The 72,089-nt window shown below is 38.7% G+C and overlaps 2 protein-coding genes across 2 annotated transcripts; both read left to right on the top strand.

Annotated features, from left to right (window-relative positions):
* The first annotated feature begins 584 nt into the window (after positions 1-584).
* Positions 585-14,960, top strand: numa1 (nuclear mitotic apparatus protein 1). Its single transcript, XM_062418948.1, has 24 exons — positions 585-623; positions 722-807; positions 967-1,040; positions 1,570-1,658; positions 1,787-1,861; positions 1,954-2,047; positions 2,177-2,333; positions 3,040-3,179; positions 3,802-3,913; positions 4,350-4,467; positions 4,713-4,853; positions 5,353-5,466; positions 5,602-8,080; positions 8,123-9,264; positions 9,514-9,723; positions 9,892-10,082; positions 10,576-10,728; positions 10,828-10,933; positions 11,281-11,464; positions 11,551-11,687; positions 11,916-12,209; positions 12,764-12,865; positions 13,068-13,373; positions 14,799-14,960. The coding sequence occupies exons 1-24, from the start codon at positions 585-587 to the stop codon at positions 14,820-14,822; spliced, it is 6,567 nt and encodes a 2,188-aa protein (XP_062274932.1). The 3' UTR covers positions 14,823-14,960.
* A 1,759-nt stretch (positions 14,961-16,719) lies between these two features.
* nlrc3l (NLR family, CARD domain containing 3-like) lies at positions 16,720-27,985 on the top strand. Its single transcript, XM_062419618.1, has 12 exons — positions 16,720-17,045; positions 18,190-18,402; positions 19,184-19,276; positions 20,353-20,524; positions 20,900-21,047; positions 21,794-21,886; positions 22,514-22,866; positions 23,220-23,429; positions 24,698-24,873; positions 25,007-25,280; positions 25,671-25,883; positions 26,882-27,985. The coding sequence occupies exons 1-12, from the start codon at positions 17,020-17,022 to the stop codon at positions 27,263-27,265; spliced, it is 2,355 nt and encodes a 784-aa protein (XP_062275602.1). The 5' UTR covers positions 16,720-17,019; the 3' UTR covers positions 27,266-27,985.
* Positions 27,986-72,089: the final 44,104 nt, after the last annotated feature.

Here is a 72,089-nt window from a genome sequence, read left to right on the forward strand (position 1 = left end):
CGCTCCGGTGTATAAAACGAGCGCGACGTTCTGTTGCTCTCCGAGTTTTTTTTAAACCAATCAGCTTCGCCTGTTTGCAGAGGCGTCCAAAACGTGAGCTCCGATTGGCTGGTTCAATCCTCAGCAGCACTATTTGAATTTCGTTTCATTCTCGTCAGACTGTTTCGTATCAGAGGTTCATGTAGTTTAACGGAGCATATGTCGTTTAATGGACTATTAAAACACTACAGAGGAGGTTGTTTTAAGGTATTGTCTTCTCAGGTGAGTCGCTGCTTATAAAGATATTCATTTTAGTAACGTTGACGCTGTTGAAAACCAATTAAACCACTAAAAGAACAGCAGAAGTTAGTCAAAGATTATACTAATGTTAACCAAGCTGATATTTACATTGTCAAATTAACACTAACTCTTTAATCATTTAGTTTAGCTGCTTGTTAATTTTGGATGAAAATGTTGTAATAATGTCAGACAGCTGTTAATGTAAATAAAGTGAGCAACATACTGTACATAACTTCAGACTTAAATAGAAGTTTTTTTTCTCCTCCAGGTTGAAATACCTTTGGGGAAAAGGGGAGCCTGCCAAGATGACAATTAATCCAGGTGTCAAGGCTCTTCTCAGCTGGGTAAATATATCCAAATTTAATTTAACTGTCAAGTAATAAATCCAGCAGCAAGCCTGTTTAACTTCACTTCACTAAACCTTTCATGCAATGTTTTCCAGGTCAACAGCTTAAACCTGGCAGACAGAAAGATTCATGTGGATGATTTACAAGATGGGACACTCTTACTTAAAGTTGTTTATATGCTGTAAGTAGGAGTGCTGTGTGTTGAACCTGAAGTCTGTGTAAACAAGAGAAGATCAGTGAGATTTAAGCTACATTTTTTAAAACATGGCTTTTTTCCTGTTACTGTTCTTCATTCCTCGGAATAAACCTCCACTTTCTTCTTGTTTTTGTATTTGTGCAGGAAAAAGGACCCCAACCCTTGTTTCAGTAATTGCACAGAGGATCGGTTCAAGGTCATTGCTGACTTCGTAGAAAGTGAGTTCCTGTGATTTTTTTTCTTCTGATTTTAGTTCAGGTTATATATTGAAAAGATGTGATACAGTCTCCAGTTTCATCCCAGACTAGCAAATGGTCTATCACACCCTTTTATTTGCCTTTGAGGGTACTGATCCTTTCCCTCCCCCAGATTCCAGTTTTCCTTATCTTTTTCAAATGCATGTGGAGGAATGTGATCTGGATTGTCTTCTGGAAATGTCTGAGTGTAGTAACCAAAGGCGTTTCTCTGCCGTCTTCTGGCTGCAAAATTTGAAATATTTTACACCTTTTGACCACGCCTTGCATCACAGCTGGGAGTGGTCAGAATTGTGCTCTGTTGCACTCACATGCATACTGGATAATGATGTCATTATTTACTCACACACTTTTACGTTTACTTCTACGTCGCTGCAGCAAGGGGATAAATTCTTTGGCAAAGTTTCTCTTTCATCTCTTGTACACACAGCCAGATTTTGAACATTGTGGAGGAATAACTAACCCCCATCTATCTCTGTTTTATGTTCATTAGGGGATTGCAGATTTAATGCAGCGAAAGGCGCTTCATTATCCTGGAGCAACATAAGAGATGGCATCAACCTAACCGTGGAAATTGCAAAGGTATATGAAGATCACACTGGCATCAACTTTTGTTTCAGAAGAGAAAGTGCTTACATGGGAGAACAGAAACTTTCTTCAGTCTCCAACCTTTACATCCCATTCTGACTTAATCCATGTGCTATCACCAGGTGCTTTTGTTGTTGGTATACCATGACATGATGAACGATAGATGCGCTCTAAACAAGTTGGAATGCGACGTGGAGGTAAGTTGAATAGTTTTTTGTGATTTTTATATATCTCTTCCCGTTTACGTCTGTGCCAATTTAATGACATTCCTACTCTACTTGTCTTTTAGCAAGAGCTTGCAAACCTGACTGGTTGCTATGTGATGGAGAGTGACGGCAGTGTTTATCTGAGCAGTGGGCTTGATGCCTATCTATCATTGAGACGTAAGTCACACATTTATTTCATATTTAATTTGTTTGATATGTGATACTAATGTCTGACTGACTACATTTCTGGTTTATGTTTACTATGAAGCTGTAAAATGAAAAAACACATTTCTTTATGAATTTCAGGTTTGTCTGTCAGCTGTGAAATATTCGATCGGCCAGCGTCCACCTCTACCTCCTGTGCGTCTAGCGTCACGTTCTCAGATGATGAGTCCCCGATGTTCTGCCGCACACAGAAAATCACATTTATGGAAATGCAAACGGTGGCTTCTCCCTCTGTCAGGTATCATTCCGGATTTGAATTCATTTTAAATAATTTTTAAACTTCTAAAATTATAAGGTTAACATAATGTTTTATTGTTAAAACCTCTATTACCCTGTTTGTTTGTCTGTGCAATGTGCTGTGGCAATACTTTACCTCAGTATCAGCATGCCATTAAAACCTCTTAGACTTGAATTTATCAAACACTGTGTTTATCGTGTTCATCAAACAAGAGTAAGGCCATTTAACCGGGACAAATAATGAAACTCATTTGAGACTCACATTTGTTTATTAATTCAAAATAATAACTTTCAAGTTTTCCTGAAATAATGTTTAATGAAAATGCCTGAACTAAGAGTAAGGGGCAATAAGGGGAAAGTTCTGGTTTCTTATGGCATTAAAGGATCATACACAGTATATCTGTGTGGGGTTATTTGGGTATTTAAGCTCTTTACTGGACATTTCTTGCGTTAGGTAGAATAAATAGAACCTGTAGATGGGTTTTACATCAACATGAAAGCAGTTAAATACAGCAGGGGTTGTGCTTGGCTAAACTTACATTGAACATATTTATTTTCACTATAAGAAAATGTTAACTATAAGGATGTATACCACCAAAGCATTAAAATACATCCTGTGAGTCCATGTCAGTTATTTTATGTATGCAGGTTCAAGGAATGTTAACATTTTAGTTATTCTTGCCTGATTTTGCTTTTGTTCCCCACAGCAATTCTCCTCTGCAAGATATCATGAACACACCCAAATTTCAGTTGAGGAAGATGCAACGACAGATGATCAAGGAGAGAGACTACAGAGATGCGTTAGAGAGGGAGCTGGCTAGCAAGATGTCACTTGTTACACAGAAAGGTACGACACAGTTGCTAGTTTTTAGCCAGTGCAGTAGAAACACACGCCTATAATATGTTCTGTCTTAAACTTGGAGATTAGACATGTACTTAATTGGTTATCCACACATTATAAACAGGCCAACTTCATTTATGATTAATTTAAAGTTATGTTGGTTTTGCTATAGAAATAAATGGCATCAACATACTTTATGTATTTGTGTTTGAAGTAAAAATCTGTTCTGGCCCAGCAGGTTAAAGTCGTGGAACTTAAACTGGGTTAAAATTCACACCTTAAAATGTAATTTCTGGTTGGTTTATAAGACTTAATATCAGCAGCATGCCGTGTTCAAACAGCATGGTGACGCCATGGTTTTAATGCTTCTCCTGGTGTTGGTGCTGGATTAGATGTAACAATGTAATATTGATTGTGATTTATTTTGTACTCTACAGTAGGTTTGTGAAAAAATATGCAAACTTTAGGTAAACTACCTGAGCAAAAACTTGAGCTTTCATTAGGGGCCAAATATTGTTAAATAAACAAAACAAATGGAGGGCTGGATTTGGCCTACCTTTGGTCTACATGGTAGTTTGCTAATGTTTTTTTTTTCCCTCTTAAGTTTGTTTCTCTTCTCTTCTCCCAGAATCCCAAATTAATCAGTTGCAGTATCGTCTGGATAAGTTGAAAGAAGCGCAAGATAACAGCGAGCAGGTTGCTAGGGAACAGATCGATGACGTTGAGATCAAGAACAACACGTAAGTTCCCAAGCACAGAATTAAAGTAGCATCTTATTGACCTCTGAACACGGACAGGTGAGCCTAGGTTGGTAAAACTTCTAAAATTGAAAGAGAATGTAATGACCATCTGATTACACTGTTTCAATGCAGACATGAGCAAGACTTAAGAAATGCAGGAGAGCTGTTGTCTTAATTATATTGTCATTGACAGTCGGGCAAAAGTTCCCTGCAAATTAACTGGGGAGGGTTAGGGCTTCTTTTCAAAAGGTTCTGAGCATTCACAGATGGCAAGTAAAATGATAAATTGAATGCACCATAATGCTGTAATATGACGTTCATAACACAGCAATATAATCTGTAACTAGTTTTACGGGTTTTTATCATTTCAGCTGCACAAGAAAAACAATAAACTCCTTTGCTAACTTTTTTTTCCTGCCCTTTTTTCCATTCTTAGGTTGCAAATGCGTTTTACTGAGATGCTAAAACAAAATAAAGACTTCAAGACTAACTCCTCACTTATGGAGCGCAAAGTGGACGAGTTGACGGAGGAAAATGGCGTGCTCTCCTCTCAGGTACTGACACAAGTACAAAGTCCATTTTGTTAAATGTGATCATGTTGAGAATTAATGTTAGTGTTTTCACTTGAAAGGGGAGTAGCAATCAATAACTTGTGCTAAATCTGCGTCATACTAATGCTGGTGGTGTATAGTGTGTTTGGCACAAGTAGTAGCTATTTCACACTACATTAATGTTTCGATGTTGAGATCAAAGCTATAATTTAATACATTGTGATGGATTTCTTTTAATATTTTCACAGATGAGAGCGCTGTGTTCGGAGTTGACCATCTTTAAGTCTGAAGTTGACAGGCTGACAGAAACCCAAGAATCTGCTCAGGAGGAGTGGAGAGAAAAAACCGGACACCTACAGTCTGAACTCAACCAAGCAACCGCTCAAAAGGTGTCTAACCGTAAAACCTGAAGCTGTGTTAGCCACTTTTTTGTTATGTGTATTACAATAATGCAGGATGTAACGACTAGATCTAAATTTAGTTGATAAGCAGTTTTATGTTGCATAACAATACTAATGTTATAGTTTAAATCCTGTAAAAACCAATCGAAGCAACACAGATTTTTTTTTTCCTCAGCTCTGGAAACAATTTTTCATGTGTGTGAATGCCCCATCACCAATAATTGATTGATCTAGACCAGTTAAATCAGTTAAATGACACTAGTGATTTAAATGGTTGAAGCCAAAAACATGGATCAAGAAAAGGTTGCACTAAAATATTCATGAATGACTTTTAAGAGCATACAATTCTTAAGGAAAAACATTTCAAAGAACCTTTAAACTTTTTGTAACAGGTTGTAAAATTCCTACATTAGTATCTAAACGGGGTAATTAAGTTACTACATGTCTGGTTTCACAATTTTTAATGTCAAACTCTCTTGTTTCTCAGGAACTCCTGACTGAACAAATTCAGATTCTCCAGGGAAAGATTTCCTGTTTAGAGGAAGAGATAAGCAAGGCCTCTGAGGCAGAAGTAGGAGAGAATATGGGGCCTGTAATGGAGGTAAAGTATAAAAGCTCACTATTGTACTATTAAACAATACGATAATCAAGTGTTAATGTTTCTGTTTTCTTTCATGTTTAATCATTTATTTTGTATTAGATTAATTAATCATTATATTTTTTCTCAAATTGCCAGAGAGAAATGTTGGAGAGTGAAATCAACAGTTTGAAGAATGACCTGGAGAGCACAATCGGTTCCCTGGAGAAGGCGGAGGTGGAGATTCAGTCTAAAACGCAGCAGCTGACAAAGTATCAACAGGCAATTACTCAACAGAAAGAACTTCTGGTGCAACAAAAGTCCCATACGGAGGAAGTTATTCAAGCCAAGGATGAAATTTTGGACAATTTGCAAAAGGAGATCACGAAGCAGAGAGCAATCCTTCAGCAACAGATCCAGGATCTCAAGATTCAACTTGAGCAGGTTGAGCTGCAGAAAACTGAACAGGCAGTCAGGCTACAACAGCATGTTGCTGCTTGTGAACAAGAAATTGAAAAACTAAAGGAAATTAAAAAAGAGAAGGAAGACCTCCTTAACCAGACTGCAGAACGGGTAAACGATCTTGAGACAAAGTTATCTGCTGTCACGTCTCTTCTGGCTGATAAAGACCAACAAATTGACAGTCTCAGAGAAGAAGTTGATGTTCTTACAGATGAAAACCAAAAAACCAAAGATGAAATTCAAGCCAAAGAGGAAATGGTTGCTCAATTACTTCTGGAGAAATCTAATCAGCAAGAGATGCTTGGGAATAAAATCCAGGGTTTAACAGGCCAAGTGGAAGACCTTAGCATGTCTCTCAAACAAGCTGAACAGGAAATTCAACTTAAACATGATCTTCTGGCTAAAACCCAACAAGAGAATATTGAACAAAGGGAGGCTCTCCAACAACAGATTATAATCCGTGAGGAGGAGGCTCGGAAGCTGAATGCAGAGATACTGGTAAAGAATGAGCAGCTGGATATCCTGAAGAATGACAGCTCCAGACAATCTGATTTACTGCAGGAGGAGATCAGAGATCTAAAAGGGCAAGTAGAAAGTCTGAAGGACTCTCTGACAAAGGCTGAGGAGCATGTTCAGTCTCAACAGGAGATTCTTAAGAAGCAGGAGCAGGAAAACGTTCATCAAAAAGACCTCCTGCAGCAACAACTGTCTGCTTCTGAAGAGAGGCTAATTGGCATGAAGGAGGAGATCCAGACTAAAGAGGAACAGATTACTTTGTTGAAAAATCAGTGTTCAGAGCAGTCAGAACTACTGCAGCAAGAGATCCAAGGTTTGCAGAAAGAGGTGGAGTGTCTTAGTTCCTCACTTAGGATTGCTGAGGAGAATTTGCAATCCAAAGAAAATGTGTTTTCCAACGAGCAACTACAGAGTACTCAGCATATTGAGACGCTCCAGGCGGACATGGCAGTATCTCAAGATGAAGTGAGGAGACTAAATGCAGAAATTCATGCTAAGGAGGAGCAGCTAAGTCTGCAGAAGAAAGAGAGCTCTACACATTCTGAAACGCTACAGCAGGAGATCTTGGATCTGAATAAACAAATCAAAAGTATGAGCGATTCTCTACAAATTGTCCAGGATCAGGCTCGAGCCAAAGAAGATTCAATGGCCAAGCAGGAGCAGGAGAGCACTGTGCAGATCGAGGCTCTTAAAAATGACAGCGCGGCCCTCGAGGAGCAGGTTAAACTGCTGAGGGAAGAGATCCAAACTAAAGAGGGACAGGTAAACTTGTTAAAGACGGATAACTGCAAGCAATCAGAAGAGCTGCAGAATGAGATTCAAAGTCTCACAGACCAGGTCCAAAGTTTGAGTGAATCCCTGAAGACTGCAACAGAGCAAGTTCAGGCTAAAGAAGATTTCTTGACCAAGAAAGAATTGGAGATCTCTCAGGAAAAAAACAAATTCCAAAATGTAATAGAAGCATCTGAAGAGGAGATGAAGGGACTTAGGGAGCAGATCCAGGCTAAAGAAGAACAGCTCCTCACACTGAAAAAAGAGGGCTCTGTACAGTCGGACATGCAACAGGAAGAGACCCAATGTCTGAAAAACCAACTAGATGGCTTGCGTATCTCTCTCACAAAAGCAGAGGAGATGATTCAGACTCAACAAGCTAAACTTACCAAGCAGGAGCAGGAGAGCACTGTGCAGGTCGAGGTTTTTAGAAAGGACAGTGCTGCACTTGAGGAGCAGGTTAAGCTGCTGAAGGAAGAGATCCAAACTAAAGAGGGACAGGTTAACTTGTTAAAGACAGAGAGCTGCAAACAATCAGAAGAGCTGCAGAATGAGATTCAAAGTCTCAGAGACCAGGTCCAAAGTTTGAGTGAATCCCTGAAGACTGCAACAGAGCAAGATCAGGCTAAAGAAGACCTCTTGGCTAAAATTGAACTTGAGATTTCTCAGGAAAAAAATGCTTTCCAAAACTTAAAAGCAACCTCTGAAGAGGAGATGAAGGGGCTTAGGGAGCAGATCCAGGCTAAAGTGGAACAGCTCCTCACACTGAAAAAAGAGGGCTCTGTACAGTCTGACATGCAACAGCAAGAGATCCAATGTCTGAAAAACCAACTGCATGAAATGGGTGTCTCTCTCACAAAAACAGAGGAGCAGGTTCAGACTCAGCTAGGTATGTTTACCAAGCAGGGGCAGGAACGTGCTGAGCAGAAAGAGCTTCTACAGCAGCAGCTGGCAGCTTCTGAGGCAGAGGTGAGGAAGATGAAAGAAGAGATCCAAGCTAAAGAGGAGCAGATTATACTCCTGAAAACTGACAACTCGGAGCAATCTGATTTGCTACACCAAGAGATCCAAAGTTTAAAGAAACAGATGGAGTCTCTTGAGTCCTCTCTGAGGAAGGCTGAGGAGGATGTTCAGTCCAAAGAAGATCTGTTGGCTCAGCAACAGCTGGAGAATATTCAACGGGAAGAGACAATCCAGAGCCTACAGGAGCAAGTACAACAAAACAAGATTCTGCAGGAACAGATTGACTTGTGTGAAGAAGAGATTCAAAAGGTAAAGGACTCTTATAGTGAGAAGGAAAGTCTCCTCCTGAAGGCTGAAGGCAAGCTTGAAATTCTCCAGACAGAGTTGTCTGCTGTCAACATCCTCATAGCTGAAAAAGATCAAAACCTCACTTCTCTCAGAGAGGAGGTTGCTGCAAAAGCTAACCTGGTCCAAAAAGCAAAAGAGGAGGCTCAAACCAAAGAGGAGATGCTGGCAAAGACACAGGAGGAGAGCGCTCAACAGACAGATGTTCTTCAACAGGACATCCAGGATCTGAAAGGGCAGGTGGAAAGCATTTCTCTCAAACTTGAGACTAAAGAACAGCAGTTACTTGAAACTCAGCAGGGGTCCGCTCAGCAGATAGATCTCCTCCACGAGCAGCTCTTCTCAGTGAATGCAGACCTGAACCATCACAGAGAGACACAAGCTGCAGCCATCAGACAGAGCAAAACTGAACAGGAGATTCAGGTTGTCACTCTGAGAGAAAAGGAGAATCTCGTCAGAGAAAAAGAGTTACTCATGGCCAGAATACTCCAGACAGAAATGGATCAGAAAGCTCTGGAAGAAAAAGTTGAAGCCATGGTCTTTGAGAAGGAGAGACTTGTCAAAAACCAGGAGGTCTTGGAAAGAGAGAACAAAGCCTCTTGTAAAATGGAATCTCTGCTTCAGCAGGAGCTTGAATTATTTAAAACGGAGAAAAAGAGACTCTTAAAAGAGAAGGAAAAAGCTGAAGAAAGCGGGACGCTAAAGAAGGACCTTCAAGAGCAGCTCTTGGCTAAATCTGAAGCTGCACAACACTACAAGGCACAGGTCAGTTTGACCCCAAACAGTCCACATAACAAAGCAACTCAGTCTTGGTATTTGAGTACTTATCTAAAGCAATAGGGTTTGACTGAAAACACATTTGATCTTTTCCTTTTCTGTTTATTACTTAATTGACCCGTAGCATCAACTTCCTGCAATAGTCAAATGTACATACTTGATTGACTTGGTGTCAGATGATTTGTTGGGATTTACAGATTAACAATAACATATTTGTTTATTGTCGTAATGCCACAGATGGAGAAGGCGGCGAGTTGTTACAATGACAAGAAGAAGCTTCTCCAGCAGAGCCAAGGAGAGGTGGATGGACTCAAGCACTCTTTGGAGGAGAGAGAGCGTGAAGTGAGGGCAATTACAGTGGAAAACAAGTGTCTTCAAATGGATCTGGAAGAGACCAAAGGCAGGGAGAAGACACTTTTGAAAACTCTGGCCAGTTTGGAGGCACAGGTTGGTTTTGAGTTACATGAGCACGACCAAACATCCACACTTAGATTAGACTTAAACAGCATCTGCTCTGCTTTCTAGTTGATGTAAAACTAAGAGGAAGCTTAAATGACTTTGATGAGACATTTATGCAGCATTTCTGATCTCCTAACTCTATCTTTTTGTCTGTAGTTGGCCTTAGCTGACCGTAACCTGCGTGCACAGAACAAGATTCATGGTTATGAAGGACGTGCGTCAGAGTCTCTCTACTTGGATGTTCCCAACAAACACTCAAGCGTTCACACTAGAGCTCAGGTGAAGAAATCCATGAGCTGTGACAGTCTGGATCAGAGCTCTCTGGAAGACTCTCTGAACAGCACAAGGTAATGCTCCTCTCAAACCACATATGAACCATAAAATATTATATTGTTGCAGTTATATCAGTGTACTAAAGCAAAGGAAAAAAATACAATTTAAAAAAAAAAAAAAAAAAAAAATTGTGTGAAATGTATTTCAGTGAAAAATAAATTAACGACATCATGCCCAAAATACAGAATCTAGTCATTTCAGTTATTTATGTCAAAGTGTGAGATGTGAACAGAGCTTCAGTGTGTTATAACTGTAATTTGGGTCAATTTCACTCAAATTTTGCAGGTCTGCTGCTCCTAAGTGCTGCTGCTTTTAAACTCAAAACATTTTAAATTTCTTTAGTTTTTTAATATTATCCCTGACTGTTTTTATGCACTAACATGCAAGGAACAAATGCAGCTTAAGAAAATCAAAAAACGCCATAAATTCTTTATAGATAAATGTTTAGCAATAGTGTGAGCCTGTTGTAAAATTGCATAATACATTTTCTCTCACCTTTTCTTGCAGGAAACTTTCAGCACCTGATGAATCAAGCACGCCGCTTGTTCGCAGTTCAGAGCGCCTGGCAGCGAAGCGCCGCGGTCTACATGCTGAGTCTTTGGAAACCCTGTACTTCACCCCTATTAACACCAGACAGGTTAACAGGTACGTCTCACAGATGTTTTACAGAATAGCCACCTGTCAAGTTTTTGTATTTATTGTGAGAGAATTACCCTTTAATCAGCCTTACTCAGATTCCTGTTTTTCTTCCCATTTTAGGACCGGTACAGAGCACAACATGGAACTGGATTCAGCATTTAAAAACCCATCTTCATCTGTCAAACGACGTAGGACCACGCAGGTTATAAACATCACCCTGACTAAGGTGGAGGAGACTCACCTGCACATTTCTGAACTTTTGCATGTTCACAGCTGAGCACAGTTACACTGCAGGAGCATAGGAAAAAAAACACACTCCAGATTGAAGAAAGTTATACATTCAGATAATCACTTCAGCAATAGTCAAAGTATATTTTTTAGGTATTTATTCTCCTGGTTATTATCGTTATACTGAAACAGGTGCTTTCAAGGTCTTTACTGTAGAGCTCGGTGTACTTCTGCTCCGGCAAAGGAAAAAAAACACATTCAAATATCTGAATCATTAGCATGTCCTCACACACAGGCAATGTCCCAATGTCTTCTGTAACTTTAAATTTGAACTCTCATCTGTAGAAAACTCCAGGCAGCGGTGAAGGCGACGAGACTTTCTACAGCACGTCCTCTCGCTCCCAGCCGAATCTCGCTTCACGACCGGTATCTATGGAGCTTTTTGACACGCCTGGCAGAATGACCGATGCTGGCGGCAACCAGCTCATGGGTCTACCAGGCTATCGGCGGAGCACCATCCATTCACACAGTAAGTAGCAACCGGGTTTACTCACAGGAGATTGTACTGAACTGTGCATCGTAGTTGCTTATTTTTCTAAATCTGTGTGTCTTCAGCTGCTAGTACATTCTGCGTGGGGGCAGAGAACGAGCCAGAAGGTGCACCTGATGACTGGATGAGGATTGCTGAGCTCCAGGCAAGGAACAAAGCCTGCCTTCCTCATCTAAAGAGCAGCTACCCTGTGGAGTCTGAGGTTAGCTGACAAGGAACACTGAAGTGCAACACAACAGGCAGTATTCTGCACAAGCTGTCGTTGTGGCACCAAACCAGAAATATATTCAAACATTGATTTTTATACATTAATATAGATTTGATACTGGTGAAAATCACATTATCTGCAACAAGCTTTACAATGTTTTTTTTGTAGTAACATGAGCTTGAATGAACCCTCCTGCCTCTCTCTCTCTCTTTCTTCTTCTAGTATTGCCGCAACAGTGCATTCATTTACTCAGACGAAGAGCTTCGTAACGGTAACCCGTCTGATACGATCCGTCGGGCGTCTGCATTGCCAGGCCAGCTGCAAGACTCTCTCGCCTCTCACCGCCACTCCTTCATGCCGGGGCAGACGGGTGCCGCTGCCAGTACTCGTGCTCACCGCATGTCCTTGATGCCAGGCCAGCTGCCGTCCAAAACTGTCAGCCTCTCTCAGCTGAGAAGCCCGACAGGCATAAAGCGGTCTGCATCCACATTGTCTGTACATCAAACTTCGCCTGAGGTTGGTTTGCATTAGTGTGCACAGAAATATTTGTTATAGCTTGCAGTGGTTTGTGAGCCATGCTAATATTGGAAAGGAGACATTATCAGTGAATATTTGCTTTTCACTGTTACAGTGTATCTGTATCAGTGTAATATGTTGGCAGGAAACTGATGAAGAAAGCACAATACTTGTATATTTGACCCTTGTTTTAATGTTGAGTCTTCAAAATTTACCGTTTTTCTTTATTTAACATTACTACTGGGTCTTATAGAGAAGTTGCTTGTACAACTGTAAACAATCCTCCTTTCCTGTCTTTGTCACTAATCTTAAATGACTAAATTTGAGGGATCCGTTTCAGAAATATTAACAAGAATATATTTAAAAAGAGCTTTTTGAGTATCACTTAAAATGTTTAATTGTGGTTAAGCTTTGTGTTTGCTTATTTAATTTGTAATCTAAAAGCATACTCTTTCGTCTTAGTCATTGGACAGTTTCACAGTTCCTCAAATTTAACTTCCTGAAACCTCTTCCCGATTTGTCTCTTTCTTAACTGGTCTCCCTCTCTCTGACAGAAAAAGGTGAAGGCCAGCTGCTTCCCCCGTCCCCTCACTCCCAAAAACAAGAACGTGAACCCTGTATCTTCCAATTATCAACTTCGCCCTGCCCTCAGCCCAGTGAGTGTTTTATATGTACGTACAAGAACACCAAGAATTTACAAACATGCATATATTATCATTGTTCACCTTCATTTTCATTTTTTAGAATAGATGTTGCATCAGGTATTTTCTCACTTCCTAAACTGTCTTCTTGTACTTATCACGTTTGACACGCTTCTGACAGTTTCTCTTGTGATATTATTATTATTATTATTCTCAGGCTGACCGGAGGCAGTCTATGATGTTCAGTATTGAGAACACCCCTAAAAACAACTACCTAAAGAAAGGTCTGAACAAACTACGCAGCTCCACCCGGAAATCCCCAGGCACAAAATCAAGGAAGTCACCCACTCAGTCAGCGCGCAAGGAAAATGTGCCCTCGGGAAAATCCCGCACTGGAGTGGGACGAGAGGGCAAAGTTGGTAGCTTTAAGTCACCCCAGGTTTCACTGAAAGCACAGAAGAAGTCTCCTCAAGCCACTAGCAGGTCCGCAAAGCCTCAAGGACTGACGGCTAGCGCTCGCAAGGTGAACACACACATACACACACACACAAATTCATTCAGGGTTTTACAGGACACACTTGATCATTAACTTTACATCACAACAGCACTGTGCAGCTGCTCTACTGTAACAGTAAAACCTCCACATGGTTCTTTTTGAATACTGATACACACTCAATTACAAATTGAAAAACATGAATATCACTGATGCATGCTGCCTGCTAAAAGTTGCATTCACAATCTAGTGCTAATAAAGTGAAGGCGTATCCATTGAGATCCCAGTTTAATACCAGGGATGCAACACAAATCGATAATTTGACTCGTCAAACGGGTTTAAACGGCTGCATTTAGTTTAGTTGTGCCAAGTGCATTTTGACTCACTGGCATACCTAAGTAAGACCGTAATGATTGACTTTACTAGAAGTGTTTTTGATCATTCTTGAGTCCACAGTTAGTGGCGGTTCTACGGTTGTATCGCAGTATTTTCCCCGTTTCTTATTTCTTCTGTTTACTCATATGAAGGGAACAGAGCCTTTTTAAACCACTTGATATAATGCAGTCTAATGCAACACTAACTATTGCCTCAAAATGTATCTTATACTTGAGTTATCACTTCTGATAGACAGTTCAAAAAAAGTAAAACATAGAAGATTGATTGCAGGGATATTGTGTTGGATGGCACAAGTCTACCAGCGGCTCCACAATACGATATTATCACGATACTTGTGTCACGATACAATATTATTGCCATTTTAAATATATTGCAATATGCTGCGAGATATATTGCTACTCATTACTTTTTTTTCAACTGCAAATTATGTCCCCAAAGGAAAACTTGATTGATTTTATTATTCTTGTACCAAAAACTTAAATTTTCATTTGCAATTTATATAATAAAAGATTGATACTTGGTGTCTGTGTATCGATACAATATTGCCACGCAAAATATCACAATGCTATACTGTATTGATTTTTTCCCCACCCCTAGTGTATACTTTGAGTTTGGTGACCGTCATGTGATCAGTGATATCACAGCGAGTCATTAGTGATATAATCTTTCTGCCCATCATAAAGCAAAACTTGCATCATGGTGAAAGAACTTGGCTGGAATATGTGTTCATTACATCTCAGTAACTGTTGAATTTGAACACTGTTTTCAGTTTTGTGCGTCTATAAAGGAAGAAAATCTTCAATATTGATCAAGACAAGTGATTTTCAATTGATTGGTTTGTGGGTTTGTGTCTTCACATTATAATTAACAGCTGGTGGTTGGTTCTCACTTGATATATAATAATAACTCACAGTGGGTTTGCTTATATATAAATATAATGGGTGTCCACACTTCTGTCTTGTTAAACACTGACAACTTTTTATCTTAATGTTGTATTCAACTTGCACTGCTGTGTTTTCCTGAGCTCAAGTTTAATCATCTATATGTTTCATTCCACAGATGATGGGCAGGATGAAGGTGTGAAGTCTGGCTCCCAAATTGTTCTGATTCCAGTTCAACCTTATCCAACTTTTTTTCTTCTTTTTTTCCAACACAATTCATTTTTATTGTTGTTCCTCAGGACAATTTTTGTCTTAATCATCTTTTTTGTTCTTTTCTTAAATTTTCTCTGTATTATATTTAAATGTTCTTTTAAATAAAAAAATTTAAATGGCACATATTGGAAAAGTCTGTGAAGTGTGTGACTGTGCTCCGCTGGTTGGTCCAGGTGATGTTGGGACAGAGCATGTTGTTCAAACTTCTGATAAGTACAGTAGCTTGGTATACAATCAAGCTAAGCACTGCCCCCCCCCCCCCCCCCAAACAGGTTCTACTAAAGGTTAGTGGAGCACTTTGGGGTGTCTGGGTCAGTTTCCCTTTGCTCATCTGACACCTGAGTTTCTCCTTCAAGTCAGCATTGTTTCATTGTGTTTCTTTGTGTTTATAATGGAGATGTCAGTGGCTTTTTCATTCTCTCCCCACAAACCTTTCAGTCCAAATGAATTAATAACTCATACTAGTACTTCTATAGTTTTTGTTCATATGAATCATGTTTATAAATAGACTCGAAGCACATGAAAAATGGTTAACGGAGTTCCTGACTCAGAGTGAGAGGCCAGAAACTACCATTGACGTGACTTCCTAAAAGTTCTACTGTTGTGGTCAAACTGTTAGATAACTTTGAATAGTTCATCTTTAAAAAAAAAAAAGAAAGTACTGTTAATGTAAATAAAACCACAAGACACTAATTGGTGCAAATGATAAATAAAAGTGGAAGCTTTATATTAGAATACAATTAAATTAAGAAATCTCTACATACTATTACATTGTGCTGTTTTCTCAGATTTTATTCTATAGCTGCAGGAACATTATAGTAATTAGATGTGTGCAATAATGACAGTTTTGTAGTTAACATAAATTAAATCACAACATTCATATATCAATGGACAATTTGAACATTTATATACTGATATAAATGAATAGGAAGTAAGTTAGGAGTTGCTCCGTCAATAAGTGGCTGCAGAGGTTTCACAGAGCTGGTGTTTCATTGGTGACCGTGTTAAATGGTGACTTTCACGTAGGTGTTCTCTTAAAAGCCTTTAGTAGATTAATCCTTTTTAAATACATACTCGTCTGTGTTCAATAATCTAAATTACGCTGAAGTTAAATAGTGTTCAGAAAACTCATTCACCTCTCGTAACGTATCTTGTAATGTGAGACAGTCACTACTTAAAACGGTCACCAGTTAAACCGAAACACCGGATGGACTGACGCTGCGGTCGAGCGAGCTAGAGAGTAGAGAGAGAGAGAGAGATGACCGTAAGAAAGCAGGTGAATCAGATCAATAAAATGTTATTATCTGATTGTTTCACCGCGGTTACGTTCAACAGCACAAATAAACTTCTCCACTCAACCCTGGCTTGCTGTTTAACAATGCTGGTTTGGTTGGTTCAGTTTTTAAAAGTCTGAATGAGAGATCTTTATTTCCATCTGTTCAATAAATCCACTCTGATCCTGATCCTGTTATTGATAAGTAAAGACAGTTAGTTTAGTAATTTGAAGAAACACAATGTAGAATAAGATATGTTTGGTTTAAATAGCCAAATAAGTGCTTAAAGGAAAACATTTTAAATAGATATCACCTCTTAATTTTGCACCAGGAGGATGCATTTGACTTAAAAATGTACACACATTTTCTTCCGGGATGCTGCTAATACATTGACTAATCAGTATTTATGATGTACTTTGTTATTATATCAGATTATTTTGTACATTAAAGGATCTGATAGCCTACTTCCTGTCACCACTTCTCCGGCAGGTCACTGCTTTCCACCAGTCACCAAAAATGTTGTAACACCCGGAAGTCTGTCATACTGTTGACGCCCGAAACCGAAAGTTTTAGCTAGAAGCGAGAAGTTGTAGCTAACGTCCTTTATCGTGTGTGTAGATTGTATTGTATTATAACGCGACTCTAAGCTTCATACACGCTTCTTTTATTATATATCGTAAGTATTAATAACGTAGTAATAACATTAGTAAGATGAAGGGCCTGTGATGATGAAGATGATGAAGTACGACGATAGTTAGTTATCACCGACGCTCAGAGGATTCATCTTGTTTTTGGGGGCTTTAAAGTGGCTGATTTCATTACTAAAGGTGCGCTGTGTAGCTGATCAGAGACATGGATCCTGATAATGAAGTGGCACGGTAAGTGTTGTCTCCTCGCTTTGTTATAATATCAAGTTCACCTGCCATTTTGACTGACTTTACTTCCTGTAGGCGCCATGTGGGATCTTACATGTCTGTCACTGCTGCATTAAAACCTGTGTATTCATTTATTACACTCATTTACAGCCACACATCTTCATATTAGAGTCAAACTGTATCTCAGCAATGTAGTATTATTATATAAGTATTCATTTCACATTGTACTGGTACTGAAACTGTCACACCCAGGGGTTGGGAAGGTGTCTTTTGATAGGTAACAGATTAACATACTACTTAACCTATTTAAAATGTAATAAGTAAGTATTTCAATTACTTAATCAAAGTAATGTAACTTATTACCTAACCCTGTACCCATTAAGCACCAAAATCTAAGTTTAGGTGTTTTTTTTAATGGATACTGACATGATTTATAAGGGTGATCATTTCTTATAAAACAGCCAAACATTTTCATATATTTTGTCAAACTGTATCTCAGCAATGTATTATTAGTAAAGATGAATTACACATTGTACTAGTATTGAAATGGTGTCACACCCAGGCGTTGGGAAGGTTACTTTGGACATATAGGTTACAGATTAACGTACTAGTTAACCTATTTAAAATTTAATAAGTAACTATGTAAATTACTTAATCAAAGTAATGTAACTTATTATATTTGCTGTTAGGTTAAGTGTCTAAGTTCAGGTGTTTTTTTATGGATACTGACATGATTTATAAGGGAGATCATTTCTTATAAAGCAAGATTTATCTCTCATTTGAAAATGTATTCATTAGTTCATGTAGATTTTGGAATATAAACTAAAGATATTTGATGAATAAAGTGGGTTTAATTGGTACTTTGACACCATTTAAGCCCATGTATGCTCCAGAAAAGCCCACATCATGATTTATTTACAAAAAACAGCGATATATGTATTCAGTAACATGTTAAAGATTTAAAAAATGACGAAAAAACCCTCCTGAGCAAAATCCTTTGTAATTTAACTACATATTTTTTTCTCAGCAACTGTAATGTATTACTGGTACATTTATTTTACAATTAAATGACATAATGGCATTACATGTACCTAGTTACTCACCAACACTTGTTACACCCACTCACATTTTTTACCCGTCCCCTCAGCATTTTTAGGCCGGGGAATGAGGAAGGAGAAGCAGACGAAAAGGACAAGGACAAGTGGAACAGACCGCCCTCCAGCTATGGTTCAATGAAGAGTGACAGCGATAAGATGGAGGAGGAGGAGGAGGGGGAAGGAGATGAAGAAGACGTTCATGAAGCCTGCCCTTCTCCTGTTGATGGAGCATATATTGAGCCGACTGATCATGAAGGGACAGGGTAGTGTGTCATTCCTGGGTTTCTTTTAATAGTGTTTTTCCAGCTGTTTTACTACAGACTGTGTATTGCTGACCAAGGCCTTGCTGCAGCTTTTACTCTTTGTTAACTTTAGTACAAGTCATATGTTGTATTCCCTACATACTGTTACTCCCTCCCAGCTTTAGGTGGCAGTAGAAAGCTTTTAATGACAAATTCCAATACACAAGTTCATTTTTCTCACCTTCTAAGCTACCACTCTGGTTTGAGTTAATTTTATAACAGTGTAAGTCGATTTCCAGAGACTTACAGCAAACCTTGCTTGAGATACTGTATGTAATAAATACATGATACTTGGCTTTCTTTCCATTTTCACTCCGACTACTTTTTTATTTAATACTATTACTCTACAGTCACATTTGAATACTAAACATTTCGCCCAAGATTAAACTTATCAGTCCTGCTCCAGTAGTGTGGGATAGCTGCCAGGGGTGCATGTGTTTGTGCACAGGGCTCCTCAGCCTACTAATGGAAATGTGAAGTCAGTTCATAATCAGTCCCTGCAAACACAAGCATCATATCCTACAGCTTTATAGACAATACCTTTTTAGCACTGATGTTTGTTGGACAACAACAACTTGTAAATGCCTCATATTCTACCTTTATACAGTAAAAACAGTACGGTTACAGTATGGTTATGTGATGTTAAAAATTGTTGTAACAGGTGCATTTTTTTCTTTTTTTGTTAACTTTTAATTTTAACTTAAGGTGTGGATGTTTTTCTCTTTTTTTACATTTTGGACAGATTGCGGCTGCATCGCCCCGAGTCCCCAGAAACCCTGTTCACCATAACCACGATGCAGACCAAACCGCCAGGAGCTCTTGTCATTGACACCAGGTGGAGGACAACACACACACACCTACACACACACACACAAATGAATACACATGTTTGTAATAGATTTGGACAATGTGGAGCAAAGCATTAGCTGTGTTTACTTGCACGTGTTGACACTTTTTCACTTATTAAAACAAGAAGCAGGTCCCTGTATGAACATTAAAAACCTTTCTTTTGCGCCTCGCTGGCAACAGTCATGGCTGCAGACGTTGTGTTTCGGGTTGTCCATCTGTCCCGTTCTTTTGTGAACATGATATCTCAGAGACACCTTGAGGGAATTTCTTCAAATTTGGCACAAATGTCCACTAAAAGACGAACTGATAAGAATTTGCTGGTCAAAGTCACTGTGACCTCATGTCATGGTAGTTATGGCACAAATATCTAGTAGCATAAAAATGATGAACTTCAATGTGACATCATAAAGTCCTGTAAAAACTAATTTCTGGTCGTCCTTCAACGTCATAACTCAGGGAACAGAAGTGAAGGTTGTGACCATATTTCACTTTTGGTCAGATACTGAATTGGCGACACTAATCTTGTGTCTGAAGCGTCCCAGTTTTAGGATTTGTCGCTTCTTTGCAACAACGTCCTTATCTGAATCATTGTCTACAGTCGTGCAGCTTTGTGTTCTATTAGAAGCCGATTTTTTTATTAAACTCCTTCAAAGTCTTCACTCCAAATATTTTACAAGTCTGGACAGACATGGATGTAAACTGCAACTTGACTGGTTTGTAGGAGACATGACACCATGAGGTTGTAAGTCTAGTTTATTGCCGTTGCTCCATACTGCTCCATTAAAAGATCTTTTCCCATGTAAAGACAGGGGCAAAGTCCGCAGCACTTCTTTCTGTGCAAAGATAAGTTCCAAAGTTTATCTGAAGCTTAAGTTTCAACCGTCTGAAATAAAATCAAGTGATCATCCACTGTGTATTCGGTGTAATTTCTATAAGTTAAATATATGTGTTAAAATGTTGATAAATATGTTTTTTTTGTTTTTATTTCCCTTTTGATAAAAAATATGTTTAATTTAGGACAATATGCAACTATTGTTTGACATCACTGTCTTTGTCTCTCAGGTCTTCTGATCTGGAGGTAAATTCAGAAGACGATGAAGAGGATATGGATGAAGTTTTGGTCGCTGACTCTCCAGAACCACCCGAGCCTGTTGAACCAGATGATGCAATGCAGACTGAAGATGGCCAGCCAGGCAAACTACACCCAGAGCAGGACATGCCTTTTCTATTCAAGGTTGGTCTGCAACTCCTTGTTTAGTGGACTTTGATTTCTTGATACTGATGATGCTTTTTAACTTAGTAAATCTAGTGATCTGCATGTTTCTGTGTCGTTTCTGTACTGTCTTTGTGTCTGAAGTCAAACCTGGACTTACACAAGTTGCTACAGTTACCAACATTACAAGAGGAATGTTGATGAGAAGTTTTATTTGAGCTGTGTGTCTGTATGAACTTAACAAATTCAGGCCCTTTGACATTTATTGATTGGTAAAACTCAGACTTTTAGACCATAGCTACATCACGCTACACCTATGCAGACCGTTAATATTAACATATAGTATCTAGCAATATATCTGTTAACATTTTGTTTGTTTGTCTTCTTTGTCTGTAGACTATCCAGGAAGCGCTGTCAGTACTCAAAAGTGAAGAGCTATACAATTTTAAGATGCGGTTTTACCAGCGAGAGAAAGGCCTCACCCTGCAGCATGTGCTGGAGGGAGACATTCTTGATTTTGTGGACAAGATCATTGAGGTGCTCGGTAAGAAAACAGAGCTGTAGCACACAAGATAAGATAAGATAAGATATTCCTTTATTAGTCCCACAATGGGGGAAATGTGCAGTATTAGAAAGAATAAAGAACAATAAATAAGTTCGAAAAACAATAACAGTAGAAATATATAATAACAAATTATTATAATAATTGTGACATTATTTTCATGTTTTACAGCACAACATTAATATTGGTATTGAGTGGTAATATACCAGATTAAAATGAAGAAACAATATAAACTGAACAAAAATATAAAGGCAACACTTTTGTTTTTGCTCCCATTTTTCATGAGCTGAACTCAAAGATCTAAAACATTGTCTATATACACAAAAGACCTATTTCTCTCAAATATTGTTCACAAATCTGTCTAAATCTGTGTTAGTGAGCACTTCTCCTTTGCCGAGATAATCCATCCCACCTCACAGGTGTGGCATATCAAGATGCTGATTAGACAGCATGAATATTGCACAGGTGTGCCTTAGGCTGGCCACAATAAAAGGCCACTCTGAAATATGCAGTTTTGCTTTATTGAGGGAGTCTGGGGGGGGTCAGAAAACCAGTCAGTGTCTGGTGTGACCACCATTTGCCTAACCCTAACCCTACTAACCCATCTCCTTCACATAGAGTTGATCAGGTTGTTGATTGTGGCCTGTGGAATGTTGGTCCCCCAACATTCCACAGGACTGTTATACATTTCACTGATTGCTTATACTTCTTTTTATATTTCTTCGCAGGCCAGGAGGAGGCCGTGTTACAAACAGTGAGTACTTTTGAAAATGTCAACAAAAAAGCAGAGGCAGTCGAACTAGAGGAAAAGTGCAAGAGATGTAAGTGAAGAATAACTTTGTTTTCCCCCCTCTAACACACAAGTCATTCGGTTATGTGTATGTCTACAAAGAGAAAAGTCAGCTGCACATGAAAATGATTAAGACCTTTTATGAAAAGAAATGTCAAGAAAACCAGTTTACAGACACTGATACATGTGAAAGTCTTTTGTTTAAAACTGAACATGAAACTTATTCAAGTGTACTGCTGTCTGAATGAATTAATAAATGGTAGATCTAAAGTTACTCAGATTGTTTTTCTTGCATGCTTTCTGATTGCATACTACTTTCATATCGTCAATCATGTGATTTAAAACCTCGCTGACCCTATGTTTTACAGATAGAGTGTGTCATCTCAGGGAAAGTAGATTAGATGGACTTTGCACTCCTGATGGATGTGTTATTCTGGATCAGATATTCTAATTTTTAGCAGGAATCCTTTTCAATCTCCCTGCATTAAGTTTTAAAGCAGCTAAAAAATTACAGACTGTTTATGGCATGTGTTTTTTTTCTTGACTAACAAAATAAGCAGGAAGATCCGTATTTAAAACCCCATTTAGACAAATGTCCATTGTGTTGTGACTACACATACTTGTTCTTAGAGTCCTCTTTGTCTTTCACCACCTCCAGCGTTGATCCGGTATCGCCTGAAGCAGTACTACGTCAGAAAACATCAAATCATCCGCGAGGGCGTCGTTCGAGCCGGAAAGCAGAACTTTCTGAATAACGTCTACGTCGAGCCTCAGATCTCCACCTGCGGTAAAGGAGGAATTGACCCCTTCCACGAGTTACGGCCCCGCCGGCCTTCTGCTTTCCAGCTCCCCAGTCCTGACACATTTGTCGGTTTGAACAATCTGTTCAGACAACAGAAGGCAGATGGCCAGCCGGTGAGGATGGTGGTGACGACTGGGATTCCAGGAATTGGAATGACTGTATCTGTGGGGAAGTTCTTGCTGGACTGGGCAGAACAAGTTGCCAATAAGGTGAGGGGGGGACAAAATGGTTTCCTAATCTAGTACAGGGTTATTATAGTTAACTAAAACTAAGACTAAAACTAGCAGTGACTGTGTGTGTGTGTATATATATATGTTAATGTAACATGACTGGTAAGTTAACATGGGGCTGTAATAAGTGATCCAATACAAAAAACCAGGGCACAGTGAAAAGGGACTATGGGACTGATTTTGATTGCCAATATTAACTGAAAATACACATATATATAAAAACATGAAACATGCAAATGTTTCTCTCATATGTAATACAATTGAAGATTTGTTTATTTGTTAGTTTTTTCCTTTGACTGAAACAGTATTCTCGTTTTGTTTTGTTTTTTCAGGATCTGCAGTTCGTCTTCAAACTCTCATTCCGCACTTTCTGGTATCTGCAAAACAAAACCGTTGCTCCGCCAGACAAGATGTCTATGATAGAAATGATAGGATATTATTATCCTCAGTGCAAAGACATGAAATTCCTGGAGGAAGAGGGCTGTAAATTCCTCATCATAATGGACTCATTCGATTGTTACCAAGCTGCTCTGGACTGGGAGGTACGCATCAGTGCGCACACACACTTGAGACCCGTTTACATTTGAAACTAAAATAAACATGTGGAACATTTGTAACAATACATGTGAAATATCTCAACAGACTCTGTTTGCTACCACTGAAGCAATAAAGATAAAACAGCCCACGACATAAATAATATTTTTATATAAGTTTTAAGTGAAAACACAAAAAGTACACAGTGTTTATTTTAAATTAGTATTGTCTCTGTCGCTGTTATTGACATCTCTTTCAATACAAATTGAGAGAGAGAAATGATTATGTCTCGTATGTCCTTTTTCCATATCCTCTAAGAAAAAAGAAAGTCAAAAGTAGGGATGCACCGAAAATTCGGCCACCGAAAATAATCGGCCGAAAATGGCCCAAAAGCGCATTTTCGGTTTTCGGCCGAAATACTTTTATCACCGAAACAACACGGCCGAAACAGCTGACTAAAGAGATCAGCTCCTCTGATGCATCTGTAGCAGACGTTATTCCTTTAATTGCAGCACTAAAGTGTAGTACACTCTTAGAGTCTGTGAGCACACGTTTCACTGAGATCTATTTGGATCCTCTGCACTTCATTGCGACTGTACTTGATCCGCGTTATAAAGATCATTACCTGGATGTGGGATTAAAGCAGCGTGCACGAGAAATGATCCGGGCCGCGATGGATGCGGAGAACCCGCTTGGAGACGGAGAAGCGCACAGCACAGGAGAAGGTGTGTGTGTGTTTGTGTGACTATAAAAGCAGCGCGTGTGAGAGCTATACGGACGCTTTGCTCTCACACGCGCTGCTTTTGTAGTCACACAAACACACTGCTTATTAGACCGACACCGATCGCCCCTCCACCCCCCCGGACCGACACCAAGTGTAACACTAAGTGTTATTTTTAACTTAATTTAATTTTATATTGTGCATTGTTGTAATGTCAGTGCTTAATAAATATTTTCATACTTTTGTAATTGATTTATTCTTTGAATTGCAATGCCTTGATTTTAGTGAGGTTAGTACACAGTCATAGCCATAAATGCAATGGTACTAATAATTGGCATAATCATTTCTTTCGGTTTTCGGTTTTCGGCCTTGGTTTCCTCGTTTTCGGTTTCGGCCAAGAATTTTCATTTCGGTGCATCCCTAGTCAAAAGTAGAGGTGCAGTTTTTAAAGATCTGAAATATCAAAGAGTGTTGTAAAAGCTGATTTATGATTCTTCATCCACACAAATAATACAAAAAATATCAACCGGTCTTTCTTTGTTTTTCTCTCCTCAGAACGCTCCGGTAATAACTGACATTCACACCAAAGCAAATCCTGATGTCTTGGTTGTGAACATATTCCGTGGCACTGTGCTTCGAGGGGCCCGTGTTTGGGTCCTGGGCCGACGGGCGGCCGTCTCACAAATACCATCCAAGTTCATCGACCTCTTCACCGAAATCCAGGGCTTCAGGTGTGTGAAGATGTACTGTGTGTCCGTCTTTGCTTCTAGTGTTAGCTCTGTGCTTATGAATGGGAAAACTGCAAAAACCGCTTATTCAGTTAAATTTATTTCAACCATTGTGTTTTTTTCCTCTTCTCTCCAGTGACGAGATGAAAGACGAGTACCTGACCAAACGCTTTACCGATAAAAGGCTGGCGGCAAAAATTGTGGCCCATTACAAGCGCCTACCGTCGGTCATCATGCTTACGCGTCAGCCCTTTATCTGCTGGATGGTGGCCGCCATTTATCCACGCCAATTCCGTAATCCGGACTACGGATCGAATCCCCCCAGACTGACGCCGTTCTATATCAACATTATGATCGTCCAGATGAACCGCAGGCTGCAGTTCTACTATGGAAAGGGGGATCATGACCTGGTAAAAGTCACTAATTTTGCTATTTGCTGGTTTTACTATATAGTTTAATTCATGTTTAATTTATATTTCAGTGTGAGCTCCTAGTGAATAAATACACTATTGCTGTTCACTTATTCAGTAAACTGAAGTACATGTATTAACTTTTCATCACACATTAGTTATTTCTAAGATTTGCACCATGATAAAAATCCAAGTCTTGTGTTTTATTGGTTCCTAGCAGATATTTATTAGTCACCAGATTCACTTTTAATTTCGTTGATTGCACAAAGATGTCAAACTGCTGCATCAAGTTTCTGAGTCGGTCAGTCAGTCAAAAGGACAGATGGTTATTTGTCAAGTGAAGCTAATCAGAGTTGGTCCTCGTCATCTTGATATTCTTTGTCTACTCAGAAATGGACAGATGAGGACAAGTTCCTGCTGACAAGGATGGGGAAGATGTCCTTAAAGATGCTGGAGAAGAATACCAGCGTGTTCTACGAAGAGGATGTGAAGGAGTTCGGTCTGAAGCTCACAGAGGTGACGGTGTTGTCTGGCCTGTGTACTGAGCTCCCCACTGCAGCCGACGGCAAGAGGATGTTCTCCTTCATACACGTCACTCTTCAGGTGAAACTCTTTCAGTATTACATGAGAGGGTTTTGGTTTTTTTTACACTGTTGTATACTACAGTTTAGGGCTGGGCAATATGGCTGAAAACTGTATCACAATAAAAGGACATGGGGGGAAAAAAATTACATTTAAAAACTTTTATTGTAAACTTAACCCTCCTCTGATTTTAATCACCTCAGTTATCAATCAAGGCAGACAGGGAAAAGAAATGTCATCACAACCATGAAAAACACTAAAATAAATAAATGTACAAATCATAATGAACACTTAACAATTATCTCTTCACATTAAGGTGCAAAAATAAACATTAAAGAAATGCTTAACAATGGTGCATCAAGTGTTTTTAAATATGTGCAGAGTGTTAATTTTAAACATATAAGTTTAAGTAAAACTGAGGTTGGGCTGGCCGATACAGATAAACTCAGATATCACGATATATTTGACCAAGTACCTTGATGCGGCCTTTAAAACCAGGAAAAGAAACACTTATGCTGTATCACTATATTACGATATCCAAATTCTTAGACGATATCCACTCTAATATCACGATATCGATATAATATCGATACATTACCCAGCCCTACTAGAGTAACAATATGTCGAATACTATTTACTGTGCAGTTAATTTTGTGTTTTTCAAGTTATTCATGATTTTCTGCACCAGTAAAATGTTGGGGACATTTTGTAATGTGATCATGGACAGTTTGTGTCACCAAGGGCAGCTTTGGGATTAGGAATCACAACATCGTAGGACAAGTGAACAGGGCGAGTGACTTTAATTATATTATATTTAACATGTGTGCATACACCATGATGGGTAATCAAAAAGTGTTTTAACATTTTATAGGAAGAGAAACGCACTCGAGGCATTTCCATATAAAATCCTTCCAAAATGTTTTCTTGACATATATTTGGCACATTTTATGAGCTTATAGAACAATAAGTAGCCTATCCCAAAATAATCGTCTAAAAATCACTGATCTTGTCTCTTCCAGGAGTATATGGCTGCTATGTACGTCTTCACGATGTTTCGCACAGACGGCAAGAACGTTCTGGAGTCTGGGATGCACATTCCCAAGATCTTCGCCGCCAAGGATCAGACCAAATCGCCAGTAGGTATGGTCCACTGCGCCTTGGAGCGAACCTTCACCGCCCCGCTGGGACACTTCGACTTGTTCCTGCGCTTCCTGTGTGGCATGCTTTCCCCCCAATGCCACGAAGAACAGCTGAGCGGGTGCCTTTACTGCCACCACGCCCCGAAGGTGGGCGGACTTGAAGAGGTGCAGCGGCTGCTGGAGAAGAAAATACAGACTGCTCCTGCAGACCGAGTGGAAAACTTAAAGGAGTGCCTTAGAGAATTAATCCAAAAGGACGAGTGAGTCGGGATCAGTTTGCATCATGACAATCAGTCACTTTATATGGATGTGAGAATTCAAAGTGCGACTCTGAAAACACTCAAATCTGTGTCATTTTGTGTTTGATATTAAGTTTTCATATGTTAGACCAGTGCTGTTTGATCACGACGTTAAGAGTCTGTTAGTCATGTGACTGATATAACTGACAAAAACAATGTTCTGTGCATCTCTGCAGTATCTTTGTCATGACTTGCAATGAGCACTAATGAAAACGTCCTGACATCGATCTTACTTCACTCAGCCGCCATTTGCCAGTTAAATATATGCATTTTGTTTCTCCTCGATGAAACACACAAGACTGGCAAAACTGAATGAACTGTAAAATAAGCAGCAAGTATCACAAGATATGATAATGTTTTCAAGAAGCAAAAATCTGACTTTCCTTAAAAACTTACACATTTATAACAGATTTCTCTCCATATATGCGGGTGAAACCATATTTGGCATAATTATTTTTGGAGGAAACCACCCTGAAGACCACAAAGAGGAGAAACTTACATTGTAATTTATTTAGAGTTGTTTTGTCAGTGTGTTGTTATAATGGGCCAATGAGATTTTTAGTTTTTAGTTTATGATACGAATGTAATGAAAAGCATTTTTTTCAGCTTGGTTGGGCTATGAGTACGCACATTTGTCTGCGTATGTGTCTTTTGTAATTGATTACTTATTAAATTTTTTAGCTTTTGTGTGGCTTTTTTTTCATTCACCACTTTGCAAACACAGAGGTAGAAAAACTGAAGGGTGAACTCCGATGAATGAAAAAGAATAGTAGTAATTGTCTGAACTGTTTTTAAGAATGTTCAAAGGATGTGTCTAGTGATACTCTGTATTTTTCTTTTTGTCAATGACTAATAATGAACCATAAATGAATTTATTTTTAAATATGATTGCCTGTGTATCCCAAGCCTCATATGGCATAGAGTTCCTTTTTTTATCTAAAGACTATTAAAATCAATGAGCCTCAACATTGCACTGGATGATGTGTCTTCATTACCATGAAAATGAACATTGTCGTTTATTTTGACTCAATCCAAAACACCGTCCACACCATAAATACGATGAAAATATGAATACAATACAAACACCCTAAAGTACTACAGCACCAAATATGTATAAATCAGTGGCCAAAATGGTGTCCAACAAATCTACAACATACTCCTCTTTGAGCAACGTTTGCAATAAGTCATTGTTTATTTATTTATTTTAAACTCAGACTTTTGGTTCCTACTGTATTTGTGACACCAATCTTGAAAAATGTAAATCCTGAGAAGGTAAAGAAAAGTGTTGAGAGATGAACTAACATCTAACTGATTTTGGTCTTTTCATGGGATTTGTCGATGGAAAATAGAGCCAGGCTTGTCCTTCAATGCATATTGTGTGTGTGTGTGTGCGTGTCTGTGGATCTGCAACCTGGTGATGCTAACCAAGTTAACTGTTACGACTAACTATAACCACAAAACTCTGGAGAAAACTGTCGGTGTGAAACAAGTTCACGGCTATTTTCATATAGTCTATCTGTCCACCGTCCTGAACCTGTGAATCAATCAACCTGTCAATCACGACATAGCCACGCCCTAATTCATACCCTGCTTCATTGTCAAATATAAAATCAGGGAGGCCAAAATTTCACAAATGAACATCATACTTCATTGAAGAAGGCTTTAAACTAGCGATTGAGACCATAAACACATTTTGAAAATGTGTTTATGGTTTACTGAGGTTAGAAATCAAGTGAGAAGTTGGTGAATTCTCCATTAACTTGTATAGATACGGAAGTCCTTTTGAACACAAAACGGTCGCCCCCTGATGGCCTTTTCATAGAATGCAGTTCTAAATTACTTCCGCGTTGGCCTCATTTCAGAGGGCCGGAACTCCCTGTCTAGTTTAAATGTTTGTCATGAATTGTGCTGTGGCTCACAGTGATGTCAATTGTATGCTAACAGACGTTAGCAGTACAGGTGGGCAAAATTCAGGTTTAAAATTTAAGTGAGAGTTTATGTTATTTCAATTCATTTTTGTGTTCACAACATTTTTTGATGAATTTAGCAGTTAGAATTATGTCTCTAGACCATTCAGAAAGGTCAGGGGTCCCCACAGGGTAGTAAAAACATGTATGTGTGTGTGTGTATGTGCTTGTGTGACTTTGTGTGTGTATGTGCTTGTGTGATTGCATGTATGTGTGTCTGTGTGCTTATCCAAGAGAGATACATTTACTGAGTGACTCTCACATAATCTCCCCTGAAATATCAGAACAATTTCAGATTAACACCCACAATCGTTGAGGTGGAATAGGGTGATCATCCTGGGCCTTTTATTTTTAATGGTGTGGATATATTGTTCATTTTTTCCATTAGTAAACATGTAAGAAACAATAGAAGAGGAAGACGAGGTGAACCATTATTGACCAAAACCGATATAGTTTTTATTGGATAAATGATTGCATTACATCACTCACAGTACCTACATATTACAGAGAAAGAAAGTTAATAGAAAGGGTAAAGCATACAGCAAACAGCATATGCAACAATCTATGATCTATTCAAATATAAGCCATATCAAAGGGAGAAGATGGGGAAGAATTTGAATATGACTCTTGTAGTTGGCAGTCCTCCAGTATACAGTGTTTATGTCTTACCTGTAAAAATAAAAGAAACAGAACATACAGTTAAAAGTACATTTCTGCCGTGACCTGGTGAAAACTTTTAGTCGCATTATTGATATTATGTCAAGACTTTCATTCAAGCCTGGATATTAATAAAATAATTTTGGCCTTGAACAAAACAACAGCTTACGCTGGCAGATGAAAGGTAACTCCTTAAAGCAGTCCTCATCCAGCCAAATGTAGTTATGGGTCGTTTCACTCCACATGACCTTTCCGCAGTGGTGGTTAAGGGGGTCGACAGGGAAGCCTTCAAACGAGTAATAGCAGTTAACATCTTCCCTTGACGTCCACATCCATTTGGGGTTGCAGCCAAAGATGGACCTCTCCAGGCCGATCCACACCCCGTTATTCAGGACTGTCTTATCTTCCTTCTTCAGGAGAGAATTCACATCATACCACACACTCTGGTTGGTGATGTGAACCAGTTCAGATTGATTTCCACGGCAGGTCTTCAGGGCTTCAATCCAGCTTTTAGGCTCTGAGTAGAATTGCAGAGCTGCACCACGTCAACGGAAATTACAAAATCAAGGTGAGATTTGAAGTTAGTGCATGTTATAACACAAACAAACACATCCCACATCCTTTGTCACTTCATAAGAAGACCAGTAACTCACAGTGACATTCAATGTGAGTGAGTTGTATAGATATTATTAAAGGAGTATGCTTTGGAATGAATTTGAACAATATTTAAGTATGTATGAGGTGAATTAGCATAATTTCTATTTTGGATAGAAATAATCTGGGTTATAATAAAAAAAAATGTGTTATTGTATTTGTCATTTTTCTCCATGGATTGAAGAATTTAATTAGCCTGAAGGTCATAGAATATTAAGTTTTCAATGAACTTATAGTTTTGAAGGTGAACTATTATTATAAGGTGAATACATCGTTAACTCTGCTATTATAACAACTGAAGGACGGTTATATTGTGTCAAATAAAAGTACTTGCCTGTATTGCCACTGGTACAATTGATGGAGTAATTTTTCACAATTTTGCTTATTTCAACTTTTATGTTCACTGTCCTGTCATTTGATGGTTGCAAATGTATTTTTATGTTTTGATGAAATGTGTCTCTGTGGAAAAACAAAATTTGAATGAAAAGCCTTTGAAATGTGTGACACAAACATGCTGGCCCCTACGACTGTCAACAAATTCAAATATCAACACGGCAACTTGTAGGCTACACAAAAGACCTGTTTACCCATTTCCAGTGTTGACATCGGAGCACTTGTTTCCACATCTATCACACGTGTGTTTGGATGCTCTGATCAGGAAAAATGTATTATCACGGCGACATATCTTTATAGGCCCTTATAAATGGAAACATTGAACAAAAAAACAAAACACAGAATCGGTTAAAGTGGAAATGCAGATGCATATTGAAACATTGATGTATGTGCTGACTCATTTTCTGTTGGCAAATATGCAACAGGCATTTACTGTAACTGCTCATATTTAATTTCAAACAATCGTAAAAAGCAATCGTGTATCTCTCTCAGATTTGTAGTGCTTACCTTTTACTTTCTTTAGATTTATAACATTACTCTTGTTATGATAGTAGTACTTGGTATGACGGTCGTTGCTGTCCATGTCTTTTGGCTCACAGCTGATTCTGGGCAGGGCCACGAATTTGACTTTGACTTTCTCGGCCTCACAACATATCAGCTTCCAATTCCATCGCCCAGCTGTGCAACTGAATTTAGTGATCCAATCATGGTCTTCGCAATTTGTAGTCAGACCATATTCGAGTCTTTTTCCCAGACATTTTTCTACTTTTGCTGAAACCATGAGCAGCTGGATTGTTGCTGTAACGCAGAAGATCACATCAGAAGTTCAGTTTGTACTTCTGTATTTGTTTCTATTTTTTCTGTTCTTATTTACAAATGAAATTAATATATTGAGGAAAACATGTAGATACATAAATACACACAGAAGTAAAGTTATGTAATAAAATATGCTTTATTTAAACTCGTATCCTTCTATCCTTCTCATTTTTTCCAGTCATTATTCACACTAATTTCTTTTTAAATTAAATTAAAAACATAAAGGAGGAGAGAAATCCCCATTACAGTGCCTGCCAGCTAAATTACAGTGTTCTGTTACTTCGGATAACCCACAGACCTGTAAATGAAAACCGCACATATTTGAAATGTCTTTTCTCAGTGAGCACCACAAACTAAATTCAATTGGCTTCTGTTTCTGTGGTGACTAAACTGTCAGATATCTCAAAATCAGTTTAAGTAAAACCTAACTCTGCAGGCTATATACGACTAGATGTAGGTGTTATTTTGGGTGTACTGTCCCTTAATGTGTTCTAACAAGGCAGGTGACATACCCAGCAGTAGCAGTGGTAGATAGATCAACTGTGCCATTGCCTGTAACATACAAGAAAAAAAAAGTTTAAAATGGAGGAGAGAACACACCTGATACGCAGAAGCTCATACCCATGTGACTTTCATAAATAGCATGGTTCCTAAATGTAAATAACCAAACTGCATGACTCTGTTTTCTTTGTTCTGTACACTGGCAGTCAAATACTCAAATTATGGATGGTGTGCTCAATTTCCAGGTGTGACAACATTTACTATCTACTTACTGAAAAGCGATCCTGAGTTACTCTGGTTATTCTGGACTTTGATAGATTTTGACATTTATTTGAAGACAGGACATCACAGTTGTGGTAATGAACCACTAGTCAGGTCACATGACTTGATGGTGGAACACAGTGTGCTCCTCTTACTGTCTCAACACATGGAAGGAAAACAGTAAAAGACAGAGAAGGTTAATTTGCATTTGCTTTGAATGGCAAATGAAATACATAATGGACCATAATACACCAACTGTTTGGTATTTTCCTGAGCTTGAACTTCACCTTTAGTTCATTAAATCCCTGCAGCATCTGAAGGCAGCAGGACTGATATGTTGATAAATCTGCAGCCTCTGCTCTGAGAAGTGGCTGCATAGGCTACATGACTCTTTCACGCCGTGAGGACAACAAAGTTAGTGAATATTATAGGCTTCACATCAGTGCTCATACTGTGTGTCTCTGCCAGTGCTCAATAAAACCTGCTCATCTGTGCGCTTTTGAATATCTCACTTCAACATCTGCTGCTGTATCAAACTAGTGTCTGAAGTAATTCTGATCAACAAAGTGAATCAGCACCCGCCAGTGAACCCGCCAGGTTTTTTGGGTTTTTTTTTTTGTACAACATACAGCAGTTACGGGTCCTATCTACATTATAGTTCATAAGTGTGGACACTCACATCATCATCTTTATAGTTATCATTCTTAGTGTGGACAGCCTTTTACATACCTATAATCATACCCAGATCCTACCTCTCACTGTATTTTACTGGTGTATAAAAAATCGAAGTTCTTTAATTCTGTACAGAATAAAGGAGACTGACTTCCACACACCCAAGTGAACATTATATACAAATATAGACAGAGCTACAGGAATCAAAACACACATCAATGTCTGTTATTTTCCACGACCCCAGCTTGCTCGTTACCTCATTCTCCCTTATCATACTCTCTTACCAAACTGTCCTTGATCTTCTGCATTTTCACACCACATATCCTGCTCTTTAGTTGAATCTCTGCACATACACTCTGCCTCTAACTCTTTCACAGAAAAATTACCTTTGCAAATTGACCTCTGAAATACCATAACAGTCCTAACAAAAGCTTTCCATTTACTGAGCTGTTGTGATAACGTTTGGCAGAACAATTTCAGAGCTATGAGAGCAGTGATGTGACTGGCTGAGAGCTGATCTATATTCACCTTCACTCAGCCTCATGTCCAATTTGCGCTGCTGCATATACATGAAACAAAATATCAGTTGTGCATAGAGATTTGCACTGAATGTGTGTGTCTAAATAGTCTAAACAGGGCCCAATATATTAAAGCAAGTATAAAAGTGTCATGAAATGTATTTTTTGTAGCATTTTAATATGACAAATACCCAATATTCATTACAAATACCAGCCAGTCTGACATCACAAGGAAATAAAACAATTTTAATCATTCAGTTTTCTCCAATTTAAATATCTATTTCATTGAATTCATAACATTTGAGTAAAATCATTAGACAGGAATTAACCAAATTGAATACAGTCTCTGGTATTGTATTAAAGCAGTTTAAATCTATGATAAACTTACCAAATCAATGAAGACTCGCTCTTGTGACTGGGATGGCAAGGTGGACAGGGAAATGTAAACTATCTTTGCAGTACATCACTTTATAAAGCTGTGCATCTCTTCTAAGAAACACACCCACACAGATGCTCATTTGTTTAAATGGTGAGCAAAAAGCACCTTCACTGTTTTACATTTAAAAAAAAAGCCTAAACACAGTGGTTGTGTAATGTGGATACAGTATGTAGTTTCTAAAAAAAAAAAAAGAACAGGAAAAGAAAATAAGAGAATTCATTAATATTAGTGAAAGTATGACTCTGATATTGTTGGAGCTCTAACAATGTCACACATGCCAAAGCATTTAGTAGATGTTAAGCTGAGAACAAGGAGCTCAGTTCATATACTCAAATTAAATGGAAAAGTTTTCGTGTTCCTCTGAAATCAACAAACAGCAATTTTCTGCTTCCACAAACCACTTTTTAGTTCATGATACGGATGAACGAAAAGCTTTTTTTTCAGCTTGGTTGGGCTGTGAGTACGCACATTTGTCTGCGTATGTTTTGAAGAATGTTCAAAGGATGTGTCTGGTGATACTCTGTATTTTTATTTTTGTCAATGTATAATAATGAACCAGAAAATAATTTATTTTAAATATGATTGCCTGTGTATCCCAAGCCTCATATGGCATAGAGTTCCTTTTTTTATCTAAAAACTATTAAAATGACATCAATGAGCCTCAACATTGCACTGGATGATGTGTCTTCATTACCATGAAAATGAACACTGTAGTTTATTTTGACTCAATCCAAAACACAGTCCACACCATAAATACGAATATATGAATACAATATGAAAATATGAATACAATACAAACACCCTAAAGTACTACAGCACCAAATATGTATAAATCAGTGGCCAAAATGGTGTCCAACAAATCTACAACGTACTCCTCTTTGAGCAACGTTTGCAATAAGTCATTGTTTATTTATTTATTTATTTTAAACTCAGACTTTTGGTTCCTACTGTATTTGTGACACCAATCTTGAAAAATGTAAATCCTGAGAAGGTAAAGAAAAGTGTTGAGAGATGAACTAACATCTAACTGATTTTGGTCTTTTCATGGGATTTGTCGATGGAAAATAGAGCCAGGCTTGTCCTTCAATGCATATTGTGTGAGTGTGTGTGTGTCTTTGTGTGTGACTGGGTTTGTGCGTGTGTGTTTGCCTGTGCTTGTGTGAATGTGTGTGTGTGTGTGTGTGTGTGTGTGTGTGTATGTGTGTGTGTATATCCTGGTGGGGACCACAACCTGACAAATCACTCACCCCGTGGCACGAGCATTGGAATCAAAAGCAAACAGCCTCCTGATATGCTTGGTGTAGTTTAAAAAGAAAAAATCTTTTTCCTGACTATGTGTGTGCCCTAGTGGTCACACACGGTTTTCTCACAAAGTGTGTAAGCGTGTATATTAGCATATTAGGTTCGTATTAGCATATTAGCTTAGCAAATAGCCCCTTGGCATTCTGGATTATTAGATGCAGTGTTAATGTAATGAACATTAAGGTTTCAATCCAACATTAGTTTAAATGCTTGTCATGAATTGTGCTGTAACAGTGATGTCAATTGTATGCTAACAGATGTTAGCATTACGGGTCCCCACAAGGGGGGCAAAATTCAGGTTTAAAATTTAAGTGAGAGTTTTTCATATTTCAAGTCATTTTTGTGTTCACACAATTTTTTGATGAATTTAGCAGTTAAAATTATGACTCTAGACCATTCAGAAAGGTTAGGGGTCCCCACAGGGTAGTAAAAATGTGTCTGTGTGTGTATGTGCTTGTGTGACTTTGTATGTGAGTGTGTGTCTGTGTGTGTGTGTATGTGCTTGTGTGAATTTGTGAGTGTGTGTCTGTGTGTATGTGCTTGTGTGAATGTGTGTGTGTGTGTGTATGTGCTTGTGTGACTGCGTGTGTGTGTGTCTATCCAAGAGAGATACATTTACTGAGTGACTCTCTCACATAATCTTCCCTGAAATATCAGAACAATTTCAGATAAACACCCACAATCGTTGAGGTTGGAAAAAGGTGATCACCCTTGTTTTTTAATGGTGTGGATATATTTGTGCCTTGTAAGGTGTCCTTGAGTGCTTTGAAAGGCGCCTTTAAATGAAATGCATTATTATTATTATTATTATTATATTGTTCATTTTTTCCGTTAGTAAACATGTATGAAGCAATAGAAGGAAGACGAGGTGAACTATTATTGACCAAACCGATATAGTTTTTATTGGATACATTTTTGCATTACATCACTCACAGTAACTACATAAACCAACAGACCTGACTTTTTTGAAATGTCTTTTCTCAGTGAGCACCACAAACTAAATTCACTTCACTTCTGTTTCTGTGGTGATTGAAATATCAGATATCTCAAAACCAGATGAAGTAAAACCTAACTCTGCAGGCTAGATACGACTAGATGTAGGTGTTATTTTGGGTGCACTGTACACAGTGTGCTCATCTTACTGTCTCAACACAATGGAAGGAAAACAGTAAGAGACAGAGAAGGTTCATTTGGAAATGCCTTTGCATTTGTTTTGAATGGCAAATTATATACACAATGGACCATAATACACCGACTGTTGGTTGTTGTGGTATTTTCGGTAAATGAAGCAGCAGCACTGAGACAGTTGTTATATTGAAATTTGGTCCTAGATGTTGCCCTTGAAAACAGTTTGTTTCTGGTGCACAACAGTCTGATGCTGTTCTGGTGATTTTATCAACAGGACCAAACTAAATTCTTACTGCAACAACAGATTAATGCTTAAAATATAAATCATTTATTTAAATTAAACACCCTCCAACAGAAATCGACAAAGAAAACAATGTGGATTAATATGTTTAAATAAGGAAAGTCAGTAGCCTAAATCAATCTGCATTGATCTATAAATGAATGTGGGTGATTCTTACAGTATCTGCTGTCCACAGCTGCTTTATACTGTATGAAGAACTTCTCCTTCAGTTCATTAAATCCCTGCAGCATCTAAAGGCAGCAGGACTGATATGTTGATAAATCTGCAGCCTCTGCTCTGAGAAGTGGCTGCTAACGACAAAGTTAGTGAATATTTTAGGCTTCACATCAGTGCTCGTACCGTGTGTCTCTGCCAGTGCTCAATAAAACCTGCTCATCTGTGCACTTTTGCATATCTCGCTTCAACATCTGCTGCTGTCTCAAACTAGTGTCTGAAGTAATTCTGATCAACAAAGTGAATCAGCACCCGCCAGTGAACCCGCCAGGTTTCATTTTGTTTTTTTTCTGTACAACATACAGCAGTTACGGGTCCTATCTACATTATAGTTCATAAGTGTGGACACTCACATCATTATCTTTATAGTTATCATTCTTAGTGTGGACAGCCTTTTACATACCTATAATCATACCCAGATCCAACCTCTCACTGTATTTTACTGGTGTATAGGACACACTGGTGTATAAGATGTACCCCACTTTTAAATGAAATTTTTTTTTTTCTGTACAGAATAAAAGAGACTGACTTCCACATACCCATGCAGAGCCGGATTAACACATAGGCCCATAGGGCCCAATTGGCAGGGGGGCCCAGACAGAGGGACCAAAAACCCCCAAAACAATAAAATAAAAATATACAAATATCCTATGTACAATTTATTTCAGTGTTAATATATCAATATTTATTAATTAACTAAAAATATATAGTGACTTTTAACATTTTTTTTTACATTTCTCAACTTTTTTCTGTTTTTTTATTTTTTATTTGTTGTGCGACACACAAAACCTTACATACAGACACAGACCCATACATACTTACAAACATATAGGGAGTGCATAGGTACAAACAAACCAAAGGTCATAAACAAAAGGCAGCAAAAATACTTTACAGGTCACTTCCACAGAATTTCTCCATTATATCGTATGTTTTAGCAGCTTTCTTATTTCTAATGTCCTTGATTGTGACAGCATAGCGGTGCAGTTATTGTCAAAAGAGTAAAATGTTTGGTTTAGATTTAGCCCATTTGTTTTTATGGATGTGAAATTTCCCTAATGATCAATGATCAATTGACAGAAGAAACACAAATCTTTGTCTACCATCTGGTCATCAAAGTAAATTAAAATGTTTTTTTCCTGGAAACTGATCATTCTTCCTGTTTTCTCTTGTACAAAATGCTTAACATCTTTCCAAGAGGTTCTAGTGTACGTACATTGATAGAATAAGTGAGCGATGGTTTCATCTTCAAGTCCACAGAAATCGCACAAATATTCAATGTTCATTTAAAATCTTTCAAGTGTTTTCTTTGCAGGGTAGATTTGATGTAATATTTTAAACGAGACTTCTTTCATCTTGTTATTAAAACAGAATTTGTCACCAACTAGCCACGCTTTATGCCAGTTAACCTCTCCAAATTGTGCAAACCAATAAATTTGACCTCTTGGCAGAATCGTTGATTGTAAGCAGCTTCTCAAATATCTGTTAGAGCAGGATTTTTTTGTAATGTCTACTTCGCCAACCAAAATCTCACATATATAATTTTCTGCAACAGCCGTATTTCTTTCAGTCCCTTTCAGAAGCTGCAGCGCACCCTGTGGCAGTGCATCAAAGATCACAGCATATTTCTTCGGCGTAACTGGCAACTGAAATTTTAACAAGAATTCTCCATAAGAAAGTAAAAAACCTCGGTCGTTCATAAGTTGATTAACTAATAAAATCCCATGCTCCACCCAATCCTTATAAAACAGTGATTTGTTTTTATAAAGGATGTCTTCATTATTCAAAATATAGTAACTGGTTGGTGAGAAGTTATGTTTGTAGATCAGTTTCCAGGCCAGCAGAGCTTGTTTGTGAAAGTTTGACAGGAAGCTTTTCAACTTTGTAGTCACATTTCAACAAAAACTGTATTCCGCCTAATGATTTAAATACATGTGTGGTAAAAGAGTTCCAGAAATTGTTCTTCTCTCTGCTTAAGTTAATTAACCAGTTAATCTTAAAAGAGTTATTTAATGTTTTAAAAGTTAACACATCCAAGCCACCATCCCTCTTGGCGTTACACAAAATATATATTTTTAAGTAATGACACCTGTTCTTCCAGATAAAGATAAATCAAATTTGATCTAGTTTCTTAGAGACTACTGCAGGCATTTTTTAGTGCTAGAGACATATATATAGATCTTGATATTCCTTCAGCTTTAGATAACAGTGTTCGGCCATTTAAGGATAGATCCCTCATTAACCACATATTGAATTTTCTTTTTATTTGTTGAGTTATTGGTTCAAAGTTTACCTCTGAGCGCCTGTTTTAATTTTTGTCAAGTACTACACCCAGGTATGTCACAGTTTGTTTAACGGGAATCTCACTCAATTCTACCAGATCACAGTGTTTAAGGGGAAACAGCACAGATTTACTAAGGTTCATTGTCAAACCTGAAACCTCAGAAAATTCCCTGATGCAATGCACAGCTGTGTCGAGTCCATTTTGATTGGACAGAAAAAAATGTTGTGTCATCCGCTAATTGAGCTAATATGAATTCTCTACCTAAAGCCCTTATACTCTGAAAATTGCTTCTTTTAATATGTGTTGCCATGACCTGTGTGACCAGCAAGAATAAAAATGGACTTAGTGGGCATACTTGTCTGATTCCATGACTGATATTAAACCTGGGCGTTGTACCATTTGTTACCTTAACTGAGCTGTTGCTTCCTTTATAAAGTGTTTGAACTGCCCTCAGAAACCTATTTCCAAATCCAAAGCATTGAATGACTTTAAGCATAAACTGGTGACTGACTGTGTCAAATGCTTTATAAAAATCAACAAATAGAATAAAACTCTCATCTGGTATAATTTCCTTATAATCTATCATATCTAATACCAGACAAATATTATTAACAATGTTCCTTCCTGGCATAAACCCAGATTGTTCATCATTAATAATATCAGCTAATCCTGTTTTTAACTGTAGGGAAGAGAAGCTCTAGCTGGGTGCTAGTTCTGATTATATTACTGAGTTCACACAGGAGTGTCGGCCAGAACACCACTTAAGGCCGTTTCCAGAGTATGGAGGAATAAAGAACAGAGAGGCCGATCTGCAGTTTACTCTCTTTACTTCTTCTTTGCAGGTAATTATACAGAGCTTCCAGAACAGCTGGATCTTACAGTTGTGATTGTGTGGTTTCTCTATAAAGAAAGAATAACAAATACAACTCAATAAAGGATAACCACATATCCATACATTAATCTTACACACATGAAGTAATGTAAATAATATTACCAACCTAATATCAACTAACAGTAATCAAACCAAAGGAGGTAATCAAATGATTACAATCTTACAATTCTCTTGCACATTTACACTAGAAGGAAACAGAAATATACTCCAAACACTCAATACACAGGTTTCTCACGCTCATTTACACTGTGTCAAGCTACCGCTAATGCTGACATACCACTTCCTGTGACAGCTGGATGCTCTTATTGTGAAATCATTGTCACTTCCGGTGGCTAATTAGCCTTAGCTTTAATTTCGGAATGGAAACGAAACCCCACATCAAACAATTTGTACCCCAGCGAAATCACAACACACTCTTAACAGCACTTCAACAGGTAACACATGTGTAAACATAGTTTGGACTCTATATGATATATTTTAACCTGAAGTGCAAGGTCTGATTAGCCAGACTGTTAGCTAGCATGCATGGAGCTGGCCATTGCGGACAATTAAACTCTGACCTCTTCTCCACATTACCTAACAAACTTATCTCCAGTTACATCAACATAACGAAATACAATACTAGTAATACAGCAGATAAACTACTCACTTTTCATTCACGCACAGATCACTGGTACTGAAGCCATTGCACTGCACACCTTTTAACCTAACTGAAACTAAAGTGCACACCCCTCCTCAGATACAACCCCACCACGTGGGCTGGCCCACCTCAACAATATCACCACCCTGAATTAACATCAAACACAACTCAAAGGCACACAACAGGAATGAACTCTAAATAACCCTGTAACTTTGGGGCCTTTTCTACATTAACCTTTTAGCAAAGATGAGAGCAAAAAGCTTTGTATCATTATTCAATAGACTAATCGGTCTCCAGTTTTCAATGCTTAGCTTATCTTTTTTTGGTTTTGGCATTTGTTTTTATCAATCCCTGTATCAGAGTGTGGTGCAGTTGCTCTTTTTCTAGAGCCTCTTCAAACAGTCCAGCTATCAATGGAGCAATTAATTGTTTAAAGCATTTATAAAATTCCCCTATTAACCCATCATTCCCCGGAGCTTTGTTATCCTTAAGGGCATCAATACATTTTTGCACCTCTGTACTTATTTTCTGATCTTCATTTATTGTTCTAATATCCGGTTGTATGTTTCAAAGGAATAATGCCATTTTATCTTTGTTCAAGGGGTCAGCCAAATACAGCTTCTCATAAAAGCTCACTACATATTGTGAAATTCGTTTTCCATCTTCACATACAGTATCATTCATTTTAAGTTTTCTCAGGGAAGATATTTCATGATTTCTTTTTTCTAAATTGAAGAAATATTTTGTCCACTTTTCCCCCTGTTCAAGCCATTTCCTTCTGGATCTGATGAAGGCACCTCTAGCCTTTTCCTCATAGATTTTATCCAATTCAGTCTGCAAGTAAGCCAATTCTTCCACTTCATCGCTGGTCGAGTCAGTTTTCTCTGATAATGGAATGATTTGGGTTGACAAGTTGTAATTCTTTTTCTTTATTGTATCTTCTGATCCTTCTGCTTAATTGTATGGCTAAGTTTCTTATTTCTTATTTCATTAATTCCCAGTATAGTCCAAACTTCTTTAGCGTGTTTGCTTGTCTCCAGAATTTATCGATGATTTTTTGGCTTTCCTTTACAAATTCTTTATTTTGCAACAGAGTTTTGTTTAATTTCCAATAGTCTCTATTCAACTTATGCCTATCAGATCCAAGATGAAACTGAATTGCTATAGCCTTGTGATCTGTCAGTATTGTGGGTTCTATTTTGATTAAGTCTACCTTATGTTATAGTTCTGCTGAAATGAACCAGATGCCTATGCGGAATTGGAGGGATCTATTCTTGTTGCTCCAAGTGTATACTTTTTCCTGTGGGTGTCTTTGTCTACATATATCAATCAAGTTCATTCTGTGGCAAGTATTTTCCAATTCAGTCATCTGTTTGGTTTGGGAGGCCATCTGTCCAAGCTTTCATCAAACATTGTGTTGAAATCTCCTCCCCATAAGATTTCAGCAGAGGGGAACAATTTCAGCCACTGATTTACCTTATTTTCTAATGTTGAGATAATGATGTTGTTGAGAAGTTTACTGTTGGAGGCATATATATTTATCAGAGTAACAAGAGATTGGTTGATATCAGCCAACATAATTATCCATCTGCCATCTTTATCCGTGTCATGCTTAATAATCTGCCTACCAAATTTCCCCTGTAGGATGGCGACCCCTGCTGAGCGATTGCTGCCATGAGAAAACCCACACATTTCTTCCCCATTGACTTCTCCAGTGTGAAACATGTACCTCAGAAGAATGGGTTTCTTGGATAAAATAAAGATCTGCACCTTTATTCTGAAGAAATAAGAATAAATTCTTACTTTTCACCTCATTCTTAATACCCCTGACATTGACAGAAAAAACTGAAATTGTCATAAAGTAAATTGGACAGTAGCGCGTCCTTAAAGTCTCTCGTTTTTTCAATACCTGGGCAGGTTCATTGAGGCCTCAGGGTAGTTTTTTTGAGGGTAAGTTCCTTTTTTACCTTCTTCTGATCATATTGGAGAGCCCCTTGGACCACTGTCTCAAGACGTCATGCGCGTGCCACTGTTGTGTCATTTTTGAAAAAATACAAAAACATAGTGACGTTGTTTATCTTTAACGTTACGTTACGTCACATTAACGCCAGTCAGTTCAGTCAAGTGCGGAGGTCAGGACGGTCAGGACTAAGCGGGACAATTAAGCTAGCAGCCAGGTCGTTTTTTTGAGTGACATATTCAAGACGCTTTCAGGTGCAGCAAAACCTAAAAATAAGAAAAATGAAGAAGAACAAAAGAAAAGACAGCTGGGGGCTATGCAGAAGTTTCTGTTGGGGATTGAACCCCGACGCGCAGTGGAGGGGTGAGGGTGACCCCCTGAAGGTATTATCTGCCCACTTTCAAGACCAGCCTGAGAGAGCTGGACAGCAGCAACGGTCCGTAGCTATAGCAACGGTCATTATACAGAAATATCAGACCTCTGAAGGCAGCGAGCCAGCGATTGACCAAAGGTGGAAAGTAACGAATTATATTTACTTGCGTTACTGTAATTGAGTAGTTTTTTGTGTACTTGTACTTTTTAATGTAGTTTTAAAAATCTGTAATTTTACTTTTACTTAAGTATGTTTTGTACTTCGCTACATTTTAAATAACATCCGTTACTGAGTAAAAAAATGTTGGCCAAAATATTTTTTTAAAGCAAAGGGGATCGTACAGCAGCGTTAACCAGTATGATATAATAACTTAACATTCATAAATTATTGCAGCCTGTGACAACCTGGCAGCTAGCGCTCATAGCAACATATAAACTCTAACATATCACAACAAACTCACATATTTATGGACGCACACTAAAAGAAATGTCCATTAGACGTTGTGACGTCATCTGTCTCACTGCAGGTACAGGCATTGAGCATGATGCGTTCATGTGAAAAGGACGGAAATGAGAGAATTTAGCAAATGGTGCACAGGGGCACAGCCTTTTTAACACGGGTACTTAAAAGTTTGGTCTTCTTTGGGTCATTTAAAGAAAAGTTATTGCTCTTGTGACCATGACCGGTATTGATTTATAGATTAGTATGTGCTTGTGTGACTGCGTGTGTGTATGTGTGTCTGTGTGCGTCTATCCAAGAGAGATACATTTACTGAGTTACTCTCTCACATAATCTCCCCTGAAATATCAGAACAATTTCAGATAAACACCCACAATCGTTGAGGTGGAATAGGGTGATCATCCTGGGCCTTGTTTTTTAATGGTGTGGATATATTGTTCATTTTTTCCGTTAGTAAACCTGAACTAAAACTATGACTATGAAGCAATAGAAGAGGAAGACGAGGTGAACCATTATTGACCAAACCGATATAGTTTTTATTGGATAAATGATTGCATTAAATCACTCACAGTACCTACATATTACAGAGAAAGAAAGTTAATAGAAAGGGTAAAGCATACAGCAAACAGCATATGCAACAATCTATGATCTATTCAAATATAAGCCATATCAAAGGGAGAAGATGGGGAAGAATTTGAATATGACTCTTGTAGTTGGCAGTCCTCCAGTATACAGTGTTTATGGCTTACCTGTAAAGATAAAAGAAACAGAACATACAGTTAAAAGTAAATTTCTGCCGTTACCTGGTGAAATACTTTTAGTCGCATTATTGATATTATGTCAAGACTTTCATTCAAACCTGGATATTAATAAAATAACTTTGGCCTTGAACAAAACAACAGCTTACGCTGGCAGATGAAAGGTAACTTCTTAAAGCAGTCCTCGTCCAGCCACGTGTGGTTATGGAACGTTTCTATCCACACGACCTTTCCGCAGTGGTGGTTAAGGGGGTCGACAGTGAAGCTGGAATTCCAGGTAGACTTGTTAACTTCTGTCCCTGACGTCCACATCCATTTGGGGTTGCAGCCAAAGATGGACCTCTCCAGGCCGATCCACACCCCGTTATTCAGGACTGCCTTATTTTCCGTTTTTTCCTCTTCCAGGAGAGAATTCACATCATACCACACACTCTGGTTGGTGATGTGAACCAGTTCAGATTGATTTCCACGGCAGGTCTTCAGGGCTTCAATCCAGCTTTTAGGCTCCGAGTAGAATTGCAGAGCTGCACCACGTCAACACAAATTACAAAAGCAAGGTGAGATTTGAAGTTGCATGTTATAACACATACACACATACACTGCACATCCCCACATCCTTTGTCACTTCATAAGAAGACCAGTAACTTACAGTGACATTCAATGTGAGTGAGTTTTATAGATCTTATTAAAGGAGTATGCTTTGGGAATTAATTTGAACAATATTTAAGTATGTATGAGGTGAATTAGCATAATTTCTATTTAGGATAGAAATAATCTGGGTTACAATAAAAATATGTGTTATTGTATTTGTCATTTTTCTCCATGGATTGAAGAATTGAATTAGCCTGAAGGTCATGCAATATTAAGTTTTCAATGAACTTATAGTTTTGAAGATGAACTATTATTATAAGGTGAACACATCGTAAACTCTGCTATTATAGCAACTGAAAAACGGTTATATTGTCTCAAATAAAAGTACTTGCCTGTATCGATACAATTGATGGAGTAATTTTTCACAATTTCGCTTATTTCAACTGTTATGTTCACTGTGCTGTCATCTGATGGTTGCAAATGTATTTTTATGTTTCGTTGGCTTTCGCCTCTGTGGAAAAAAACATCTAATGAAAAGCCTTTGAAATGTGTGACACAAACATGCTGGCCCCTACAACTGGCAACAAATTCAAATATCAACACAGCAATTAATAGGCTCCACAAAAGAGCTGTTTACCCATTTCTAGTGTTGGAGACATTGGAGCACTTGTTTCCACATATATCACACGTGTGATTGGATGCTCTGATCAGGAAAAATGTATTATTACGGCGACATGTCTTTATAGGCCCTGATAAATGGAAACATTGAACAAAAAAACAAAACACAGAATCGGTTAAAGTGGAAATGCAGATGCATATTGAAACATTGATGTACATGCTGACAAATTTTCTGTTGGCAAATATGCAACAGGCATTTACTGTAACTGCTCATATTTAATTTCAAACAATCTTAAAAAGCAATCGTGTATCTCTCTCAGATTTGCAGTGCTTACCATTTACTTCATCTAGATTTATAACATTACTCTTGTTATGATAGTAGTACTTGGTATCAGGGTCGTTGCTGTCCATGTCTTTTGGCTCACAGCTGTTTCTGGGCAGGGCCACGAATTTGACTTTGTCTATGAGGTTTTTTTCAGCCTCACAACATATCAGCTTCCAATTCCATCGCCCAGCTGTGCAACTGAATTCAGTGATCCAATCATGGTATTTGCAATTGTTATTCATAGTATATTTGATTCCTATTCCCAGACATTTTTTTTCTTCTTCTGCTGAAACCATGAGCAGCTGGATTGTTGCTGTAACGCAGAAGATCACATCAGAAGTTTAGTTTGTACTTCTTTATTTGTTTCTATTTTTTCTGTCCTTATTTACTAATGAAATGAATATATTGAGGAAAACATTTAGATACATAAATACACACAGAAGTAAAGTTATGTTATAAAATATGCTTTATTTAAACTCGTATCCTTCTATCCTTCTCAATTTTTCCAGTCATCATTCACACTTATGTTTACATTTTTTTTTTAAATTAAATTAAAAACATAAAGGAGGAGAGAAATCCCTATTAAAGTGCCAGCCAGTTAAATTACAGTGTTCTGATACTTCGGATAACCCACAGACCTGTAAATGAAAACCGCACATATTTGAAATGTCTTTTCTCAGTGAGCACCACAAACTAAATTCAATTGGCTTCTGTTTCTGTGGTGATTGAAATGTCAGATATCTCAAAACCAGATTAAGTAAAACCTAACTCTGCAGGCTAGATACGACTACATGTAAGTGTTATTTTGGGTGTACTGTCCCTTAACGCGTTCTAACAAGACCGGTAACATACCCAGCAGCAGTAGTGGTAGATAGATCTTCTGTGCCATTGCCTGTAAATATACAAGAAAAAAAAGTTTGAAATGGAGGAGAGAACACACCTGATACGCAAAAGCTCATACCCATGTGACTTTCATAAATAGCGTGGTTCCTAAATGTAAATAACCAAACTGTATGACTCTGTTTTCTTTGTTCTGTACACTGGCAGTCAAATACTCAAATTATGGATGGTGTGCTCAATGTCCAGGTGTGACAACATTTACTATCTACAGTTGTGGTAATGATCTACTAGTCAGGTGACATGACTTGATGATGGAACACAGTGTGCTCCTCTTACTGTATCAACACATGGAAGGAAAACAGTAAGAGACAGAGAAGGTTAATTTGCATTTGCTTTGAATGGCAAATGAAATACATAATGGACCATAATACACCAACTGTTTGGTATTTTCCTGAGCTTGAAACTTAAAATGACTAAATCAACTAAATAACTGAGAGGTTTATTCACGGTAAATGAAGCAGCAGCACTGAGACAATTGTTATATTGAAATTTGGTCCTAGATGTTGCCCTTGAAAACAGTTTGTTTGTGGTGCAACGTCAATCTGATGCTGTTCTGGTGATTTTATCAACAGGATCAAACTAAATTCTTACTGCAACAACAGATTAATACTTAAAATATAAATCATTTATTTAAATTAAACACCCTCCAACAGAAATCGACAAAGAAAACAATGTGGATTAATATGTTTAAATAAGGAAAGTCAGTAGCCTAAATCAATCTGCATTGATCTATAAACGAATGTGGGTGATTCTTACAGTATCTGCTGTCCACAGCTGCTTTATACTGTATGAAGAACTTCTCCTTCAGTTCATTAAATCCCTGCAGCATCTGAAGGCAGCAGGACTGATATGTTGATAAATCTGCAGCCTCTGCTCTGAGAAGTGGCTGCATAGGCTACTTGACTCTTTCACGCCGTGAGGACAAAAAAGTTAGTAAATATTTTAGGATTCACATCAGTGCTCGTACCGTGTGTCTCTGCCAGAGCTCAATAAAACCTGCTCATCTGTGCGCTTTTGCATATCTCGCTTTAACATCTGCTGCTGTCTCAAACTGGTATCTAAAGTGCTTCTGATCAACAAAGTGAATCAGCACCCGCCAGTGAACCCGCCAGGTTTTCTTATGGGTCCGATCTACATTATAGTTTATAAGTGTGGACACTCACATCATTATCTTTATAGTTATCATTCTTAGTGTGGACAGCCTTTTACATACCTATAATCATACCCAGATCCAACCTCTCACTATATTTTACTGGTGTATAGGACACACTGGTGTATATTTTCCACTCCTGTTATTTTCCACGACCCCAGCTTGCCCGTTACTTCATTCTCCCTTATCATACTCTCCTCCCAAACTTGTCCATTCTCACACCACATATCCTGCTCTTTGGTTGAATCTCTGCCTCTAACTCTTTCGCAGAAAAATTACCTTTGCAAATTGACCTCTGAAATACCATTACTGTCCTAACAAAAGCTTTCCATTTACTGAGCTGTTGTGATAACGTTTGGCAGAACAATTTCAGAGCTATGAGAGCAGTGATGTGACTGGCTGAGAGCTGATCTATATTCACCTTCACTCAGCCTCATGTGCACTTTGCGCTGCTGCATATACATGAAACAAAATATCAGTTGTGCATAGAGACGTGCACTGAGTGTGTGTCTAAATAGTCTAAACAGGGCCCAATATATTAAAGCAAGTAAAATTAGAGTATAAAAGTGTCATGAAATGTATTTTTTGTAGCATTTTAATATGACAAATACCCAATATTCATTACAAATACCAGCCAGTCTGACATCACAAGGAAATAAAACAATTTTAATCATTCAGTTTTCTCCAATTTAAATATCTATTTCATTGAATTCATAACATTTGAGTAAAATCATTAGACAGGAATTAACCAAATTGAATACAGTCTCTGGTATTGTATTAAAGCAGTTTAAATCTATAATAAACTCACCAAATCAATGAAGACTTGCTCTCGTGACTGGGATGGCAAGGTGGACAGGGAAATGTAAACTGTCTTTGCAGTACATCACTTTATAAAGCTGTGTATCTCTTCTAAGAAACACACCCACACTGATGCTCATTTGTTTAAATGGTGAGCAAAAAGCACCTTAAAAAAAAGGCTAAACAAACAGGGGTTGTATAATGTGCAGTGTTGGGAAAGTTCACTTTCTACATGAACTAGTTCAGTTCATAGTTCACACATTTTAAAATGAACTAGTTCAGTTCATAGTTCATAATTCCAAATTATGAACTAAGTTCACAGCTCCAAAAAATGAACTAGTTCAGTTCTTTTTTTCAATACGTTGCGAACTATACTCTTTTAAAACTGTTGCCACAGCCAGCAATTATTTCATTAGTTTAACACTGAAACTATGTGTCAGATTTCATCCAGTTTTGAATCCTTATCCAACCAGGATTTACATTAGCATCGAAGGGCCTTCCCCCATTGTTGTTTAAACTCCATTCAGTCCACACTAGTAGCAGTTGCAGCTTTCACCCCAACATTATATTCTCAAAAACATGAGGAAAAACTTGCTTGAATGTCCTTTTTAATAAGAAATTATAAAACAAACAGGACAGTAGTTTGTAAGGTGCATTGATAATTTCAAATTCCATAGCAGAACATTACAAAATAGTAATACTGGAATTCTGGAAAGAAAATTACAAACCCTCAAGACCATTCTACTGACTAGAAACTGAGGTAGGAACCAGGCTGAGGTAGTTGAAGTTCAATGTTGAATTTCGAAGTGCAACATTCAAAGTGCAAAACATGTCAACGTTAGTCAATTAAGTCACTTTTGGATTGTTTGCCCAATAGTAAAAAAAAACATATATTAATAATTTAAAAGAGTCAATCAGAGTCCAAGACCATGGAAAGTGCTTCTACTTTCTGTCCAGTGAGTGAAAATACCTTAACTCAATGAATATCTGTCACTGGTTACAGTTCACAAAATACAACTAAAATAATAACAAGAACAAAGTGTGCAGGGCTAAGGACAGAATTATTTTCTCTTATCTGAATGAAGATCCCCTCATTGGTCACAGTGGTCGCTCCCTGGTGGATCTGCTGTTTTTGGCTTCCTATAATAACAATTATGCTCTTTTACTTTGATACAGGTCACCTCTACACATCATACTTATATCCATTAGCAATACACAGCACTACCAGGCCTACAGCCCAATAAACTGATCATAACAATATTTATTGTACCTTCACATCTTTTTGTTGGCATTCAAGATCAGCTGCTTCTCAAAGTTGGCATCTCCCAGCCGATTTCTCCTGGGTCTGAATGAGATAATGACAAATTTTAACATCATGATTATGGCAAAATGTAACAGTAATAACGTAATTGTGCACAGAGACAATAACAGAATTAGAATGATTATCACCTTGCACTAAGATTACTGTACTTATTACCAAAGAATATAATAACAATAACAGTTTATTCCTACCTGAATATTTGACCACCGATGCTGAAAAGCCTTTCAACTGGAGCACTTGAGGGCAGGGCAGTGTTGTGTTTTATGAACAGCCTTCTGAGCTTTGAAAACTGCATGTATTCATCAAACCCATCTGTGGTTGGGGCATCCAGATAGGCGTCCACTTCAGATTTTTGATGAACCTGAGTGTTGCTGTTAAATCTGAAGAATGACGCTGCAGGATCTTTCTTGCCACTTCTATCACTGGACTGGGCTTGACCAGAGTCGTTTGCAGCTGAGTCATCAGAGATGAGTGTTTGAAATTCTCTTTTCAGCATCAATCTATACTGCATACGTTTCTCCTCATCTTGGACCCAGTCTAGCTTGAATCTTGGCACCAACATAGCGGAGAGTATATGTTCCCTCTTCTCCAGTAGACCTGCCAGCCTTGTGCTCATTGACTCCAAGATACTCTTTATGAGAGGTCGGCATGTAATGAGACCCTCTGCTGCAGTGGGCTTTCTGCTCTCTTCCAACAAGTCATTCATATGACATTGCAGCTGTACAATGGTTGGAGCCAGATAGCCAAGAAAGATGTTCTTCTCTGCTTGGAGGATATTTAGTGCAAGTGCCAAAGGCCTCATCACATCCACAAACATGTGTATGAATTCAACTTCCTGTGGAGAGAATCTGCGAAAGCCAAACTCATCACTCACAGTGTGCAAAAGCAGCTCATCATGCAAGGGAGTAGCATCATTTTCAGGGGTGACCTCAGCCATGTTAATTTCTGCCTTGGTAGTTAGTTTTGCTATGCGAGACAGCCGCTCCATCGCAAGAAAGACTGAGTTCCATCTTGTGTCATTTGTCACAACAAAGCCAATTCCAAGCTTTTCCTCCACAGTATCAGAAGCCTTTGTACTTCGCTTAACCAGATTCCACAGTGCAGATGCTTTCCCAAAAACGGCCCTCGACACAGTTCTGTAACGTTTTTCACTAACCTTTTCTGTGTCTTTGGCCACCAGGTTCAATGTGTGTGCCATGCACCGTCTGTGAGGAGGGAGAGAGGGATGAACTAGATCCAAGAGCGGCTCAGGCTCCATATCATCTTCGTCTGAGCTCTCACTGGCCGCAGCAAAGTCTGGCACTGGTTCATCCTCATCTTCACTTTCAACTGTCTCTGTCTCTGGCACATCATCATCAATAGCAACATCCATCGCAAAACAGTTGAATGCCTTGACAAAATTAGCAGCATTGTCTGTCACTGTACAAACAACCTTGTTGTGGATTTTGAACTCTTTGTTGACATCTGACAACAATTTTGCCAACACATCATGTGTGTGCGCTCCTTTAATTCGCCGGCATGCCAGTACTGCAGAGTGTCTGTGGGAAACATCTGTTTTGTTTAGCCAGTGGATGGTGATTCCCATAAATGCCTTGTTCACAGCAGACCAGCAATCTGCTGTTGTGCACACGACATCGATAGCAGACAGTTCAGTCTTAAGTTCACACATGTTTTCTTTATATTTCTTGTTTAACAGTGTCTGTATTTTTTTTCTCGATGGCACTTGTTTGGATGGATGCAACCCCTTAATTAAGTTTATGAAAGCTAGGCTTTCTACTTTTCTCAAAGGTTGTAAGTCTCCGACAATGTATTGGACCACCAAATTGTCCACCTGCGGCTGGGAGATGACAACGAACCCGCTGCTGTATGCAGTTAATGGCATTTGGGTCGAGGATCTGTCTTGTTCTTTTGACTTTTTACTCGTTGCTTGCACATACCTTGAAAGGCTCCCCGGGTGCTTGAGTTCTATGTGCCGTTTAAGATTAGCAAACGATGTAACCGAAGTTCGGATTTTATTTTTCAAAGCCGGTGGGCAGAGTTTGCACATAAACGTTAGATTGTTCCCTTCCTTGTCGATTTTCTCATAAAAATCGCTGAGATAATTATATGAGACCTCCTTATGTCCACATGCTGCTGTCGCTTCCATGCTGCTTCCATGCTGTTTTTTGTTTTGTTTTGTTTTGATGACGCATGGAGCAGTGCGACACTGGCTGCCTTTGCCTATGGTTGCCAGATAGCTCTACACAACTGTGGCGCTCTCGGACTTTTTAGGCATAATCTGGCACAGACAAAGAAGTACACGCAACGGTTGGGCAACACTTATTGAACGAAATTTAAAAAGAGTGAACGTGACGTTCACGGACACCAGAATGAACGCGTTCATAGTATCGTTCATCAGGCAGAAATACCGTTCGTTCGTTCAAGTTCACCAAAATTATGAACGAGTTCATGAACTTTCGTTCAATGAACGCGTTCATGCACAACACTGATAATGTGGATACAGTATGTAGTTTCTAAAAAATGAAAAGGAAAAGAAAATAAGAGAATTCAATAATATTAGTGAAAGTATGACTCTGATATCGTTGGAGCTCTAACAATGTCACACATGCCAAAGCATTTAGTAGATGTTAAGCTGAGAACAAGGAGCTCAGTTCATATACTCAAATTAAATGGAAAAGTTTTCGTGTTCCTCTGAAATCAACAAACAGCAATTTTCTGCTTCCACAAACCACTTTTTAGTTCATGATATGGATTTCAGCTTGGTTGGGCTGTGAGTATGCACATTTGTCTGCGTATGTTTTGAAAAATGTTCAAAGGATGTGTCTGGTGATACTCTGTATTTTTATTTTTGTCAATGAATGAACCATAAATGAATTTATTTTAAATATGATTGCCTGTGTATCCCAAGCCTCATATGGCATAGAGTTCCTTTTTTTATCTAAAGACTATTAAAATGACATCAATGAGTCTCAACATTGCACTGGTTGATGTGTCTTCTTTACCATGAAAATGAACACTGTAGTTTATTTTGACTCAATCCAAAACACCGTCCACGCCATAAGTACGATGAAAATATGAATACAATACAAACACCATAAAGTACTACAGCACCAAATATGTATAAATCAGTGGCCAAAATGGTGTCCAACAAATCTACAACGTACTCCTCTTTGAGCAACGTTTGCAAAAAAACTGCAGTGCCCGGCTGTTTATGATATAAGTATTTGTTTATTTATTTATTTTAAACTCAGCCTTTTAGATCCTTCTGTATTTGTGACACCAATCTTGAAAAATGTAAATCCTGAGAAGGTAAAGAAAAGTGTTGAGAGATGAATTAACATTTGACTAATTTTGGTCTTTTCATGGGATTTGTCGATGAAAATAGAGCCAGGCTTGTCCTTCAATGCATATTGTGTGTGTGTGTGTTTTCTATCCTGGTGGGGACCACAACCTGACATATTACATATGACGTATTAGCATATTAGCTTAGCAAATAGCCCCTTGGCATTCTGGATTATTAGATGCAGTGTTAATGTAAAAGAACATTAAGGTTTCAATCCAACATTAGTTTAAATGCTTGTCATAAATTGTGCTGTGGCTAACAATGATGTCAATTGTATGCTAATAGACGTTAGCATAACGGGTCCCCACGAGGGGGGCAAAATTCAGGTTTAAAATTTAAGTGAGAGTTTTTGATATTTCAAGTCATTTTGGGTTCACAACATTTTTTGATGAATTTAGCAGTTAAAATTATGTCTCAAAGTGGGTATGTGTGTGTATGTGCTTGTGTGACTTTGTGTGTGTCTGTGTGTATGTGCTTGTGTGACTGCATGTGTGTGCGTCTATCCAAGAGAGATACATTTACTGAGTGACTTTCTCACATAATCTCCCCTGAAATATCAGAACAATTTCAGATAAACACCCACAATCGTTGAGGTGGAATAGGGTGATCATCATGGGCCTTGTTTTTTAATGGTGTGGATATATTGTTCATTTTTTCTGTTAGTAAACTTGTATGAAGCAATAGAAGAGGAAGACGAGGTGAACTATTATTGACCAAACCGATATAACTTTTATTGGCTAAATGATTGAATTACATCACTCACAGTACTTACATATTACAGAGAAAGAAATTTATTAGAAAGGGTAAAGCATACAGCAAACAGCATATGCAACAATCTATGATCTATTCAAATATAAGCCATATCAAACGGAGAAGATGGGGAAGAATTTGAGTATGACTCTTGTAGTTGGCAGTCCTCCAGTATACATTGTTTATGTCTTACCTGTAAAGATAAAAGAAACAGAACATACAGTTAAAAGTAAATTTCTGCCGTTACCTGGTGAAATACTTTTAGTCACATTATTGATATTATGTCAAGACTTTCATTCAAGTCTGGATATTAATAAAACAACAGTTTACGCTGGCAGATGAAAGGTAGCTCCTTAAAGCAGTCCTCATCCAGCCAAGTGTAGTTATGGAAGGTTTTAATCCACACGACCTTTCCGCAGTGGTGGTTAAGGCGGTCGACAGGGAAGCTGGAATTCCAGGAAGTGTTGTTAACAACTTTCCCTGACGTCCACATCCATTTGGGGTTGCAGCCAAAGATGGACCTCTCCAGGCCGATCCACACCCCGTTATCCAGGACTGTCTCATTTTCCGTTTTTTCCTTTTTCAGGAGAGAATTCACATCATACCACACACTCCGGTTGGTGATGTGAACCAGTTCAGATCGATTTCCACGGCAGGTCTTCAGGGCTTCAATCCAGCTTTTAGGCTCCGTGTAGAATTGCAGAGCTGCTCCACGTCAACACAAATTACAAAAGCAAGGTAAAATTTGAAGTAAGTGCATGTTATAACACATAATCTGGGTTATACTAAAAAAAATTTGTTATTGTATTTGTCATTTTTCTCCATGGATTGAAGAATTGAATTAGCCTGAAGGTCATGGAATAATACGTTTTCAATGAACTTATAGTTTTGAAGGTGAACTATTATTATAAGGTGAATACATCGTAAACTCTGCTATTATAACAACTGAAGGACGGTTATATTGTGTCAAATAAAAGTACTTGCCTGTATTGCCACTGATACAATTGATGGAGTAATTTCTCACATTGTTGCTTGTTTTAATTTTTATGTTCACTGTCCTGTTATCTGTCGATTGCAAATGTATTTCTATGTCTCTGGGGGGGAAAAAATCAAATGAAAATCCTGTGAAATGTGAGACAAACATGCTGGCCCCTACAACTGGCAACAAATTCAAATATCAACACAGCAACTTGTAGGCTCCACAAAAGAGCTGTTTACCCATTTCTAGTGTTGGAGACATTGGAGCACTTGTTTCCACATATATCACACATGTGATTGGATGCTCTGATCAGGAAAAATGTATTATCACGGCGACATATCTTCATAGGCCCTGATAAATGGAAACATTGAACAAAAAAACAAAACACAGAATCGGTTAAAGTGGAAATGCAGATGCATATTGAAACATTGATGTACGTACTGACTAATTTTCTGTTGGCAAATATGCAACAGGCATTTACTGTAACTGCTCATATTTAATTTCAAACAATCTTAAAAAGCAATCGTGTATCTCTCTCAGATTTGTAGTGCTTACCATTTACTTCATCTAGATTTATAACATTACTGTTGTTATGATAGTAGTACTTGGTATCAGGGTCGTTGCTGTCCATGTCTTTTGGCTCACAGCTGTTTCTGGGCAGGGCCACGAATTTGACTTTGTCTATGAGGTTTTTTTCACCCTCACAACATATCAGCTTCCAATTCCATCGCCCAGCTGTGCAACTGAATTCAGTGATCCAATCATGGTATTTGCAATTGTTATTCATAGTATATTTGATTCCTTTTCCCAGACATTTTTTTTCTTCTTCTGCTGAAACCATGAGCAGCTGGATTGTTGCTGTAACGCAGAAGATCACATCAGAAGTTTAGTTTGTACTTCTTTATTTGTTTCTATTTTTTCTGTCCTTATTTACTAATGAAATGAATATATTGAGGAAAACATTTAGATACATAAATACACACAGAAGTAAAGTTATGTTATAAAATATGCTTTATTTAAACTCGTATCCTTCTATCCTTCTCAATTTTTCCAGTCATTATTCACACTTATGTTTACATTTTTTTTTAAATTAAATTAAAAACAAAGGAGGAGAGAAATCCCTATTAAAGTGCCAGCCAGTTAAATTACAGTGTTCTGATACTTCGGATAACCCACAGACCTGTAAATGAAAACCGCACATATTTGAAATGTCTTTTCTCAGTGAGCACCACAAACTAAATTCAATTGGCTTCTGTTTCTGTGGTGATTGAAATGTCAGATATCTCAAAACCAGATTAAGTAAAACCTAACTCTGCAGGCTAGATACGACTACATGTAAGTGTTATTTTGGGTGTACTGTCCCTTAATGCGTTCTAACAAGACCGGTAACATACCTAGCAGTAGCAGTGGTGGATAGATCATCTGTGCCATTGCCTGTAAATATACAAGAAAAAAAAGTTTGAAATGGAGGAGAGAACACACCTGATACGCAGAAGCTCATACCCATGTGACTTTCATAAATAGCATGGTTCCTAAATGTAAATAACCAAACTGCATGACTCTGTTTTCTTTGTTCTGTACACTGGCAGTCAAATACTCAAATTATGGATGGTGAGCTCAATGTCCAGGTGTGACAACATTTACTATCTACTAGGGTTGGGCGATGTCCAGGAATTGGACGATCGACAATGTTCAAAGCAAAACATTGTGATGGCCGATGGCGATCGATCTAATAAGCGGTATCACAGAGCTTTGCTCTCGCACGCGCTGCATTTATAGTCACACAAACACACACGCGCTGTCACTCTGGTGCGCGCTCTTGCTCGTTCACTTCAGATTCCGGGAGAATACGTCTAATTTGCGGCCGTCATGGAGACGCTATCAATATGCGGGAGACTGCCGCGTACGGGGGCGGCGCCGGCACATCGCCGATCTAATAAGCGGCAACACAGAGCTTTGCTCTCGCACGCGCTGCATTTATAGTCACACAAACACACATGCGCTGTCACTCTAGTGCGCGCTCTTGCTCGTTCACTCCAGATTCCGGGAGAATACGTCTAATTTGCGGGCGGGCGGGTGGCGGTGGTGTCCATCGGCGATGGCTGTCAGGCACCAACCCTAATATCTACTGTACTCTACTACATGTGGAGTTCCTCAGGGGTCAGTTCTTGGACCCCTTCTGTTCAGTCTATATAGGCTGCCTTTGGGTCAAATTCTGCAGAACTCTAGTGTAGACTACCACAGTTATGCAGATGACACACAGATATACCTAGCACTGTCCCCAGATGACTACAGTCCAATACAGTCATTGTGTCACTGTTTAGAGCAAGTAACAAATTGGATGAACCAAAATTTCCTTCAATTAAATCAGGACAAAACTGAGGTCATTGTTTTTGGCAATAAAGAGAAGAGGATTGCTGTCAGTAAACATCTCGAGTCACTGTCTCTAAAAACTAGGGACCAAGTCCGAAACCTTGGCGTGCTGATAGACTCAGATTTGACCTTCAGCAGTCATATCAAATCAATCACCAAAACAGCCTTCTATCAGCTTAAGAACATATCCAGAGTGAAGGGTTTTATGTCTCAAACAGACCAGGAGAAGTTGATTCATACTGTCATCTCCAGTAGACTCGACTACTGTAACTGTCTTCTGACTGGACTCCCACAAAAAAGCATTAAACAGCTGCAGCTCATTCAGAACGCTGCAGCTCGAGGTTTAACCAGAACAAAGAGATCAGAGCACATTACTCCAGTCCTAAAGTCTTTACACTGGCTCCCAGTCAGCTATAGAATAGATTTTAAAGTTCTGCTACTGGTCTACAAATCACTGAGTGGTTTAGGTCCAGAATATATGAATGACATGTTAGTAGAATATAAACCCAGTAGGGCTCTGAGATCTACTGACTCAGGTCAGATAGTAGAGAATTGTATGTTTTAATGTTTCCATGTGTTTACTATTATTGGGTTTTATTTCTATTTCTCAAATTGCATGTTTTTATGTTCTTTTGTATGTAAATGTTTGTTTTATGTAAAGCACATTGAGTTGTCATTGTGTATGAAATGCGCTATATAAATAAAATTGCCTTGCCTTGCCTTACTTAACCTGAAAAGCGATCCTCAGTTACTCTGGTTATTCTGGACTTTGATAGATTTTGAAATTTATTTGAAGACAGGACATCACAGTTGTGGTAATGAACTACTAGTCAGGTCACATGACTTGATGATGGAACACAGTGTGCTCCTCTTACTGTATCAACACATGGGAGGAAAACAGTAAGAGACAGAGATGGTTAATTTGCATTTGCTTTGAATAGCAAATTAAATACATAATGGACCATAATACACCAACTCTTCGGTATTTTTCCTGAAATTTATTTGAAGGCAGGACATCACAGTTGTGGTAATGATCTACTAGTCAGGTCACATGACTTAATGATGGAACGCAGTGTGCTCCTCTTACTGTCTCAACACATGGAAGGAAAACAGTAAGAGACAGAGAAGGTTAATTTGCATTTGCTTTGAGTGGCAAATGAAATACATAATGGACCATAATACACCAACTATTTTCCTGAGCTTGAAACTTAAAATGACTAAATCAACTCAATAACAGTGAGAGGTTTATTCACGGTAAATGAAGCAGCAGCACTGAGACAATTGTTATATTGAAATTTGGTCCTAGATGTTGCCCTTGAAAACAGTTTGTTTCTGGTGCAACGTCAGCCTGATGCTGTTCTGGTGATTTTATCAACAGGATCAAACTAAATTCTTACTGCAACAACAGATTAAAGCTTAAAATATAAATCATTTATTTAAATTAAACACCCTCCAACAGAAATCGACAAAGAAAACAATGTGGATTAATATGTTTAAATAAGGAAAGTCAGTAGCCTAAATCAATCTGCATTGATCTATAAATGAATGTGGGTGAATCTTACAGTATCTGCTGTCCACAGCTGCTAACCCTGACCCTGTATGAAGAACTTCTCCTTCAGTTCATTAAATCCCTGCAGCATCTAAAGGCAGCAGGACTGATATGTTGATAAATCTGCAGCCTCTGCTCTGAGAAGTGGCTGCATAGGCTACTTGACTCTTTCACGCCGTGAGGACAAAAAAGTTAGTAAATATTATAGGCTTCACATCAGTGTTCGTACCGTGTGTCTCTGCCAGAGCTCAATAAAACCTGCTCATCTGTGCGCTTTTGCATATCTCGCTTCAACATCTGCTGCTGTCTCAAACTGGTATCTAAAGTGCTTCTGATCAACAAAGTAAATCAGCACCCGCCAGTGAACCCGCCAGGTTTTATTTTTTCTGTACAACATACAGCAGTTACGGGTCCTATCTACATTATAGTTCATGATTGTGGACACTCACATCATTAGGCTATCTTTATAGTTATCATTCTTAGTGTGGATTGCCTTTTACATACCTATAATCATACCCGGATCCAACCTCTCACTGTATTTTACTGGTGTATAGGATACACTGGTGTATATTTTCCACTCCTGTTATTTTCCACGACCCCCGCTTGCTTGTTACCTCATTCTCCCTTATCATACTCTCCTCCCAAACTTGTCCATTCTCACACCACATATCCTGCTCTTTAGTTGAATCTCTGCACATACACTCTGCCTCTAACTCTTTCGCAGAAAAATTACCTTTGCAAATTGACCTCTGAAATACCATAACTGTCCTAACAAAAGCTTTCCATTTACTGAGCTGTTGTGATAACGTTTAGCACAGCTGTTTCAGAGCTATGAGAGCAGTGATTGTGACTGGCTGAGAGCTGATCTATATTCACCTTCACTCAGCCTCATGTGCACTTCGCACTGCTGCATATACATGAAACAAAATAACGGTTGTGCATAGAGACGTGCACTGAGTGCGTGTGTCTAAATAGTCTAAACAGGGCCCAATATATTAAAGCAAGTAAAATTAGAGTATAAAAGTGTCATGAAATGTATTTTTTGTAGCATTTTAATATGACAAATACCCAATATTCATTACAAATACCAGCCAGTGTGACATCAAAAGGAAATAACATTTTTTTAATCATTCAATTTTCTCCAATTTAAATATCTATTTCATTGAATTCATAACATTTGAGTAAAATCATTAGACAAATTGAATACAGTCTCTGGTATTGTATTAAAGCAGTTTAAATCTATAATAAACTTACCAAATCAATGAAGACTCGCTCTCGTGTCTGGGATGGCAAGGTGGACAGGGAAATGTAAACTATCTTTGCAGTACATCACTTTATAAAGCTGTGCATCTCTTCTAAGAAACACACCCACACGGATGCTCATTTGTTTAAATGGTGAGCAAAAAGCACCTTCACTGTTTTACATTTAAAAAAAAGCCTAAACACAGTGGTTGTGTAATGTGGATACAGTATGTAGTTTCTAAAAAAAGAAAAGGAAAATAAAATAAGAGAATTCAATAATATTAGTGAAAGTATGACTCTGATATCGTTGGAGCTCTAACAATGTCACACATGCCAAAGCATTTAGTAGATGTTAAGCTTGAGAACAAGGAGCTCAGTTCATATACTCAAATTAAATGGAAAATCTGAATCTCTGAAATCAACAAACAGCAATTTTATGCCTCCACAAACCACTTTTTAGTCTATGAAACGGATGAACAAAAAACATTTTTTTCAGCTTGGTTGGGCTGTGAGTACGCACATTTGTCTGCGTATGTTTTGAAGAATGTTCAAAGGATGTGTCTGGTGATAGTCTTTTTTTTATTTTTGTCAATGAATGAACCATAAATTAATTTATTTTAAATATGATTGCCTGTGTATCCCAAGCCTCATATGGCATAGAGTTCCTTTTTATCTAAAGATTATTAAAATGACATCAATGAGCCTCAACATTGCACTGGATGATGTGTCTTCATTACCATGAAAATGAACACTGTAGTTTATTTTGACTCAATCCAAAACACCGTCCATGCCATAAATACGATGAAAATATGAATACAATACAAACACCATAAAGTACTACAGCACCAAATATGTATAAATCAGTGGCCAAAATGGTGTCCAACAAATCTACAACGTACTCCTCTTTGAGCAACGTTTGCAAAAAAACTGCAGTGCCCGGCTGTTTATGATATAAGTAATTGTTTATTTATTTATTTTAAACTCAGACTTTTGGATCCTTCTGTATTTGTGACACCAATCTTGAAAAATGTAAATCCTGAGAAGGTAAAGAAAAGTGTTGAGAGATGAATTAACATTTGACTAATTTTGGTCTTTTCATGGGATTTGTCGATGAAAATAGAGCCAGGCTTGTCCTTCAATGCATATTGTGTGTGTGTGTGTGTGTGTGTGTGTGTTTTTCTATCCTGGTGGGGACCACAACCTGACATAACACTCACCACGTGGGGACCGACTCCTGGTTGCCATGGGCACGGGCATTGTAATATATAACAAACAGCCTCCTGATATGATTGGTGTAGTTTTTTTGATGAAAAAAAAGGGAACCCACAGAGCTGGTTTTCCTGATTTTGTGTGAACCCTAGTGGTCACACACGGTACAGCAGTGTGTGAATTTCCCCGGTGGAGACCTTTTTCTGACAAAGTGTGTAGTAGGGTGACCATTTCCATGACACCAAAAAGGAGGACATTATGCGGCATATCAATAAATTACTATGGTGTACATAGGACTCTGGTATACTATTATTTATAGTACAATTTTGAGTGGTTTAAAGATGATGTTTGTGTGGCTGAATAGGAAAAAATATTAAAGTCAAGTGTTTGTTAACAATATTTGTATTTATTCAATACATTGTGGTGTTCAAAAAGTGACCACTGAGATGAATCTTTTCAAGTGCAGAGTGCCACAAAGCATAACATGTGTGGACTTAAATGTAAACAACAATTATCAGGTAACATATATAATAAAAAAAAAAAAAATGCTTTTTAAAAAAGCCTGAATAACCTTTTATATAAACAACAAAGGAGATTGTAAAAAACAAACAAACAAAAAAACATTCAACTGCTCAAAAAGCATAGCATTTCTAAAGTGCTTCAGTCTTCTGGGGACTTGTCTTCAGTGTCTGTGTGTGTGCAGCAGACCTGTCTTTAAGCAAACTCCACATTCACCCTCTGTAGCAGCTCAGGATCAACAGCTGTTGTTCCTGTACCGAATAGGGAGCGATGACGTTCTCTCACAATGCCTTGGCTTTTGTTCGGCTACAGGCCATCCCTTTAGCTGTGGGCGAGTCACTGAAAATCTCCCGGTCCACTTTCATGCCGCAGTCTAAACTTCTGTAGGACTGGTGATGCTTTACAGCATGGTACACCTTGCACAGCTCCGCAGCGGTTATCTTGTCATCCAGGGGCGACGAAACTTCACGAAAAAATGTCCTCATTGAAGAAGTACCTGCCGCACGTTTATTACTTTTATGTTTATCCGTACCCGCATGCCGTTCAATTGCAGCTTTCCCCTGATTACTTACGTCGACATCACATCGACAAAGTGTGCAGAAGCCATGGAATGAGTCTCGACTGCTTTTCGTTATAAATTCATGCTCTTTTATCCATTCCGAATTAAACGAGGTCTTGCGTTTTGGCATGATGCTAACTTTCTGTCAATGTCATGCCGCAGCAGCACATGGACCCTTGTTTACCTTTTTAACCAATGATAAGCAGATTTGTATCTGACACCGTCACACCGCTCTTAGCCAATCATTTGATATCTTACTGCGTTGGGGGCATTTTTTTTACGGTCTATGATTGGCTATTGCGCTACAGCCCAGCAAAGATGAAAAAACTCCGCTCTTCAAGCCTAGTGCCTCAAAAAGGAGGACAAATACGTGTCCGGCTTGATGCTGCGCCGGACGCCGGACAGGGCATTAAAAATCCGGACTGTCCGGCCTAAATCCGGACACCTGGTCACCCTAGTGTGTATATTAGCATATTAGCTTCCGATTAGCATATTAGTTTAGCAAATAACCCCTTGGCATTCTGGATTATTAGATGCAGTGTTAATGTAAAAGAACATTAAGGTTTCTATCCAACATTAGTTTAAATGTTGTCATGAATTGTGCTGTGGCTAACAGTGATGTCAATTGTATGCTAATAGACGTTAGCATAACGGGTCCCCACGAGGGGGGCAAAATTCAGGTTTAAAATTTAAGTGAGAGTTTTTGATATTTCAAGTCATTTTGGGTTCACAACATTTTTTGATGAATTTAGCAGTTAAAATTATGTCTCTAGACCAGGGGTCACCAACCTTTTTGAAACGGAGAGCTACTTCATGGGTACTGAGTCACACGAAGGGCTACCAGTTTGATACACTCTTCTGAAATAATACATTTGCTCAATATGCTTTTAGTTATACTTTATTAATAATCATTAATGATACTCATCTGTGACAACAGTGACAAAAACATGGGAAACATATCAATATCCACCACTTTATCTCTATTTATCTCAGCAACTGTTCAATTTTCAGATGATCACTTACAGTACATCACTACATTTACATAGGAATTTTCACTTTCACTCATTTTCACTAGCCACTGACAAAACCTTTTAACAAATCATGAACTATGTTGCACCATGTTTCAAAAAGTTATCAATTATCTAATGTTAAAGAAAAATCAACTCACATATTTAAAAGAAATCTTGTCACATTTTGAACTCATGACCAAATCTTTAACATTTTTAACAAACTTATTATTGTTACATGTCATGAACACAGTTTTAAATTTAACACAATTCTTCACCATTTTAATTAAACTTTGTAGTTAATGGGAAGATTGGCATTGCATGCTGTTCACCAGTGCATTGTAATCTGGTGTGTAACTTGACACTGCAACTGTGAGTGCATATTTCAGATGTGCATCAGTGAGGCGTGTTCTGTGTTTGTTCTTAATGAAGTTCATATCAGAGAACGCTGATTCACAGAGATAGGTTGAACCAAACAGGCTGGCCACCTTCATAGCTGCTGTGCATACACCACTGTACTTCTCTGTGTCAACAAGGCACCAAAAGTTTGGTGCAGCCTGATAGGCTTTGAGGTGGAGGTCATTTTGCAATGTTATGATCTCAATCTCCACCTGTCCAGCATCCAAGGTGAACGTTGCACTTAGTTGCTCAGCAAGGATTGTTGTGTCCACATTCATGAAGGGGTTGGAAATGAATGACACACATGGCTCAAGCTGTTCAAGGTCACAAAACCTATTCTCAAACTCTTGGCCAATTCTGTTGATGGCTTCACAGTACTTTCCTGCAACTTTGTCAAATGTCTCAGATGCAGAAGCATTGTCTTTCAGCACTGACTGCACTGAGGGAAAGTGCACCACATTTTTTCTCTGCAAATTCACAGAGAAAATGTTCATCTTGGCTTTAAATGCATTTAAAGCACTTATCATATCCACAACAGTCTTACCTTTGCCTTGCAACTCACAGTTCAGTAGGTTTAGTTTCCCGGTAATGTCCGTCAAAAATGCAAGGTCAAGTGTCCACTCTGTGTCCTCTAGCAGTGAGACGTCTTCGCCTTTGGTCTGCATGAACTCTTTGATTTCACCCAAAAGTGACAAAAAACGAAGTAAAACTCGTCCTCTGCTGAGCCATCTGATTTCTGTGTGCAGCAACAGATCACCATATTCAGATGACATCTCTTCCAGTAGCACCTTGAAAATCCTGTGCTGTTTTGCTTTGGAGCGGATGTTGTTTATGATTTTCACAACGGGAGTCATCACGTGCCCAAAACCGATCACTTTTGCACATAACGACTGCTGGTGAATGATGCAGTGGTAATGCAGACATTTTGGGAAGTCTGGGTCCCCTTTACAGTGAGCGATGAAACCCGCATGTCTGCCTATCATAGCAGGAGCCCCGTCTGTAGTCACCGCGACCAGCTTCTCCAATGGTACCTTTTTCTGCACGAAAAACTCCTTCACCGCGTTATAGATGTCAACTCCCCTTGTAGTTGTCTTTAAGGGCAGTAGTGTCAGGAGTTCTTCTCTTGTGGAGAAATCTTCAAACACCATCCGGACAAAAATCAACAGCTGTACTGCTGCTGTCCACGGACTCGTCGCACTGAATGCTGAACCACCTGATAGATTATAGATAGAGATTAGATCGGTTCCATTTTTCTCATCTTTAAGTACAGTATTAGCAATTATCATCATTGCTTCTTTGACAACCTCTCCGTCTGAAAACGCCTTCTTCTTCTTGATCAAAAAATGTGTGGCTCTAAACGAGGCTTCAGTCGCTTTCTCTGACTTTTTCGCCGGCCTTGTGAAAAAAGACTGTTGCTTACCCAAAGCTGCCTTTAGCTCACGGGCTTTTTCTGCCCGTAGTGCGCTTCCCGGTGGGTAGTTAGCATGGTAGCTTTTGTGACACGAAGTGAAGTGTCTCTCCACATTGTGCCGCTTTGCCGTCGCCACAGTTGCCCCCCAAATCAGACACATGCAGGTTTCTTTTACAGTCGTAAAAAAGAACTCCTCCTCCCATTCGTTGTGAAAGTGATAAGTTTTCTTTCGTTTTTCTGCCATGTTTTTGGGGTAAGAAACTGCATTCAGCACCCATCTTCGCTGCGCCCGCTAGCTTACTCTCCACGGACACTGGTTTTGTTTTGTCACGTGCACAATACTGACCTTTGAACTAGAGAAAACTTAAACTTAATATATAATGAACATATTTTTAAGATATTGTCATTTTAAATCAAATCTATATGAATGCAAGTGTGATTAAAAAAGAAAAACAATGGAACAAAATTAAATTTTAGACGCAGCTCACTATTGAGTTGTGCTATTTTTAGAACAGGCCTGCGGGCGACTCGTGTGGTCCTTGCGGGCGACCTGGTGCCCGCGGGCACTGTGTTGGTGACCCCTGCTCTAGACCATTCAGAAAGGTCAGGGCAAGGCAAGGCAGTTTTATTTATATAGCGCATTTCATACACAGTGGCAACTCAATGTGCTTTACATAAAAGAAACATTTAACAGAAAAAATTGAAAAAAACATGGAATTTGAGAAATAAAAATACAACCCAATCATAGTAAACACATACATACCCCCCCCCCCCCCCCCCACCACCACCACACACACACACACACACACACACACACACACACTAATAATAAAAACAAAGTACAGAAACATAGAAAGAGAGCAAAAAATAAAATACTATAATAGAGCATTAAAAATAAGATTGCAGCATAAAATAATGATTTGCTTTAAAATCATTAAAAGGACATAGAGTGCAAATGAAAGATTAAAATTTAAAGTGCTTTGAAAGAGCTCAATCATAAGCACAGGAGAAAAGAAGTGTTTTTAACCTGGATTTGGGTCCCCACGGAGTAGTAAAAACGTGTCTGTGTGTATGTGCTTGTTTGACTTTGTATGTGAGTGTGTGTGTCTGTGTGTATGTGCTTGTGTGACTGCATGTGTGTCTGTGTGTGTCTATTAAAGAGAGATACATTTAATGAGTGACTCTCTCACATAATCTCCCCTGAAATATCAGAACAATTTCAGATAAACATCCACAATCGTTGAGGTGATAAATAACAAATATAAGCCATATCAAAGGGAGAAGATGGGGAAGAATTTGAGTATGACTCTTGTAGTTGCCAGTCCTCCAGTATACAGTGTTTATGTCTTACCTGTAAAGATAAAAGAAACAGAATTTACAGTTAAAAGTACATTTCTGCCGTTACCTGGTGAAATACTTTCAGTATTATTGATATTATTGATATTATGTCAAGACTTTCATTCAAGCCTGGATATTAATAAAATAACTTTGGCCTTGAACAAAATAACAGCTTACGCTGGCAGATGAAAGGTAACTCCTTAAAGCAGTCCTCATCCAGCCAAGTGTAGTTATGGGACGTTTCAATCCACACGACCTTTCCGCAGTGGTGGTTAAGGGGGTCGACAGGGAAGCATTTAAACGAGGAATGGCAGTTAACATCTTTCCCTGACGTCCACATCCATTTGGGGTTGCAGCCAAAGATGGACCTCTCCAGGCCGATCCACACCCCGTTATCCAGGACTTTCTTATCTTCCTCTTGCAGGAGAGAATTCACATCATACCACATACTCTGGTTGGTGATGTGAACCAGTTCAGATTGACTTCCACGGCAGGTCTTCAGGGCTTCAATCCAGCTTTTAGGCTCTGAGTAGAATTGCAGAGCTGCACCACGTCAACACAAATTACAAAAGCAAGGTAAGATTTGACGTAAGTGCATGTTATAACACAAACACACACATCCCCACATCCTTTGTCACTTTCTAAGAAGACCAGTAACTCACAATGACATTCAATGTGAGTGAGTTTTATAGATCTTATTAAAGGAGTATTCTTTGGAAATGAATTTTAACAATATTTAAGTATGTGTAGCGCCAGTTGAAATGATGATGCTTTTACTGGTGGTGGTCTGAAGTATTTATTCCTTTTCACACCAACAACAACGTAAGAACTAAATAAAAACAAATTTTAAAAAACCCATTATACATAAAGCCATATACATTTATAATTAGCCTATAGCATTTGGCTTTACCTGACACAAAAATTAAATTAAACTTCAACACAAACATAAATATACTACAAGCCCTCACCTTGTCGCCACTTTCAACCGGGCTAATAACTTTTATCTGTGAATTTCCATCTCTACATGTGTGTTCGTTTACCCCTCTCTATCACTTCTACGTCAGTTGACTCCCTTTCCGTTTACCTTTTCCTTTCAAAATAAAATACCTAAAATAAAATATAGTAAATAAAACCAACATGCTCTATTTTGATGTCCTTTACACTCCCACCAAATTATGAGTGTTTTATATAAACATAACTTAAAACACGATTAGTTTCGTTCCATTGAATTAGGCTACTTTGTATAAAACACAATGAACACATAAACATAACAGATTTTTTGTTTCTCTCTCTATGCTTACTCAAGAAGCCTCTACCAGCAGAACTAACTTATGAACTGGACGTTCTACCCCAGATACTTTGCTCAAGCGTTCACCTCTTTTGTTCAGATTTCTATCTCCTAGAAATATTTTGACTTTTCTTACAAGTCCATCATTATCGGTCACAGTCTCTGAGACTTGTCCAAGTCTCCATGCAGATCTCGGTTGCGGCTCCTCTGCATCCATCACAATGTCACCTACTTGAATGTTTCTATTAGGTGTATGCCATCTTTGCCTGCGCATGATGTTATGGAGATACTCCTTTCTCCAACGGCTCCAAAATTGTTCTGCCAGATACTGCACTTGTCGCCATCTTTTTCGTCCATACAAGTCCTCTCTGACAAACTTGCCTGGGAGAGGAAGTGCAGTGGCAGCCTTCATGGTGATGAGATGATTAGGAGTGAGTGGTTCCAAACTGTTTGGGTCGTTCAAGTTATCCGTTGTGAGAGGACGGCTGTTCACGATTGCAGAAGCCTCATACAATAAAGTCCTTAAGGAGGCATCATTGAGTCTTCCAGGTGAGAGTGAGAGTGTGGTGTTGAGCACATTTTTTACAGTTCTGATCTGTCGTTCCCACACTCCACCTGCGTGACTTGCATGAGGTGTATTGAACACAAAATCACATTGTTTTTCTGCAAGGAAAGTTGCCAGTCTCTCAGCATCAACTTCCTGTAGGGCTGCACTCAGTTCGTTTTTGGCTCCTACAAAATTAGTGCCTTGATCACACTTAATCTGTCTCACTGAGCCTCGCAGTGCAACAAAGCAGCGCAGGCTGTTGATGAAAGCATCAGTTGACAGATCATCTACCATTTCAACATGGATAGCACGAGAGCTAAAGCATGTAAAGAGCAGGCCATATCTTTTTTGCTCTTTTCGTCCTTGTTTAGTCATGAGAGGGCCAAAACAGTCCATCCCGCAGTATGTGAATGGGGGAGAGGGTTCTATCCGTTCTGTGGGGAGATCACTCATTTTCTGACCTACTACATGTCCTCTTAGTCTCCGACATACCACACACTGGCGAATGTACGATGTGACTGCTTGACCTAAACCTGGGATCCAGTAGCCATTGGCCCTTATTTCATTGATGGTAAAGCCTTTGCCCTGGTGTTTAACTCTTTCATGATAGTGTGCAATTATCAGTTTTGTGACATGATGCTGTCTGGGGATGACTGTCGGGTGTTTGACTGATCTAGGAAGGGCTGAATAACGCAGTCTTCCTCCCACCTTGAGCACTGCATCTCTGTCCAAAAGGACATCAAGATGATGTAACTTGCTATTACTTGGTAATAGATTTCCATTCCTTAATGTCTTTATTTCTTCTGAATATGCTTGTCTTTGCAAGTCTTTGATGATCACAAGTTCTGCATTTTGCCGTTCACTGACTGTAGAGTGTGCGTCTGATTTGTCTTTTAGGAGTCTGCGTCTGAGACGTGCCACAGCACTGACAGCCTTAGACCAGGATGAAAATGTCCACAGGCGGTCAGTCAGACTCACTTCTCCAGTAGTCTTTGTTAACAATGTTTGAACCTTTTTAACTTCTGGGTCTCCTATTGGAAGATCCGGAATCACTGTTGCTGGAGGATGTATTTCCCTTTCCCACAGGAACCTGGGACCTGTGAGCCAATCAGATGACAGCAGTCCATCCACTGTTGTTCCCCTGGATGCATGGTCTGCAGGGTTTTCCTTGGTGGAAACGTACAGCCACTGCTGGGGTGTTGTGCTGTTGCGTATTTTTTGCACTCTGTTCGCAACAAAAGTGTGGAAGCGCCTTGCTTCATTATTTATGTATCCAAGGGTGACTTTTGAGTCTGTCCAAAAGAACTCTTCCACAATGCTATGAACTATCTCTTCTTTGAGCATATTTCTCACTGTGACAGAGACTGTTGCTGCTGTGAGCTCTAACCTTGGAATAGTGTGGAGACCTTTGTGGGGGATACGCGAGCCTTTCCCATGATGAAGGCACAATGAACATCGCCTTCCTCATTGATAAGTCTCATATAAGAACACTGTCCATACCCGGTGGTGCTTGCATCTGAGAAATGATGCAGTTCTCTTTTCCTCACCTTTCCAAAGTTAGCAGGCACACAACACCTGGCTATCTGTATTTTTTCCAGATTGATGAGATCCTTTCTCCAGCACTCCCACCGTGGTTTCAGGTCTTCAGGCAGTGGATCGTCCCAGCTGGTACCCTGACGACACATTTCTTGCAAGATTTTTTTGCCACTGAGGAGATAGGGAGCAACAAATCCCAAAGGATCATATACAGATGCAATGGTGGATAATATACCACGCCGTGTGGGAGGTTGGTCTTTCAATGTGATGTTGAATGTGAAGCAGTCTCTTTCTATATTCCAGTGAATACCTAGCGCTCTCTCTATTTGCATCTCACTGAAAGCGAGGTCCTTTGTTTTGATGTCAGTTGCATGCTCTGATGTCGGTATACTGTTTAGAACAGTGTCGTTGTTTGATACAAACTTGTGCAGCCGGAGGCCACCATTTGCGCATATTTCTCGTGCCTCTTGTGCCAGCTGTATGCCTCTTTTCACTGTCTCTACACTTGTGACTCCATCATCCACATAAAAGTCTCTGGCAATGAACTGGGCACCTAGAGGAAATGAAAGGTTGTGCTCCTTGGCCAGATGTTTTAGACCATAGTTTGCACATCCTGGGGAAGACACTGCACCAAAGAGATGTACAGTCATCCTGTACTCTTGTGGTTGTGTGCTTAAGTCTCCATTTTTCCACCATAAGAAGCGGAGGTAGTCACGGTCAGTCTCTTGAACCTTGAACTGGTGGAACATTTTTTCTATGTCACACATTAAAGCTATCTGATGTTGCCGAAAACGTATAAGGACGCCTGTTAGATTGTTTATCATGTCTGGCCCAGATAGTAGGTGCTCATTGAGACTAGTTCCCCTGTGCTTTGCTGAACAATCAAATACAACGCGCAGTTTTCCTGGTTTCTTTGGGTTATAGATACCATGGTGAGGTATATACCATTTCTCGCCGGGAAGCCCATTATCCTTAGTTTCTTCAGCATCACCTCTTTCGATTATGTCACTCATGTACTTAACATAATCTTCCTTGTATCTCTCATCCTTACACAATCTCCTCTTGAGGTGGTTGAGTCGAATTTCTGCAAGTGGTCTGTTGTCAGGCATATATGGCCTTTCCTTAAAAGGCAGTGGCATTTCATAATGTCCTTGTCTATCCTTTCTTATGCCTTCCTTAAGTTTGTCCAGAAAGATGAGATCCTGCTGGGACACCGTTTTGTCATTTTCCCTGGCTTCTCTGAAGTCGCTCTCTAGTGCACGAATTGCATCCATAGGAGTTACTGGGGGAATCTCTTTTACAGTCACTCGGTGACAGAGACTGTTCATCATGCCTGTTTCATGGTGGAGTGCTTCACTGCAAACTATGCTCCACCCTAAATCTGTTCGCACTGCATAAGGCTCATCATTTTTGCCTAGTATGACTTGTCTGGGTGCTAGTGCCTTTGGGCAGTTATAACCTATCAAGAGCCCAATTTCACAACTGAGCAGTGGTGGGACTTCATCAATGAGTGTTGATAGGTGACTCCAGCGTTTGGCAGTTTCACAGGTTGGTATGTGTGCGCGGTTCACAGGAATATGGTCCTTTGTGTATGCAGGGGGGAGGAGGATGTGTGTCGCAGAGCTATAGCCCCTAACACGGAGACCAGGTACTCTCTCACTGCTTACAACTGCATTTTCTCCCATCATGGTGGTAAGTTTTAGTTTCACTGGACATCCATTCACTTGCAGTTCACGGCTTACATCCTGATCAATGAAGGCAGTGTCACTTTGAGTGTCTAACAAGGCATAGACAAGTTTTTCTCTGTATGGGTTAACAGCAGATGACACCCACACTGGAACAATCATGAGGT

Source organism: Scomber scombrus, chromosome 5 (assembly GCF_963691925.1).
Source record: "Scomber scombrus chromosome 5, fScoSco1.1, whole genome shotgun sequence".
In the NCBI taxonomy this organism is placed as follows: domain Eukaryota; kingdom Metazoa; phylum Chordata; class Actinopteri; order Scombriformes; family Scombridae; genus Scomber; species Scomber scombrus.

Excerpts from the sequence above, each read along its gene's own strand:
- nlrc3l (XM_062419618.1), top strand. The coding sequence starts at position 17,020 with ATGGATCCTGATAATGAAGTGGCACG. Across the intron at positions 18,403-19,183 it reads ACTGATCATGAAGGGACAGG|ATTGCGGCTGCATCGCCCCG; the intron begins GTAGTGTGTCAT and ends CATTTTGGACAG. Across the intron at positions 21,048-21,793 it reads CAAGATCATTGAGGTGCTCG|GCCAGGAGGAGGCCGTGTTA; the intron begins GTAAGAAAACAG and ends ATTTCTTCGCAG.
- numa1 (XM_062418948.1), top strand. The coding sequence starts at position 585 with ATGACAATTAATCCAGGTGTCAAGGCTCTTCTCAGCTGG. Across the intron at positions 8,081-8,122 it reads GCAGGTTCAGACTCAGCTAG|AGCTTCTACAGCAGCAGCTG; the intron begins GTATGTTTACCA and ends CTGAGCAGAAAG. Across the intron at positions 10,729-10,827 it reads AACAGGTACGTCTCACAGAT|GACCGGTACAGAGCACAACA; the intron begins GTTTTACAGAAT and ends TTCCCATTTTAG.